Below are 72,089 nucleotides of genomic sequence, written 5' to 3' on the forward strand. Positions count from 1 at the left end.
TTAGATAGTTTGAAAAGAAGTCCAGGGTCGCCAAGGAGTAGAAAGGGGACTGGGGCTCTCTAGGAGGGGAAATGGACAAGCATTTTTTTTTTTCTACTTTTTTTCCTCTTAGTCACATTAGACATTATTTTCTTTAAGCCCAGAGCTAATGATTATACAACACAACAACTCATCTTGATCCAGGGTATGTTTTTCCTTAAGCTCTGTACTAATGATTATATAATAACAAATGTATCTTGCTTGAGGACATGTTTCTCCTTCTTAACAGGAACCTTCTGATTAATCTTGTTATCTGAAGAGGTATGTTGTGGGAGTGGGTCTGGTATGACCTTCCTATTGTTAGTTCTAATCTTGTTAATTTAAGATAGATGTTGTGGAAGTTGGTTTGGTAAAAGTATGTTAAGACCTCGATAAGGCTAGTGAGTGGGGCACTCTCCGGCCCCCTTCTGATGTCTGTCAGAACCTTTCTCTGTACTTTTTCACTGTAATAAATCTTCTGCCACACAAAAGTTCTGAGTGATCAAGCCTGGTCCCTAGTCCCAAAGTTAAATCTCCGTTCACCATAGGCCATCAGTTCTGTCCTCCGGATGAAGACCTGATATGTACCATGTTGAATGCCTGTGGCCTTACTGAACTTACTTCCCCAAGTGTTCAGCTCTCCGGGAAGAGCATCCTGGAACATGATGATCAAGTGTGCCTTTATCTCACCTAGAACCTTCCCTCTTGTCCATCATGTTTTTACAGTCTGAGGAGGCCCTGACTCTGCCTGGAGGGCAGTTTCTCTCTGGCAATGCTTTCCCTTCAGCCACCATGTCAGCTGTCTTGAGCCCTGCCCAAGGCTTATGAGGCTTGTTCTTGAGATCTGGCCAGTGGGGGAGCTGATACTGCACTCCAGATATATGTGTTATGGCTCAATGTTCTGCCAGGTGATCAGCAGATTATCTGGGGCCAGTTTTTAATTCCTGCCTGCTTCCCTCCTAACCCTGTACTTCCCTGGTAGTTCAGATGGTAAATAGTCTGCCTGCAATGCGGGAGACCCGGGTTCGATTAGTGTCGGGAAGATCCCCTGGAGAAGGAAATGGCAATCAACTCCAGTATTCTTGCCTGGAAAATCCCATGGACAGAGGAGCCTGGTGGGCTATAGTCGATGTGGTCACAAAGAGTTCGACATGACTGAGCGACTAATGCTTTCCCTCCTAACCAACTTCCTGTAGCCATCTTTTGCAGAGGGCATGGGGGGAAATGCAGTCTGACTTTAAAATTATCTCAAATATCTGCTAGTAGCCTCTACTACAATATATGTCATGCACTTGTGCTTGTGCTCATTCGCTAAGTCGTGTCTGACTCTTTGTGACCCTGTGGACTGCAGCCCGCCAAACTCCTCTGTCCATGTGATTTCCCAGGCAAGAGTGCTGTGGTGGGTTGCCATTTCCTTCTCCAGGGGATCTTCCTGATCCAGGGGTTGAATCGTGTTTCCTGCTTGGCAGGCAGATTCTTTACCATTGAGCCACCTGGGAAGCCTATGTCATGCATTACAAAGTCCTAAACTTATTTTTGGATAGTCTTCTGTTTATCTCCAGCATGACTCTCCTCTATTAGCAGAAATAGTGTAAAGTGCTGTGTGTATCTGCATGTACGTGTCTCTCTCTCTTTTCTCTCTCTCTCACCACACACACACACACACAGAGACAGACAAATTTCAAAAGCATAAGTGTTAATTAATGGGGATAGAGCATTGTTCAAGCTGTCACAATGTGTGATGAAGGTACTGAAAATGCTGTAAACCATCACCGTTAATTCCATTCTCCAGGAGAGACGGAAAATTCTTGCATGCAGGGGAGCTTAATTACTTTACTTCAGTCTGAGTTGCACATCAGGTTTTGTGAGCTGCTGCAGGGTTGGATAGTCCCAGCTTGCTGAAGCTGCCCCATGTATCAGATGAGATAATGCAAGTATACTTGGTGTCCTGTAAAGTGCTGAATAAGGGTTATCCTTTCACCCTAGTTTCCCTTAATATTTTGAATTTGTTATATATGAATTCATCTAAGGTATTATAGAAACTTCCCTGGTGCCTCATATGGTAAAGAATCTGCCTGCAATGCAGGAGATCTGGGTTCAATCCCTGGGTCAGAAAGATCCCCTGGAGGAGGAAATGGCAACCCACTCCAGTATTCTTGCCTGGAGAATTCCATGGACACAGGAGCTTTGGTGGGCTATAGTCTACGGGGTCACAAAAAGTAGGTATGAATGGGTAGCATTCTGAACAGCCCTGACATTTCTTGATCTGCCCAGAATCAATCAGCAGTGCTAAAGTGAGGGGTGGGCATGAATAATACTGATCCCAGAAGCAATATATTAAAATATACACAGAGATCATGGTGGGTAATTCCCAGGAGCATGCCAGGAGAATCCCTGCCTCCTTGTGAGAGTTGTCTATCCATAAGTCGAGAGCCACATTGTTTGGTGGCCTCTATGGCTCAGCCACACTGCAAAGCTGATGACTAAGATTTGCCTTCACCAGGTTCCTTAATCTTTGAGGAAGGGCAATACCTTGTGAAGCCCAGTTCTGCTTCCCAGCTCATCACTCGATTTGAAACTCATCCATCTGAGCTCTCATTCCATTCGCGATCACGTGTCACCCAGACTTCCTCTATTTCCTTTTCTTTATTTACTATTCCTTGGTCTTTCCCACTGTTTGAAAACCGAGGGATGGTTGAGTTGCCATGGCAACCTCCTACCCATCACTTCTCTGTTTCTCAACAATTTTTCTACATTTTAATAAAATCACTATCTATGGTGTGCAAAGCTTCATTCCCCTCCACTGCAACTCTTCAAGGGAGGTTTCCTGTCTGACCAGAATACTAATGATAACTAAAACCTGGCTTTCCAGTGAGGCTGCAAGGAGGCCCTACAGAGTGATCAGATTTGTGTTTGTGTTCAGGATCGTTTGTGTTCAGGATCAGGGTTTAACTTGTAAACGTGAAGGATCACAGTTGACAGGGCTGCAAACCCATCTTTGGAAAATATACCATGCTGGATACATATAAAATACACGTTGGATATGGCTGGAGGGGAGGAAGCATGAAGTGAGGTGTTCTTACCTTTGTTATGTTGACAGAGGGAACTGAACTCCTGGGCCAGCCTGTTAGGAAGAGCCGGGAGGTAGCATGAACTCAGGGGGAAACACAAGGGCTTCATCACATCCTAGTCTATGAGATCTTGATGTTCTCACACTACGTACACTGTAGAGCTGTTGTGAGGGGCAGAGATAACATACACCTGGAGTTCAGTGGTATTATAGCCTCAGGGTTAGATGTCTAGGCTCTGGAAGGGGCCTCAGATGCCAGCTCTGACACTGTGTGATTTTATGACCAGAGATAAATTATTCAACCTCTTCATGCCTCAGTTTCCTGATCTCTAAAACAGGGATTATAATGATAGAACCTACGTTTTAGGGTGGTTTTGAGGATTCAGTAAGTTAAATAGGTAACAGCTTAGAACTACGCCTGATAAAGCTGTTGTCATTTGTTCTTGGCATTTGATAAATGAGAACTACTGTTTTACTAGTTTATCAAGGTCCAAGACTAGCCCAAACATGGGTTCTACCAAGGATTAACAGCCTTTGAGGGCCAGGCTTGGTGGAGAGCTTTGGTAGGATTCGTTTTGTAACAAAATAAAATGTTTTGACTTCATTGAAAAGTAGAATCTGATTCTAAACAGAAAAATGTAGTAGCTCTCCAATACTTAGAATTCAATAATGATAAGACTCGTTCTTTGCCAAGTTACTTTTGGACTTAAAAAAAAACCAACAAATTTATATAGGTACGAGATGAACTAGTTTAGCTTAAGTCTAATTTGGACTGAAGATACTGTTTATCCGTTCTGATAGTTCACAGGTGCAAAATCTCAGTGAGATTATATAGTACTGATAATAAATACTGCTTCTGAAACTTTCATGGGTATGTGAATCGCTTGAGGATTTTATTAAAATTCAGATTCTAATTTAGTAGGTTTGGGTAGAGCTTGAGATTTGGCATTTCTAACAACCTCTTAGGCGATGCTGATGCTGCAGGTATCTGGAGACCAGTAGGTGGCAAAATAGTGAGATTTTTGAGACCAGCTCTTCCAGGACACCTGAACCAAGGTGTGGGTTTAGAGGAAAGGGTTCCTCCATTTCCTATTCAGATACAAAGCTGGAATTACCCAATAATAACAGAACTGGGCCCTCATGAGGGAAAGAGATTGACAGTGACCAATGGAAGCCTGAAGCCTCCTTTCTTCGGAGGCCTTTCTGACAAAGAAAGTCAGGTAAAGCTACGTTCAACTGTTAGGATTTTTGCCTGGCTGAATTTTGTGAGGGGCTTTCTCTTGCTTTACAACTGTGTGATTATTAGCGTTTTTTTTTTTTTTCCTTTGACGTGTTTTCAGAATTCGATAAAGCTTATCATTTTTAGGATTCTTTTTCCAGTATTTGATTTATTCAGGATATTTTCAAGAGATGACTGTTGGACCAAATCTCAAGTGAAATTGAGCCAAATAAAGACATAATTATTAAAATAGTAATTTGAAAGTTCAACTTCTGCTTAAAAGCGTTGCTTTCTGGCAATATCTTATTTCAGTCTAAACTTGCATAAACAGACAAACAAACAAAAAAAAACCCCCAACACCTCAAAACAAAACTCTTGACATGTTTTTAACAACTAACAACAGTGGTGACATGTAACAGCTGCAAGCTCACGTCTGAATTACCAGTGGAGGAATTAAAGGTCCGTGTTATAAGATGAGGGGTTTAGCGACCTTCTAATGAATCAGCCAGTGACTCACAATTACAAGTTGTGTGATTTAAAAATCCCAGTAGTTGTGAGCTTCGTTTTGGAGAATGGGCAATCTTCAAAGGAATGTGATGTTAGAAAAAGAAACGGGAAATATACTTAAATTCTAGACTGACCATGATTCGAAAGAGCATGGTAAGACATCTCTTTATGCTCATTTCACTAGGAAAGACGTCTCAATTAGATTCAGGCTTCTAGTCACGTAATAGCCCCCTTTACTGCAAGGCAGTTTTGTATCCTATAGCAGACAGTCATTTCTCCTAGGTTACTAAACAGGGTCTGCATCATTTTCAAAAAGGCCCAAAGATCAAGATGCACTGATACCAGTTAAGGGGAGTTTGGCCTTTTAGTGGCAACTTTAACCACTGCAGATGCCTATTCAATCAACTAGTAACAACTCAGATGTGAGATGAACAAATACGGCACAGATGGACAAGAATATATATTTCAAAATACAAAGTTTTTAAGCAGCATTGGATGTTAAAAGTCTTTTCAAAGAAAACCACAGAGTAGGATTCCAGATTAAGGTCTCCTCAGCTGGGAGATAACTTCTGGGAAAAATGAAATGAGGTTTATCTGATAATGGCTTTCATCCTTAAAGGAGAAGAGCTCTGTTCCTTCTAAGATAGTGGGAACCGTTTACAGTAGCAACCTTATAGTTTGTAATTGAATAAGTCACTAGGTGACATTAATTATACCTTCTTCTTTGGCTCCCTAAATTCCTTTTTAATAGACCTGAAAGAATTGCAATGATTAATATGAATTAAGAGCCATTTGCAACTTTTAGACTCAGTATTTTATTTTCTAATAAATCTATATTCTCCCCCTCTTATTGCAGGTAGAAAAGTCCCTATTTTCAAATTTTGTTAAGGAGTTTTCTTAAAATTACCAGTAACCAAAATCTTATACTAGTTAGTCAATGGTTCTTGGGAATTATAATGATCTCAGATGGTGATTGCAGCCATGAAATTAAAAGACGCTTACTCCTTGGAAGAAAAGTTATGACCAATAGATAGCTTATTCAAATGCAGAGACATTACTTTGCCAACTAAGGTCTGTCTAGTCAAGGCTATGGTTTTTCCAGTAGTCATGTACGGATGTGAGAGTTGGACTGTGAAGAAGGCTGAGTGCCGAAGAACTGATGCTTTTGAACTGTGGTGTTGGAGAAGACTCTTGAGAGTCCCTTGGACTGCAAGGAGATCCAACCAGTCCATTCTGAAGGAGATCAACCCTGGGTGTTCTTTGGAAGGAATGATGCTAAAGCTGAAACTCCAGTACTTTGGCCACCTCATGTGAAGAGTTGACTCATTGGAAAAGACTTTGATGCTGGGAGGGATTGGGGGCAGGAGAAGAAGGGGAGGACAGAGGATGAGATGGCTGGATGGCATCACTGACTCGATGGACGTGAGTCTGAGTGAACTCCGGGAGTTGGTGATGGACAGGGAGGCCTGGCGTGCTGCGATTCATGGGGTCGCAAAGAGTCGGACACGACTGAGCGACTGAACTGAACTGAACTGAAAGTTTGATATCTCTTGTAGGCTAATTTCTCACAGATTCCACAAGGATAAGAGAATGTATGCAAATTTTTGAACTAGGAGTCATTTTGACTGAGGATTTATAGAGATATCAACAGGCAAATTCTGTACAATTTAAACACAAGAACTTTTGTCCAAGTGTAATACTTCAAAGGATTGGAAATTGAAGTAATCCTTTGATGAAACCTAAAAATTACTGGAAATGTTTAAATACTGAGGTTAAATTTACATTGGAGATACAATCTGATTTCCTGTTTCTAAGTCTAAAAGCTTCTAGTAAGGACCCTGGAGTTTCCTGGAATAATACACAGATCTTCTAAAACAGCAACTGGATGAGGTAAGTGTGGTTAACTTGAAAGTACAGATTAATTTCTTCAACACTACTCATAAGTTTCAAAATTAAGAGGGAAAATTTCCAAGAGTGAGACATATTTGGGGTTTTATTGAATCCAAAATATTTTAAAATACTCCAATAGCTTGAAAAGTTTTTTAGTTTTCCACTGCTAAGACAGCTATCTAGTTTCCTTGGAGTAAATTTGTTTTATGAATCTAGTATTGAGCGCCTTTAAACTGTGGTACAGCAACATGTAGCAGCTTTTGCAGCTTGTGAAAGATAAGCAGGCTGGCACTGGCTACAAGTGGCTCAACAGCCTTCAGGAAATAAGACAGGCATTCAGGCTTGAAGAGAAAGTAGAAATGCCTGTCTTATTTCCTGAAGGTCCTTGGACAGAGCCAATTATTCTTTTCAACTTTCTCATAGTACCCCATGTCTACTTGGTGTAGAATTTGATACCATTCCATATACATAGGCTTTCTCATTTTTCACTATTTCTATAAGGTCTTTGAGTGCAGAAGTTATGTCTTTTTTGGTGTCCTATTTATTCAACAAATGTTTATTGAGCTTCCACTATAAACTGGGCACTGTATTATAATTACAATAATGACTAGGGCAGCGCTCATGTTGCTCACAGTTTTGCAAAGGAGACAGAAGAGTAGACAGTTATATTTTATTATATTTTCTTTGACAAAGGGCTATTTAGGATACATCAGAGGGATACTTAGCTGATGTCTACCTCGAGGAGACATCATCTAAACTTGAAAGATAGTTAGCCATTACCCAGCTGAGGAGAAAAATGTGGATGGGTGGAGAAGGGGGCAAAAAAAAAAAAAAGAAAAAGGTGTGGACAGAGGAAGCAAGAAAATGTGAAGGTATGTAGGAGAGAGAGCATGTTACATACAAGGAATTCATAATAATTCAATGTGACTGGAACAGAGCGTACCTATTGGAGAGTAACAAGGGATGAAGTTAGAAAGGTCAACAGAGCTAGGTTATGAAAGGCTTTGGATGTCATACTAAAAAGTTTAGGCTTAATCCTAAAAGGATAAAGGAGGAGTCACTGAAGTATTTTAGCCAGGAAAATCACTAGCATATTTGTGGTTTACATAGATCATTTTTGCTGCAGTACAAAAGTTTCCAAGCTACTGCAGGAAAATAGGCAAGAAACGACAAGAGATTGAAACAATTCAGAGGAGGCGGCGGGGAAGGAAGTTGTTTCAAGAATTTGTTGGCCACGAGGAGTGAGAAAGAGAAGTCTGAGATTAGAAGATTTCCAGATTTCTAAACGGTAGTATTAAGGAGAAATGGTTCCTTTCTCTTAGGTAAGAAATAACAGGGTAGGATGTGGTGCTGAGTGCAGGAAATGAGTCATTCTGGTTAGCCATGTTGAGTCTGAAGTACCTTGGATAGTCTCAAGATCACCTAACATTGTTAGGGGAAGCACACTGATTGAAACAGCTCACCCTGGCCAGGTACCATAGTAAACATTTGCATGAGTTGTTTTATGACAGGAGATTCTGGTAAGGAATACAGAACTAATAAGCTACCATCAACTGGAAGAGTTCAGGAAAGGTCTAAAGGAGACACTGCGTGTCTGTCCACTTCCCAGAATCCCTCTCGATAGCATCCATCTTGGCTGAGCAATGCGTGTGCCACCAGGAAAGACTCTGAATTAGAATGATTGATCAAAGACCACCCGGAAACTAATCCCATCACCATAAAACCTGAGACTGCGAGCCACGCGGCAGAGCAGTCCTCCTGGGTTCCCTTACCCTACTGCTCCCCACCCGGGTGCCCTTTCCCAATAAAATCTCTTGCTTTGTCAGCACATGTGTCTCCTCAGACAATTCATTTCTGACTGTTAGACAAGAGCCCAGTTTTGGGCCCTGGAAGGGGTCCCCCTTCCTACAATAATATGATGTTTCTAGCGAGGAGATTGTTATGCAAAAGATAAATTGTCCATGTGGTCAGGAAATTCTGTGAAGCTGGCTAACAAAATCCTGACTTTTTGGAAGGTTATGGAAGAATCTCATTGATCTCAACAGCAGGGGGTAGGTAGAGTTGAGGATCCCACATACTAGAAATTTGTCTGCAGCTACTGCTCATCTTTCACTGAGGCAGTGTGGTTGTTCTGCTTCATTTCTGCTTCATTCTCTAAGCTTCTCTAGCAGGCTTAGTTATTGCTTCACCAGAACATGGATTACATGGATCTAGGGTCGTCAAGAGGCTGACCTTGGCTCAACTCCATATGACTTAGATCTCTGCCTACTTGTTTCTACCTCTAAGTCTCCAAGTCTCAGTTATGAATTCCAGCGAGAGATAATCTGATTGGCTCACTTTGGCTTAGATGACCACATGTGGACAGAGGATGGGCTTCTGTGGGTTCTAGTGCTGTCCCTTCTAGACTGTGGATTCTAAGAATGGAATGTGAGCAGGTAGGAAATGGTGGGCTGAGAAAACAGATGCCTGGAGTACACTAAGAAGAGTATTCAGTACGTACGTTTGAAAATGTTAGTCACTCGGTTGTGTCTGACTCTGTGACTCCATGGATTGTAGCACACCATGGAATTCTACAGGCAAGAATACTGGAGTGGGTTGCCATTCCCTTCTCCAGGGGATCTTCCTGACTCAGAGATTGAACCCTGGTCTCATGTATTGAAGGCAGATTCTTTACCATCTGACCCACCAGGGAAGCCCACATAAGTCTGAGCTGGAGACAAAGATTTGGGAAAGTAGTTAAAACCAAAGTATTGGTTGATATTACCTGGGGAAAGCTTAGACTGTAAGAAAAGATCAAGACTGAAAAAAAAGAACCTTGGGGAACAGCAGTGTTTAAGAAGTAACAACAGGAAGATAAGTCAGTGATAGAGACAAAGAAAAGAAGGGTAGCGCTACAAAAACCAACAAAGAGGAAGAGACCAACCGGCTCAAACCCTACAGAGGCTGAGTAAGATGAGAACAGAAGAATGACAAGGAAACTAGTAGTGAGGAAATATCCAGCGAGAGGTGGAGATAGAAGCCAGATTACAATGGGATGACATGAGTAGAAAGTCAAATAAATAAGAGGTGAAGGAGTAAAGACAATTTCTTTAAAAAAAAAATTGGCTTTGAATGGAATGGGGAAAATAAGGCTGAAGATGGATTTATGGTCCAGGAAACTTTTATATACTAATCAAATCTCCCCAGATTCTGGGCTGGGGAGATATCAAGGACAGAGCCAAGACAGTCAATATTTGATGAAGGCAAGTCGGAAGGGGGTTGAATAAGATGACTGGAGCTCAAGAGATTGGAACAATTTTCCACTGAAGTGACAGGGAAATGGCATATCAGGGGCTGTGCTGTGTGTGTTACTGACTGGTAGTCAGTAACTATCCTTGAATAATAAATGAATAGATACATGGAGTGGTGACTGAGCCAGTTTGCAGAATTTAGGATTCCATTTCTCTGGGGTCTCACTTTAAGGCAAGAGAATTGGGTGGTAAAGGCAGGCTGAGGCAGGGCTCGTCTTGCCAGCTTGAATGCTGAGTAAGACAAACACAGTGGGAAGGCCTTTTTCCTGTTCTTCAAGATACCGTGATGGAGGGAAGTGTGGGGGACGTTCAAGAGGGAGAGGGCATATGTAGACCTATGGCTGATTCATGCTGATGTTTGGCAGAAACCAACACAATACTGTAAAGCATTTATTCTTCCATTAAAAATAAATAAAGAAAAAAGATACCTGATGGCAACACCTTCAGTTACCTCACTTCTTAAAGAAGCCAAAACTTGGGATAGCAGGGATGGTGAGGCCTAGGGATTATGGTTGTGAAAAACAACCTTAGTTTAGGGGTCAGGATACCCTAGATTCTAGCCACTTTCTGAAATTTACTGACCGCATGAATTTACACAAGTTGTGTAACTATGTATCTAGTTTCTTTATTTGTAACAAGTATGTGATGTGACCTTCTCTGCTCATTTTAGAGTACAGATTTCACAAAATGCTTTCAAATATACGTCTATGTGTATGTATTATAAATATTGTAAAGCACAGTGCAGCTATAAGGCCCCATTAATTTATACTCCAGGCATTCTGAGAGTGTGGCTGGCTTGTGCAGAGTCCCCATGGAGCTAATTCTAAGCATACAGGACCGTGCGCCAGGTTCCTTCTTGGCTGCTACACGTATTGAGAGCTTGGCCTGACTGAGAGTGTAGAGCATTCCCGCTGGCACAGAAAGTGCCTGGAGGGAGAAGCATATTAAAATCACAAACTCATTACTTTCTCAAGATTAGGACACATAAAATTCAAACAGCTTTATAAATTGCCTCCAGAAATTGTAAGGCAAAAATTAACTCTGCCTCAAACTTTACATCCGCATTATGAATGCCACTTCCCTCTCTCTCCCAATTATGTCCATCTCCGTCACCATAAATCAAAAGACAGCACAAGCATTTCCCTCTGCAGAGTTCCCCAGCTTCTCTATAGAAATGAAAGAAAACTAAAGACATAGGCATATTTATCATCTTTTAGCTCAGTTTCTGGATTCCTCTTAGGTCCTCTGAGTAACTTCCATCATTGCTTGTAGATTCAGATCATGTGGAAATAACTGCTGGTTTTCATGGCTGGCAGAATGCGTATAAATTAAACTAGCAATACCTGGCAGCTGCACCTCGCTAACATTGTGAAGGTTTAATGAGATAGTGCCTGTCAATCAATTTGTGTTCCTCATCTTCATCTAAAAGCATTTATTATCCCAAACTGGACCAGACATGAGTGAGGGACTGTGCCATGTATGCGCATTTCCCTGTCAATTGTGTGTTTTGAAATCAGATTTCTGGGTTCTTTGTTTTGTTCCTTCTCTGCGGCTTCATTTCCAAAACAATGACTTCACTGACCTTAACTTGTAAAAGCCAGTATTGTCACCAGGGGTTTCGGTTCTTCATTTGGCCTTTTCTCCTACCTTTTTTTCTACCACGACTCAAGTTATCAGATATCATTTGGAGTGAACAAAGAAGGATTGTTTTAAAAACAAAATAATGTAACCCATTTGGGCTGTGATTAATGGAACTTATAAAGAAATGATAAATAGATGTTAAGGGCGAGAAAGGCTCAGTATTGATAAACATTATAATACAAAAGAGAGGGCCCTAATCCATAGGAGATGTACAGCTATAAAACTATGCACAAATTTCTTTCTGTCGAAGTCCACCAGAAACGTGACAATTCTCCTGGATGAAGGCATGATTCAAAGAGGATGGCTGTAATCCATTGGAAACCACCTGCATTTCTTAATTCATCCTGTAAATGTTTGCAAAAGACTTTTAAGATCTGGCTTCTTAACATGAAATACTTAACAAATTACAGCTCATGGAGTCCACAACCAAAGCTGCATGGCCAGAAAGCTTAAAAACAGCTATTTCTCGTATCAGCTGGAGACTCAGAAAAATGTTTTGTTCTTTTCTCTAATAGCTAACTACTACATGTGTAAGACAGCATAAATCTGTAATTTTTTTAAGACAAAGTAAAATTTCAGATGGAAACAAGAGGGCCTCTGTATTGGTGATGTAGCATTTGTTGCCATTCCAAAAGCACAAACACATTTGAATAACTAGCTGCTATTAGAAGAAAGATTCAGGATCAACATGGCTAAGTACAAAATAAGAACAATGGGTATACAAATGCTGATTCAGAGAAATTATAGTGCGTCATGGTGGAAAAAATATTGGACTTACATACATGAAACTTATATACTTATGGAAAACAAAACGATCTTATTTAACACTCGACAGTTCTAGATCTAAATCAATGAGAATCCTAACCTATAAAAGCAGGAATACATTACCCACTAGACTCAGCAGGCTCACCTTCTTATTCACATTTACATCCTCTCATAGTGCTTTGAACAGGGGGTGCACATAATTGATGCTTAATATATATTTTGGATGAAATGATGTACATTTGCTTTCTCACCTTGTTCTCATGTAACTGACAGAATGTGCCAAGGCACAGACATGACATTTTTTTTTCTCCCTTCAGATGTTCTGGGCCCCCATCAGTGTACAGTTGGCAGCAATAAAGGAGACCTAAACAATGTTGGCATTCAAAAGACTTGCTGAGCGTAATGCACGGGAGTGTCACTACAGTCACGTGAGAGGACAGTGTGCAGAGCTGTCCAAAGGTAGCTGGCACTTGAACCGCTGGCAATAGCTCAGCTTTGGTGTTTCCTATTTTGAAAAAAAAAGAAAAAGAAAAGAGAAATGAAACAAAGAGAAAGAAAGAAAAGGAAGGAAGGAAGGAGAGGGGGAGGAAGAAGGACCTGGAGCTAATTATTAATATGAGCATTAGGAGTTTTTGGTATTTTATTGAATTCTGCACATAACACTTCCAATGAAAACACTTTAAATCCAATGACAGATTTATAAAAGAAATCAGATGAAAATATCACATAATTAACTCACAGGTATTTACTGTTATTTAGTTAACAGAAGGCCCAAAATTACTATGTCAGTAACATTACAGAACATGGCATAACAGTTTATTTTAACTTTACAATAATATGTGGTAAATTAACATAATTCAATGTCAAAGGAAGACAAATGTAGAAAAATATAAAATGTTTTGATCTTACATTTTATCAGAACTCCATTATTTATTATGTCATTGTTTAAGAATGACTATTATTTCATTCCATACAAAATAATACTTGTTTGACTTATCTGTTTGAGGAGGAGAACTAAACTTAAGGTTACAAAATTTTAAATTCTGATATGCTATAGTTTATATTTCATTTAATTATTCACAGTAACACTTCATTGCTAGTCAGTAAAAGTACAGAATGTATCACAGACTGTTGATTTACAAGGGAAAGCAATTCTAGTGTCTCTCTGTTATTTGAAAAAAGAATTAAAATGTAGCATTATGCCATTGATTAACACATGAATGTTCTTCATATTTGAACTGAGAAGTCATCAGATTTTAATTTTATCCAGGAAATTACTTCAGTGAATTTTTAAATATGTGTATCAACTTTACCATATATTTGAACTATGGCTAAATGTTAATAATCCTGTTGTCTAATACTTGATATCAATTCTTTTTGAACAGTTACAGGAAATAATGAAGTTTTCTTAAAAGAAAGGCAGTTTTTCTACTCACTCCCCATTCCCTGTCCTCCCCTAATCACAGAACACATTTGATAAAAAACAATAAGCTGAAAATGGACAATATCGTGGTCTTAGAGTATGCTTTCTCTGAATTAGAATGTCTGCAGTTTCTTGGGTTGATTATTGTTTCCTTGAACTGTTCATAAGTCAGTCATTATGATGGAATTTTTTAAAAGGAAATTAGAAAGGAGACCAGTGGAGAAAATAATTTTTCAGTCCAGCGTTTTGATATCATCTGGATTTAATGTCTGTAGTCAGAGTATGGGGACTTAATATGTTTTAGATGGAAAATGTTTGGCTATCACCCTGTGGGACGACTCTATTTTAGAAGCATTTAGAAAGGTCTGACAATAACAGCCACAGTGCCTTGTGAAATTTCCCAGTGTATCATTTGGAATTAAATTTTAGTTAAAGTCTTAAAGATCATGGCACTGGTAGGAAAGAAAAAACTTGACAGAGAATGAAAAGTGTAAAGAACGTGAAATGCAAAATCATTTGCTGCCCTTATGATCGTGGACAAGTCACGATCTTTCTAAACGTTGGTTGTTTAATCTCTAAACTTCAGATAGTATTGTTACTTTATAAGGATATTTTAAAGGTTAAATAAGATATGTGAATGATCTTTGCAAACTATAAGATAATGAACATGTATGAGACCTCTCTGTGAAAAAACTGAAGTGCTGTAGTTGTATTTGTTACTCTTATCTGCAAAATCACTTTCTATCTGCATAAGATTAAAAAATGGATTCTAAAACATTTAGCATATTACATAGAAATAATACATACACTGTTTGCTTTCCCTTGTATGTGTAGAAACTTTTTAACAGAAACTATGTCATTTTATGGGATAACTTCAAAAATAGTCTATACAGTGCCTTTAATAGGATATTCCTATTTGGTTTATAATCATACAATTTTATGGCATTTAGGAAAAACAGTTCAACAGTTAGTTTTACATAAACTAAATATGCAACCTCCCCACCCCAAACCCAGTATAAGAGATCACACCATGGAAACATTTTACCAGAAGAGATACTACTATGGTTTGTTTTCATATGGTCAGTTCACAGATTGTTGTAAGATACACTATTATCACAATATGCTAGAATCACCATTTAGCAAATTTTATCAACTTTAAAAAAATGGTTCAATTACTTCTTACAAAGATTACTAACACAAACATATAAGACTCAGTTATAGCTAAAGTGAAAATTCAGATTCATGTAACCAAAATGATCAGATTAAATGTTTTAATGAATTGGTCCACTAATCAAAACATACATTTCCTATTATGATAGAGGCCTTTAAAAACTGCCCCCTTTTCTGAATGGAAGGATATAAGACTATATTTTTGGACAGATAATCTCAGTATGACAAAATATTTCTGTATTATTCAAATGGACTATCATTTAAAGAATTTCCCTAGTGTCCATATTTTAGCGTCTTTCTATTCTAATCTCTTTCTACCATAAACCACCAACCAGAATATACTCTTCTTTTACAGTGGGTATACTTATTTCTTAGCTATGTTGTGCAAAACCTATAGCCTTTCATTTCCCCAACCATCCACTAAAGCCAAACAGAAGCATTGGTTTATCCCTGAATTTTGTTTCGCACTCCTGAGCAAAATTAATTACAATATGGCTCTATCAAGCCTCTTTTGTATTCACAAAAATTTATAAAATTTTGTGACTATTATTTTAAATTACAGCCATTGTTTCTGGGGCCAAAAGGATATTAACTTATAAATGTGACAAAACCACACCTTACAATCAGCTATAGTTCACTGGGAACATATTCAATTTTGATTTGCTAAGTGTTTACTCAACTACAAAATTTTTTCATAAGGTTCACTTGAACAGACATTTCATTTAGATAATTAGCAACATTAGAGGATGAAATGATAAATCATAATAATTAAACCATGGTCAAAATAAAAATATTTACATGCCTTACGTCTTGCTGAGGTCGATTAGCAATATTGGAAATAATAACATTTGGATTTGCAGTCTGTTCAGTCCATGAGTAGAGATATGGCATCTAAGTGATTGGAGGGAGCGACATGGACATGTATATTACAGCAATCCTAAAACAATATAGAATACTCAAAAATGTAAAGAAACATAGAGATTACTAAAAGAAATTGGGGCTCAGAGAGGTTAAAGGAACTTTCCTAGGGTACATGAGAGTTATTGCTAGAGCCAAAATGAAAGCGCAGAGACACCTGCTCTACCAAACTGCGGCTTATGTGGAAATGATCAAGAGATTGTAAGGCAAACACTCCTATCCCTCCAACCTTTTCCCACCTTCTCCTACTCCCATGGTTATAATGTTGAGTATGATAAAGCTCTGTTGCAGTTTTAGCATTCCATATATGATTTCAAATCACCTTAAATGTCAAATTAAATTAAAAAAAATAACTTCCCCTCCTTTCCAGGTACTTTATTAATCTGTTTTCATTCTGCAGAGTGAGTTTTTAATTTTTTCATGATCCCATTTAGAGACCAGTGACAATTCTTAGAGGAGAAAAAAAAAAAAACCCATATCCTTTCTCACAAGCAACTTGAAGAATGATATATTTATGACACTTTCAAGACTTAAATCTCATTTCAATTTATTCATTCTTTCAAAAATACCTAACAAAATCTGAGTATTTAAGTCTGCTTCCAAGACTTTTCAAATGCATATAATGAGAATTTGGGGACTGGAAAGGCCTTTTGAGATTAACCCAGAACATCCATTTGCAATTAGGAAACTGAAGCCTGGCAATGGTACGTGATGCATTTAGGGTCCCACAGGCAGATAAGAATTCTGGTCTCCCAATATCTAGAGTAATACTATTTTTACTCCCTATTTGGTGAAACATATTTGCTATGACAGTTTCTTCATCTGGTACCATTCTGTGCTTTGATCTTAAAAGTACAGGTTTTGTCTTTATTTGAAACTGTAGCCTATAATAATGTGGATATGATATTAAACCTACTAAAATGCTTAAGGTTGTGTCATTGGTATTTTACAAAGGTAGCTCCTGTGTCTTATTTTGGTAACACCTATTGATCTTTACCAAAACATCTGCATGTCTTAGACCTCCTATTAGGACAGTTGATTGGTTTGTTTCAGTCATCCCAATAGCTGACATGACCAGCCTGTGATCATCGGTTATGAGTTACTAAGGTGGTTGGAAATGGACTATTCTCTGGGCCAGTGTCTCTACTACATGGGCTAACACAGAACAAAAACACCTTGGTGGCTGTATTTCCATCTTAAAAACAAATTATCCAGATTGGAGGTGCACATAGCTCAAATCTGAGATAGTTGTCATTCTTTTACTTCAGTTTTTCCCAGAGTGATCTGGTCTCAAAGTTTTGACCAGAGAAATTACCAGCAGATTGTGCAAATCATTGTAGACATTGCCTCAGAAGAAAGTTACCTGGATTGTATCTTCTATCTGTTTGTTTTGCAGCTAGTAGGCATAAGATTGCTTCAGTTACTGATGCTTATACGTTAACAATGAAATCCATGACCCGTTTTTCCTTCTATGGGACATCATAAAGTATTATAATTTTGCCTTCCCTACCACAATATTTTGATAGTAATTGAAATTCTACAAGTGCTCTTAACTTAGCATTCTTATGTATTTAAATAACAGGAGATGGGAGTTTTATGCATTTGGTCACCATATTTTAGAAATGAAAAGAGTCTTCTTTATATTAAATGTTCACAGTTTGACTTTCTATAAGGCTTATTAAATAATATACAAATAGCTACCATTCTGCTGAAATGTCACAGTAAATACATTAATAATGGCACAGAAGTGAAATGTCCCCAAATGGGAAATCATTTTCATGACGTCCTAAGTTACTTTTCCAAATAAAACTTTGCTTTTCTTTTTTAACTGAAAAATTCCATTTCTAAAAGAATATAAAAATAGAAAATGAGTCAAGAAGCATTTTACAGCTATGATTTTTAAGGAAATTCTAAAAACAGTAGATCGAATATATTTTTAAGAATGTGCTTTGTCTCGCTACATCAAACACAGCATAAAAACTAAATTAAATGAGTATATTATATATGAACTGTTGAAAAGTATTAAGATAGATAACTTAAACATATAATAAGAACTAATATATTTTTTAAAGTTAAGCTTAGCTAGAACCTACCTACAAGACTAATTTGCAAATCTATCATTTTTGAATCAAAAAATAAAAGAATGTTTAATCAAGCAAGGCACATTTCTTTTAGGCAAGTCTGTCTTTAATACCATTCATCTGGGCACAGTGTAGACTTCACTTATTTACACATAATGGACTAGTTTCTATGAAAGCCTTTGGTACAAAACACACTTTCACAAATAAAGTTGTACATAGAAGATAACATTAATACATATCATGATTAAACACAGTCCAGAAATTAACTGAAAGAAGAGAACAGTATAATAAGTTGGCTTATTGGAAACAACCATTTAGGCTTTCTTTATCAGCAGTACTGATTAGTTTTTGGATGATTAAATATCATCAAAATGTCAAATGATACTTTGATATTTTTAATGTTCTTCTTTATCTCTTGGTCAATACCTTTTCAACTGCACACAATTTGAAGAGAATCCTCCAGCTTCAGAGCTGTTTCTTGTATATGAAGCATTTGCTAGAGACATGTTATTTAATGTCAACTGAAACTATGTGTTGGCAGACATATCACTGCTCATCAGCAATATAATCAACACTGTATTCATTGTTCTAGGCAATTTAAAAAGAGCATTCTACTGGTCAGTGCAGCTCTACAGTTCTTTATGTGGGGCTCTTCTGGTATCTGTTGGACAGAGTAAACACAATAATTTACTGTAATTTAGTTTTTAAAAAATTATATAGACTAGGTCAATATAAAATATTCTATTCATTATACTTTTAAAAACTATTTACTGTTCTCTTGAAAAGTTTGAGCAATTTAATTTACAAAATATATTAACCACATATTGAGTGCTTTTAATTTATGTCAGAAAAAGTTTCAGAGTATTCTAGAATTATAACTCCCGCCCCCGCTTCTTAATGTTGACCTCCAAATGTAGTCCAAACCAACGTGATTGTTCTATGAATAGGAAAATTTATATTCATCTTAAGAACCATCTGAAATGTACCAAGTGCCAACTGCTTTTTAGAAAAAGACACGCATCAATTTTCTCAATGTATCTTCAAGGGCTTGCTTCTTTTCTGTACATTCCATTGTAGTAATCTAAGATGAGAACTCCTTCGAAGTGAGTTGAAGTCTCTGCTCAGATAAATGTCGTGACGAGGGGAAAAAGGAGACAGCAAAGCAGTCTCAAAACTAGTGTTTTGATGACCATGTTCTAGGTACTAGAGACATAGTACCTAGAACTACAGATACTCTGTATGACCAATTGTTACAAATAGCTTTCAAATCAACTGATCCTTTAAAATATGAACTCTGCCCCAGAATACTGGAGTGGGTTGCCTTTTCCTTCTCCAGGGGGAACTCTGCATAGTTGTATACTATTTTAAGAAAAAAACAAATTAAGACAACAACAACCACTTAACCAGGGTTTCTGGAGAACCAAGAAATTAAAGTTCAAGTTTATTGTTTTCTTCTCACCAGCTACGAAAAAATTATTTGGAAATGCAGACAGTAAAGTGTTCCTTAAAAATAGCATAGAGCAGCACAACTGTCTTATTCACTGCTACATTCAGAATCTAGTATAGTGTCTGGCACACAGACACTTTATATGCTGAGTGAATGAATAAATCCCTACTACTTCGTACAATGTAAATTGGATATATAATTTATTGTGAAACTTAGAAAGACAAAAACAGAAAATCCTATACCCAGCTTCAGGTTTCAATATGTGAATACTATCCATCATAATACATAGAGAAAACCGTTTCCCATATGTACTCTTGGTTTTAGCAGGTATCTCAAAATCAGTGATAAATGCTTAATGATGGCAATTTGGAATCTGAGTATGCTTTTCATGGAAGAATCATTCACTCACTGAACTACATGTTGTATGCCTACCATACTGGGAAATTATCTAGTAAAAAGTCTTCCCTTTTTGGCTTGGATTATACTTGCTCATCCTTCATGAAAGAAGTAACTTCTTTTTAACGCTAGTCTTTAGTTAAAAAGTAAGAGTACATTCTTGCATCACAGTACACTTAATGTTCATTATAAAAGTTTGAAAATTACAATGATCTACAAGTTACTGATGGCTACTAATTACAAGAAAAGTAACATGATGATATAATAACCTTTTTATGTCCTCAGTGCCTAACTTCTGCTCAATGCCAGTGCAGCTTTGGCTATGTTGAGATTAAGCTATTCTTTTCTTGACACAGCCTTTTTATATAAGGGGCTGGGGCTTTCTTTAAGCTCATGGGTTAATACCTGCCTCAAGGCTCTTAGGATTAATAAGTCTGCAGGTGTGGAAGGAGTAGTAATTCAACAGAAATAAAACAAAAAAAAAAAAAAAGGAAAAAGTAAAAGGGATATTTAGATGGTAATTATATTGTTTAGGGCTTCCCTGGAGGCTCAGATGGTAAAGCGTCTGCCTGCAATGTGGGAGACCTGGGTTCGATCCCTGGGTCGGGAAGATCCCCTGGAGAAGGAAATAGCCACCCACTCCAGTACTCTTGCCTAGAAAATTCCATGGATGGAGGAGCCTAGTGGGCTATAGTCCATGGGGTCGCAAAGAGTCAGACACGACTGAGTGACTTCACTTATATTGTTTATATTAGGAGCTAAGAAATGGGTTGAAGGACTTAGAAAAATGGACTTTGGCTTAAGTATCAAAATTACAAAAGAAAGAAAGGAAGTATAATAAAAAATGGAGACATAATTGAAGCTATTTCACCAAATAAATGTTCTAACAAACAAAGCAAGAAAACAGGATAAGAACGGTCAAATATCAATAGCGACTGAAACTGTGCACAAGCTCCTGTGTCCTTGTCTTTTAAAGTAAAATGCTGACTCAAGAGTTAATGACTGGGGGCTTCACTGGTGGCTCAGTGGTAAAGAATCCACCTGCCGATGTGGAGACACGGGTTTGATCCCTTATCTGGGAAAGATCCGACATGCCGTGGAGCAACTAAGAGCATGTGCCACAACTACTGAGCCTGTGCTCTAGAGCCCAGGAGCTTCAATTACTGGAGCCCCCATGCCCTACAGCCTGTGCTCCACAACAAAAGATGCTACCACAAGAAGCCCATGCACAGTAACTAGAGAAGAGCCCCCGCTCACCACAGCTAGGGAAAATCCCGTGCAGCAACAGAGACCCAACACAGCCTAAATAAATAAATAAAAATTTCAATAAAGAGTTAATGATTGGGAAATGTGAAGATGTAGAAACGAAGACCAGCCGTTGGGCCAGGAACCTGGTAACAATTTAGACTACAATTCTGCCACATAGAAGAATCTTTGAACACCCATTTCCCTGAAAGATATAGATAGAAGCCTGATACACATTCCTAAGTTGCTTTTACAGGAAGCAGACCCCCTCCAGATGAAAGCATTGACCACAAGAACACAGACCCTAGACTGGTTGAAACCAGAAAGCTGATGATGCTTGAAACTTTACCTGATGCCAATCAATCTGAGAACTGTGCATGAGCTGATCACGCTCTGCTCCTCGAACACTATAAGTCTTCTTACTACCCCCCGGGGGTGGGTCACACAGACTTGAGGGCACTAGCCTGCTGTGTCCTCATTTACATGGAAAAGCAATAAAAGCTACTCTTTTCTACTTCACCCAAAACTCTATCTCTGAGTTTCTATTCAGCACCGTGAACAGAGGCCAAATTTTGGCAACACTATCAAGCCTGTGAAAAAGTAATTAAGACTTCCGCCCAGACCGAAATGAATTCTTGAATGAAAACTCAGTATCTTGCCTCAAGAACCTCATGAACAGTATGAAAAGGCAAAAAGATATGACACTGGAGGATGAATTCCCCAGGTCTGTAGGTGTTCAATATGCTACTGGGGAAGAGCAGAGAAATAGCTCCAGAAAGAATGAAGCGGCAGGGCCAAAGCACAAACAATGCTCAGTTGTGGATGCGTATGGTGGTAAAAATAAAGTCTGATGATATAAATAAAAACACTGCATAGGAACCTGGAATGCTAGGTCCATGAATCAAGGTAAACTGGATGTGGTTAAGCAGATGGCAAGAGTGAACATCAACACTGTAGGAATTAGTGAACTAAAATGGACAGGAATGGGTGAATTTAATTCAGATGACCATTATATCTACTACTGAGGGCAAGAATCCCTTAGAGGAAATGGAGTAGCCATCATAGTCAATGAAAGAATCTGAAAGGCAGTACTTGGGGACAATCTCAAAAACAGTAGAATGATCTCAGTTCGTTTCCAAGGCAAACCATTCAACATCACAGTAATCCAAGTCTAAGGCCACTCACTAATGCCAAAGAAGCTTAAGTTGAACAGTTCTATGAAGACCGACAAGACCTTCTATAAATAACCCCCGACCCTTGCCCCAAAAGATGTCCTTTATTCGCATAGGTGATGCGAATGCAAAAGTAGGAGGTCAAGAGATTCCTGAAGTAACGGCAAGTTTGGCCTTGCATTACCAAATGAAGCAGGGCAAAGCCTAACAGAGTTTGTTCAAGAGAACACACTGGTCATAGCAAACACCCTCTACCAACAACACAAGACATAGACATGGACAACATGGATAATCAACTACACATGGACATCACCAGATGGTCAATGTCAAAATCAGACTAATGATATTCTTTGCAGCCAAAGATGGAGAAGCTCTATACAGTCAACAGAAACAAGATCTGGAGCTAACTGGCTTGGATCATGAGCTCCTTATTGTAAACTTCAGGCTTAAATGGAAGAAAGCAGGGAAAACCACCAGGCCACTCATGTATGACCTAAATCAAATTCCTTATGATTATACAGCGGAGGTGATGAATAGATTAAAGGGATTGGATCTGGTAGACAGAGTGCCTGAAGAACTATGGACGGAGGTTCATGACACTGTATAGGAGGTAGTGACCAAAACTATTTCAAAGAAAAAGAAATGCAAGAAGGAAAGTGGTTGTCTAAGAAAGCCTTACAAATAGCTGAGAAAAGAAGAGAAGTGAAAGGCAAAGGAGATAGGGAAAGATATACCCAACTGAGTGCAGAATTCCAGAGAATAGCAAGGAGAGATAATCAAACCTTCTTAAATGAACAATGCAAAGAAACAGAGGAAAACAATGGGAAAGAATGGGAAAGACTAGAGACCTCCTCAAGAAAACTGGAGATACTAAGGGAACATTTCATGCAAAGATGGGTACAATGAAGAAGAGAAACAGCAAGGACCTAACAGAAGCAGAAGAGATTAAGAAGAGGTGGAAAGATTACACAGAAGAACTATACAAAAAAGGTCTTAATGACCCGGATAACCACGATGGTGTGGTCACTTACCTAGAGGCCAGACATCCTGGAGTGTTAAGTCAGGTGAGCCTTTAGGAAGCATTACTATGAATAAAGCTAGTGGAAGTGATGGAATTTCAGCTTAGCTATTTCAAATACTAAAAGATGATGCTGTTAAAATGCTGTACTCAATATGTCAGCAAATTTGGAAAACTGAGCAGTGCCACAAGACTGGAAAAGGTCAGTTTTCATTCCAATCCTGAAGAAAGGCAATGCCAAAGAATGTTCAAACTACTATACAGTTGTGCTCATTTCACATGTTGGCAAGGTAACAACGCTCAAAATCCTTCAAGGTAGGCTCCAACAGTATGTGAACCAAGAACTTGCAGATATTCAAGCTGGATTCAGAAAAGGCAGAGGAACCAGAGATCAAATTGTCAACATTTGTCAAATCACAGAAAAAGAAAATGAATTCCAAAAAACCATCTACTTCTGTTTCATTCACTATGCTAAAGCTTCTGACTGTGTGGATCACAACAAACTGGAAAAGTTTTAAAGAGATGGGAATACCAGACCACCTTACCTGTCTCCTGAGAAACCTGTATGTGGGTCAAGAAGCAACAGTTAAAACCTGACATGAACAACAGACTGGTTCAAAATTTGGAAAGGAATATGTCAAGGGTGTATTTGTTACCCTGATTATTTAATGTATATACAGAGTACATCATGTGAAATGCTGGGCTAGATGAATCACAAGCTGGAATCAAGATTTCTGGGAGAAAGACCAACAACCTCAGATATAAAGACCATACCACTCCAATGGGAGAAAGCAGCAAAGAGGAGCTAAAGAGCTTCTTAATGAGGGTGAAAGAGGAGAGTGACAGAGCTGGCTTAAAACTCGACATTCAAAAAACTAAGAGCATGGCATCTGGTTCCATCACTTCATGTCAAATAGAAGGGGAAAAAGTAGAAACAATGGCAGATTTTATTTTCTTGGGCTCCAAAATTGCTGTGGATGGTGACTGAAGCCATGAAATCAAATTCTTCAGTGGAAGAAAAGTTATGGCAAATCTAGAGAGTGTATTAAAAAGCAGAGACATCACTTTGCTGACAAAGGTCCATCTAGCCAAAGCTATAGTTTTCCAGTGGTCATGTACAGATATGAGAGCTGAACCATAAAGAAGGCTGAGCACTGAAGAATTGATGTTTTGGAACTGTGGGGCTGGAGAAGACCCTTACGAGTCCCTTGGACAACAAGGAGATCAAACCAGTTAATCCTAAAGGAATCAATCCTAAATATTCATTGGAAGGACTGATGCTGAAGTTGAAGCTCCAATACTTTGGCCACCTGATGCAAAGAGCTGACTCACTGGAAAAGACTCTGATGCTGGGAAAAACTGAGGGCAGGAGGAGAAGGGGGAGACAGAGGATGAGATGGTTGCATGGCATCACCAATTCAATGGACATGAGTTTAAGCAAACTCAAGGAGATAGTGAAGGACAGGGAAGCATGGCATGCTGCAGTCCACGGGTCGAAAAGTGACACAATTTGTATTTGATGAGGAAAAATTTGAAATCTTTCTGTAACATGGTTTTATGGACACTTGGTTTTCATGAGTTTATACTTTGACATCTACTGAATAACTTGGTGTTGGCTGCACATCAACAACCTCTACAAATTCTACCAACTAAGTGGTCATGAATTAGCCCCAAAGACTAGAAAGAGTTCTTGCTGAATTATGTATAGTTCTCTGATTGGCCTCTTTGAAATTATAGTCTTGGCAAGCAAAAAACGTTTTAACTCACTTAGTAATTAAAACTGGTAACGTGCCAAGATGTAGAACTTTGTCAAAAGTCTGAAAGTCATGAGAAAATGAGCCATGAGGTGTAAGCAATACTACTTAGAGCAGTATTTAGGCCTACTAAAAACAAATCTCCTCAAAATACATAAGTGAAAGTGAAGTCGCTCAGTCGTGTCCGACTCTTTGCGACCCCATGGACTGTAGCCTGTCAGGCTCTTCTGTCCATGGAATTTTTGAGGCAAGAGTGCTGGAGTGGATTGCCATTTCCTTCTCCAGGGGATCTTCCCGACCCAGGAATCGAACCCGGGTCTCCCACGTTGTAGGCAGATGCTTTACCGTCTGAGCCACCTAGCTACAGAGTAATACAAATTGACCTTTCAAAATGAGTTAAAATGTTTGCAGGTATAAGGTTTATAGAATTTAGCCATGAAGCAATTCAAACACAGATTTTACTTGGAGAAATTGTTTCTGTCTATGGTTTTTAGTTGCTTACTACATTTTGAAATCTGACATATAGTCACTCTTGACTGATTTTAATTACAATTTTTTATAAAGGTAATAGATTAGTGACTTCCTCAAATACATATTGCTCTTCCTCAAATACACCAGGCATTTTGTTTTGTCCTGTATAGAAGAAGGCAGGAGGCATGGGCTTGGAGAGGGGGGTGGTGGTGGGAGGGGTTGGGGAGGAGAAGGAAGCTCAGTTTTGGACATATTAAGTTTGAGATATCTATTAGTTATGCAAGTGGAGATGTCAAGTGGACAGTCAGAAATTCAATCTGGAGTTTAGGAGAGAAGGCCAAGTGGGAGATACAAATTTATGTATAGGTCATCTAAAGCTATGAGAATTAGACTGAATGGAGAAGAAAAAGAGGTCTAAGGACTAAATCATGGCCCATGGGGTTCTTCAACATGAAGACCCAGGAGGGGTGCAGAAGAACCAGTAAAAGAGACTGAACAGGCGAGGCCAGAGAGGTAGGAAGAAAATTCAGTGTATCCTGCAAGTTAGATGAAACATTTCTTCCTAGGAGTGGGGATGTATTCTATAGGGCCAAATGCTTCTGACTGGTCAAATGAAGTGAGTCCTGAGAAATGGCCACTGGATACAGCTTCAGGAAGTCACCAGGACCCTAAACAGTATGATTTTGGTAAACTGGTAGGGGTGAAAGCCTGTCTGGAGAGAATGGGAAGGGATTCAATGGTAAACAAAGAGAGATACAGTCCCAACTCTTATATAGGAAATAGACACTAATTATATAACATAAATAAACTTAAAATTACAGCCATGTCAAGATAACATACTATAATAATTCATTCTAAGATACACTTTTCCAGATTTGAGCAGCTATGAAATTGGGATGTATCTCAAAATCTCTGGTACTTTCCCTTACAACTGGCAGTTTTTCTCTTCTTCTTCTTTTTTTTTTTTTTTAGTGGCATATAAAATAATGCTGGCTCTAGTAAAGAAGAGCACCTTAAATTCGATGAACTATACCATAACAGATGAATAGATAAGACCAGAGTCATGAGAGATAACTTGGAGAAGTATTGAAGTAAAGATAGAAGTGCATGGGGTGAGGAGAGAAGGAAGGGGCTAGCAGTGGGAACATTTGCAAAGATCCCCACTGCTTAAGGTAAAAGGAGAGCTTATTCTGTAACTGGAAGATCAGGGTTGTTGGAATACAACAGGGGAGGGGAGGAACACAGGTATAGGATAGGGCTAGATATTTGGGAGCCTGATGGGCTACAATCTATGGGGTCACAAAGAGTCGGACATGACCGAGCATACACACAAGAGACCCAAAGAACAAGAAAAAGATCTTGAAAAAAATTTAAGCAGAGGCAGGTGATATAATTAGATTTGAGTCTCAGAAAGATCATTTTGGTTACCAGGTGGAGAAAGGGTCAGATTGGCCCCAGGAAATGTGGGAAGGCCAGATGAGAGACCTTCACACTTATCCAGGATAGAGATGATAGGAATGTGGACTTAAGTGGTGGTGGCAGCGGTATAGAAAAGCGGGGTTTTTTTAGAGACATTTAGGAGGTGAAATGACAGAACTCAGTGATAGACTGAATGTATTTACTTCTCTTTGAATTTATTACTACATTAATAGATACTGATACACTGAGACTACTTGGCAATAAATCTTCCTTTTAAAAGGCTTTAAAAAATTAAAATGATTTTTAAATGTTTATGCTGCACATATGAATGAAAACAAATATTTTGCAAATTCATTAATTGTCAGAAAATGAATTAGACTTTAGATCTACAGATAAAAAGCATATACAGATAAAAATCATATAGGACAGGGTATAACTTCGGAAGAGGTGAAGTGTGTGCATGTAATAATCCCATGGGCTTCTCTTTCAAGTTAAATTAAATGCTTTAATTTAAGGAAATGTTTAAATGCATAGAATTGTTAAAGGAGTTTAAAATAAACTTAACAGAGAACAACTGAAAGAGCAGTGCTGATGGCCCTCTAACACACAGGGGCAATGCTGACTCATTCTAAAGGGGTAATGGGGACTCTCCACAGAGATTCCCCAGAGCCTCTAAACCCTCAAGGAAGGGGTGAGGGGAGGTTGGGGGCTCATCAGAAGAGAAAAAGTATCTCTCCATTTCCTACCACCATGCTGGGGGCTATGATCCCTGGACCTGCAAAGTCAGAGCCCTGCATACACAGATTTATCCCTAACATTCTTTAGATAGGATGAAACGTGACCTTTTGTCCACTTGAATGCTATCTGACTAACAATCAGAAAAATCCCAAGATTTATTTTTCCGGCAAGAGTTCCTATTTTGTACTATTTAGGTTACAGCAGTAATAAAATGGCTCCCAAGAAAATGATGGAGCCTCTTTTTCAGATCACTTCTTTAATGCATTTGATGGTTAATAGTGCAAAATCTGAAATATAAGAAAAAACACATCCAGGACCAAAAAAAAAAAAGAGAGAGAGAGAGAGAAGAGAAAAACCACAGAAAAGTTTTCTTTCTTTTTTTTTTTTTGAAAAATGCTTTTTCTTTACAATGTCAAAGACAAAATTCATTCATAGCATCACTGAAAACTAAGACAAATATCTGAAATGCTCTAACCTAAATCATTTAAAGAATACTATTATCATGTATGATATGGCAATTGCCATTTTCAGGCAGGAGGCTTGGGGCTGAGTCACAACCATACAGTTTGGGCTCTGCGTGGTTTCCTCTCCTTTCTGTCTTCTTTGATTTACTTTCTCTCAGACTATCAACCATTTACAGCAGGTTATTTTAAAAAAAGTGATTTATTATATATAAAATTACTAAATGAAATGTAGGAAATTAGTAATTTTTAAAATGTTGTTTCGGGGTATAGCTGATAGTTTTAGGTGAACAATGAAGGGAATCAGTCATACATATACATGTATCCATTCTCCCCCAAACACCATTCCCATCCAGACTGCCACATAATATTGAGCAGAGTTCCATTTGCTACACAGTAGGTCCTTGTTGGTTACTCATGTTAAATATGGCAGTGTGTACCTACCCACCCCAAACTCCCTAACTCCCTCCCCTGAGCCATCAAAATCTTGTTTTTAAGTCTGTGAGTCTGCTTCTATTTTGTATATAAGTTCATCTGTATCATTTCTTTTCAGATTCCACACATAAGGGATGTCATATGATACTTCTTCTCTGACTTCACTCAGCATGACATTCTCTAGGACTATCCATGTCACTGCATTAGGAAATTAGTTTTAAAGCAATAGTTTTATCTTCCTTAGTTTAAAAGGCCAAATACAAAACAGGAAGAAAAAAAATCCCACCCTAAAATGCAATCTCTAAACATCCTCTTCCCCATTCTTATGCTCCTCACTTCTATCTCAATGTTTGCACGAGTCTTCAGACTGAGGGCACATGTGCTTTTTTGCATTTCTTAGTGTGAGGGATTAGCACTTCTATTCACAGCTGAGAGATGGAAAGGTCTTGGAACTGCTGTAGAAAATGTTGAAATTTTAAATGTATAGAAAGTCAGGAAATTCTAGTTATGGTTCTCAAAAGAACAGACTACTAGAATATAGTATATATATTGGATTTATGTACAATCAGCAAAGCAATTACTTGAGTATGTTATATGCCAAAGAGGCAAACAATAAGTTTTATGTAAATGAACCATAACTTTAAATTTCTTCATACTGTGCATTTAAAATTTCAATCCCCAAATTTTATTTCAAAGTTGAGAAATAATTAATGTAACACTCCTCTTATGTGTAGCCATTTGTGATTATATCACCTTAGTTGGTGGGTATTTAAGTTTGCTATAATATCTGTTTAAAACACCATATAAAAAATAAAATAATGCTATTGTTTTTATCTCTGGATTCTCTAGCTGTAGGGTATATATATTTTTCCCAGGGTGCTGATGGACATGCACTGATCCAGTCACATCTCCTCCCATGAATCTCTTGCACATACAGGCATAGGTATACCTTTCAACATCCAGGACATGCAACTGAGCTCAGTGAAGTCTATGGTTCAACAAAGTTAACTAGCATGTGTAAACTGAGGCTCCTTAGCATTCTGCTCTAAGCCCAATTCACTATCCAATTTCATTTTGTAAATGCCTTAGGACCTTGAGGAAGGGGCTACAATTATTATGTAGGACACAGCTAGCTATGTCTTGATTTTTTTTTTTCAGCACAGATGTTCTTAAAGAGTCATGGAGTGGTTAAGTAAGGCAATAATGTCAAATTTCAGTGAAAATGGCAATCTCCTTCTGGTTTCCCTGCGTTTGTTCTATGTAATTTCTCCTTTCTTAACAAGGGAGAGTCAAAATGTTTATACTACTTTCTGGCATGGTTCTTCAGTAGTCCAATTAAAGAATGAGAAGATAGAAAAATAATAATCTGCATAATACTATCATCTATTGTAGAGTAAAACACATAAAAATAGGAAATTAATCTTAAACCTGAAAAATACCCATTATCCATTGGATAATGTCCTAATAACCATTGTATCACTACCAAGACCAATTAAATTAATATTAAATCTAGATAAATCAATCAGGTAAGAAAATAATCTTTTATCACTAGAAGAGTTAATCTCTTCATCTGATTTAAATACCATATTTGGTTCCTATGGTTAAAAATATTTGATAGTTTAAAAAGGGTTAATTTTCAGTACACTGAATGATTAGGTTTCTGGGGCTATGATCTTTCCATGAATCCATTAATAAGTAGCATGGGCTGAAGTCAAATCTAAAAGTATAAGCAATTTATTTTCTCAGTCTCTTTCAAGTCATTCAGTAAACGGAACATGGGTTTTGGGGCCACAGTGACTAGCTTTAAATCATGCTAGATCTCTTGCTAGCTGTAAAGTCTTGGGTAAATCATTTAGCCTTAACCATCTTTTTTTTTACCCTCCTATGATGGGGTTAATAATACCACTTACCTTGCAGAGTTGAGAAGTGTTCTGGATGTGACTGACCCTTATCAGATTGCAATTATTACTGTTACTATAGAAAGTAAATAGTAAGACACTGATTATGTTTTTCACACCGTTCACAAGGCTCACAGGTATAATGCCTGTGAGTAATGATCCCAATAATAATGTAATCTCTTAGCAAATAATGTAATAATAATATAAAATAATATAATGTAATGTAATCTCTTGGCAAAATCTCTGACACAATATACCTGTATTAACATTTAATATTTACAACAACCCTATGATGTATTATTTATTATATTTATTGTACAAATAAGGAAACTGAGGCACAGAGAGATTACATAATTTGCTCAAGGTCATACAGTAGAGTCAGGATTCAAACTCTGGCAATATGACTGCAGAACTTATGCTATAAATCACTTCATTAAAAACCTGAAAACAACATTATTGTAAGACAATGGCCATTCACTCATCAAAAATGTACTGAATACAAACACAATGCTACATTTGGTGCGGGGCACTAGAGTCCAAAACTTTGTCAGGACTACGGAACCTATAACCTTCAAGGAGCTTACAATATGGCGACCAGAAGCAATAATACTACCTTAAAGTCATGACTCAAAAGCCATGTTTTTCTGGCTAAAAAAAAAAGTCTTCTTTGTATTACTGTTATTTAAAAGCCATACAATTCCAAAATTATAGCATAACCATAATTTACGTATAGAACTATCAGGGTTTCTATATCTTCTGAATAGTTGTGAACAAAATTGTCACTGCACTTCATTTATCTTCATGCTTACATCTTTTAAGAACAGACACAAAAATTATTCTTATGTAATGACTGTTGTGTGTCTAACATATCACCACCAAAATGGGTCATAAGAAGAATTTCTGGTCATTAAAAATATCAAACGTTTGGTCAAAAGGTGTATCAATGTTAAAGGCTCAAATAAGTAGCAAGGGGAACTAGATAAAGGAGTTTTATTTCAAAGCTTATATATAAGAACAATGACTCTATGACCAGGTACACAGATTTCCTGCTTTCTTTTTTTTTTTGTCTTTCCTTTTCTCTTTCCCCCTTATAGTTTTAATCATTATTTTTCACTCTCTCAAATGCACAAATAATAAAGTAAGTAGGTTTCTGACTACCTGAAAATATTTTATGAGCTTTAAAAATAGGGTTACTCTCATTTACCTTAGGATAAAAGAGTTAAACCTATCAATCCAAAAAGCAATTGTGGATAATGTATAATGTGTAATTTATATAATGTATATAAAAAACATGATTTATACAATGTGTATAAAATAACATGTTAAAATAAAATGTTACCCTTGTTGCAATTTTATCCATCTTTGTTTTGAGAACTGTACTACTTCATACTACTACATAATTATGTAAATAAAATCAGACCAATAATTTAACAGCAGGTCTGCCTTTTACCCTTTTTTCATGGGAAACAGCTTGTTCAGAAGCCAAGGAGGTTAGTAAAAGGAACAGAGTCATTTTCAGCTCAGTTTGGGTGAAGGTTATTCTGAAGAGAAATTACTTTTTTCCCCATTTTTTTTGCAATAAACAATAGAAACCAAACAATTGTTGGCAACCTGGACATCAAACAGAAAAAGTATTATAATGATCTTCAAAAGGCACCTAGCCTGTAATAAATATAGACCTATTGATTTTGCAAGTGAGCACAAATCTAGATATGAATGGCATCCCCCTGGTTCCCGGTAGAAAAAGAGAGTGCCCCAGTAGCCCACACAGTGCTCAGTGCTCACCTGATGCTGTCTGTCTTCTGGCCACCCCTGGCACATGGCTGAAACTTGCAGGTATTTCCCCAACGTTTGGTTACTTCCTGGGACTCCTTTTCACTGTCTGCAATTCCCTCAGTTAAAAGCATGCATCCTTTATACTTTTCAAATATATTTAGTTTTTCAAGGGCTGTGATGGTGAGTGGTGTTGTGGGATCTGGATACTTTTTTTTTAAAGAGGAAGTCTGAAGGTTCCTTGTAGTAAAGTTTCAGGTATACTGATTGAACATTTCATTTGCTTATGTGCAGAATGCTTTTACATTTGCTTTTTAATTTCATTTGTTGGCTTGAAACTTCTTGGGGAAAGAAAACAGTAGAGAAGCATCTTTCAAAATGATTGCCCAATTACTGGCATTTCATTCAAATCATGGCCTATTGTGTATGTTTAACATTCCAATGACGACATTTTCCTTTTCCATTCAGTCAGTATGAGATGACATCAATGATTTTTAAAATTTTTTTGTAGTACAAATAAGCATTTTGTGATTCATTTCACCGCCTCGAATCCTCAGACTTAACTTTATTTGTGCGGTTTATTTAAACAGTGGTTTTCCTTGTGAAATCATGTAAGGAAGAACCATCTGGAAAGGTTACCGTGGAAACGGCTGGGGCTAAGGGGTGGGGCTAGAGAGCAAGAGATGCCATGACGACCTTTTTCGGGTTTCCCGGGAAACAAGGGTTGCTATGGGAACTGCATCAGTCAGGTCCGAATTAGTAACTTCCGCTGGAAGGAGTGTCTGCCACTTTAATCTTCTTGTGATACTGCAGAGGCTTATCTCTCAGACACATTAGGAAAAATTTTTTTGTTTCTCTAAGCAGCGCTGAAAACATCTGTTTCTAGACTCTGATAGATACTAGCTGGAATGCACACAGTTTCACAGGAATCTGTTACTCTAATACTTTCAAAAGGTTTAACAAGCCCCAAAGAGTTAAACTAATTAGATTGGGACATTTTAGGCATTTCCCTTAGTCCGAAGTTCCAGAGATCCTTAAAATTCCAGGGGGGAGAGTCCAGATAGAAATTCCAGTTGAAAACCAAATAAATTTATGGTGGGTTTACAAGTCATTGTTCTAAATAGACTTTTCATTCAAATATCCACAGTGTTGGCAATTCAACTAAATATTCAAGTGTTGAAGGGTCCATCAAACTGAAGCATCCTTTAAGTTCATTCCTGCTTTACTTAGTAAAGAAACAACTCCCTGTCGATTCTGAGGTTAAACAGTTATTCTAACTGCTCTTCAGTTTCATTTCCTCCCAGGATGTACAGTTTGGGTTTTTTTTTTTTTTTGGTTGGTTTTTGCTTTTTTCTTACAGAGCGTGTGCTAAAAATCAAGTTTAAAGTAAGTTTGTTGCTGAAATATGAAGAGAGGGAGAGAGGGGTTAAAGAAAGGAGAGCTGAGAGAATGCAGCCCACTTGCAAAGCAGACACCTGTTTCAGTATGAAGCAGTAGGGAGAGGGAGAATGAAGTGTGCTTTCCACTTCTTCATGTCCTTTCCTTGATGAATGGTCTGAAAATGTATAAAACAAGGGCATACACAGACCAAGGGGGCACGTTCCACACAATACTGAGCACAGCATGTCACTTGTTTCATATATTAAACATCGGTAAATATCTTTTTGATGTTGACACAGGAGTTGGGATTATTGTTCGTGGTGCAGGTGGCCATGGAATTGCCTGTTTTGAAGGGTGGCTGGGGGAAAGCGCTATGGTTCATACCCCCCTCTTCGATCACCATATACTCCGACTTACTCAGAGTGGAGTTACTCCTTGCTTTCCGGAGCTCTTCAGCTGAAGGGGAGAGATGCTGGCAACTTCCCACGTGCAAGTACTGGGCTTGCTCTTCCCCCTCTGTCTCCCGGTGGTAGAAGTAATTGAAGTTGGAAACAATTACAGGGACTGGCAAAGCAATGGTCAAGACACCTGCAATGGCACAGAGTGACCCCACAATCTTGCCCCCTATGGTCACTGGGTGCATGTCACCATAACCTACTGTTGTCATGGTTACCACAGCCCACCAGAAGGCATCCGGAATACTGCTAAAACCTGAAGTGGGGTCGTCCGCCTCGGCAAAGTAGACAGCGCTGGAGAAGAGGATGACGCCGATGAAGAGGAAGAAGATGAGCAGCCCCAGCTCCCGCATGGAAGCCTTCAGCGTCTGCCCCAGGATCTGCAGCCCCTTGGAGTGGCGGGAGAGCTTGAAGATGCGGAAGACCCTCACCAGGCGGATGACTCTCAGGATGGCCAGGGACATGGCTTGCTGTCCATTGCCCTGTCGCTCAGCTAGCTCAGTGCCTAGAGTGATGAAATAAGGGATGATGGCCACGATGTCTATCAGGTTCATGATATTTCGCGAGAAGGTAGCTTTGCTGGGGCAAGCGAAGAACCGCACCAGCAGCTCAAAGGAGAACCAGATGATGCACAAAGTCTCCACCACGAAGAAGGGATCCGAGAAGCTGGAGGCTCCCGCGGGGCCCCCAGACGTGCTGTTACTGGCCGCTTCGAACAGCTCCTGCGACGGCGACGCGGTGTAGTACTTCTCGTCGCGGAACTCAGGCAGCGTCTCCAGGCAGAAGATGACGATGGAGATGAGGATGACGAGCACGGACACGATGGCGATGCCCCGGGCCGGCCCGGAACTCTCCGGGTACTCGAAGAGCAGCCACACCTGGCGCTGGAAATCGCGGCGGGGCAGGGGCCGCTCTTCCTCCCGCAGGAAGCCCTCGTCCTCGCGGAACTTCTCCATGGCCTCCTCGCCCAGTTGGTAGAAGCGGATCTCCTCGGAAAAGATTTCGATGGGCACATTGACAGGCCGGCGGATTCGACCCCCGGACTGATAGTAGTAGAGGATGGCGTCGAAGCTGGGCCGGTTGCGGTCGAAGAAGTACTCGTTGCGGAGCGGGTCGAAGTACCTCATGCGCCGCTTGGGGTCGCCCAGCAGCGTCTCCGGGAACTGGCAGAGAGTCTTGAGCTGCGTCTCGAAGCGGAGCCCCGAGATGTTGATGACCACTCGCTCCCCGCAGCAGTCCTGCTCACCGGCGGCCGGCAGCGCGGGCGGCAGCGGCTCGTACCGGTCGCAGCCGCCGCCGCCACCGCAGCCACCCTGAGGCGGGTCCCCGCCGCCGTCGGCCGCCTCCGGCTCCAGCAGGTGGTCCCCGGGCACCACCGTCATGTCGGGCGGCAGCTCGGAGCCCGCGGCGGGCTCGGCGTAGCCGGGGTTCACCAGCGTGTGGGCGCCGCCGCCGCTCGCGGGCTGCTGCGGAGGGTGGGCGCGCTGGCGGGCGGAGGGCTGCGGCGGCGAGCTCAGGAGGCTGAGGTGCTCGTCCATGCGGCGGGGAGAGGCGGCGGCGGCGCGGGGCCGGCTCGCTCCTCCTCGCGCTCCCCGCCCCTCCACCGCCTCCGCCTCCCGCCGAGCCCGCCGCCTGTTGCTGAGCTGCAGCCTTCGCCGCCGCCGCGAGGCTCGGTCTGGGTCTGGCGCGGTCCGCGCGGCTCCTCAGAGGAGACGCCTCCTCAGCCCTCCTCCTCCCTCCCCCGCGGGGCGCGCGCCCGCCCCTCCGCGTCCCCTCCGGATTCCGGCCCACGGCGCGCGCGCGCGCCCCACTCCCCGAAAGCCTCCCGGCCCAACCCCTCCCCGCCGGTCTGGGTCACCCGAGCGCTCACATTTTGCACGCCCCTCGCCCCGCCAAGGCAGCCCTTCTCCGCACCCCTTTCGCCCCGAGGCCGTGTCCCAATCTCGGGACTTACCCATTTCGCCCCGCACGCGCCACCTGGGTGGGCGGGAGGAAGCAGGCTCCGCGGGGCCAGGGTGGTCAAAGGAGGAGGCAGGCTGGGAGCGCAGGACGGCCTCTCGTTCTGGGCTGCCGCGTTATCCAGGGAGGGAGTGGCAGGTCAGGTGGGCGCCTAGGACAAGAGGTAAGCCGGGTGCCCACTTGAGGGTGAAAGAGCTCCAGACCGGGAGGGATAATTAAGCTTTTGTTTGGTTGAAAAGGCCAGCGGAGTAATGGGAGTTTCGCACCCGCAGTCTGAAGAATATGGTCATTAAGACATTCGGAGACTTTGCTTCTGCAGTGCATAGTTGACACTACCTTTGGTAGCTGAGATTTTAGCCATGAGGAAGAATCGAGGACCAAATTCGGTTTGGCGAGGGCAGCCTGGTCACTCCAATCCAGTAAGATTTCCTATCCGTGCGAATATGAGAGGAAAACGAGAAAGGAAATTCACATCTCAAGTCCGTAGTGGGAGGGGCGTAAGCCAGACCCTCTGCTTGGGGAATTTGCCACGCTCTAGTAGTTAAACTAGGACAACAATCATCCCGCAACGTGTATCTCTGTTGCTTGATTTTAGCCTGGAGATAATGACTTACAGTTCTCCCCTTTGAACATAAACTATTTCTCCAAATGGTTGTGGGCACACTGAACACAATTTCTGTTTCCAGACATTTCAGCAACTTCAATTTAGAGTCAACTTACAAATGTGTTTTCCATGGTATTATTCAAATCATTTACAAAAGAGGAACTGTTATGTGACAGTTCCCTCATCTGACAATTCAACTTGAAGTAAGCCTGATTTGCGGTCATTGCTTTCCATATCATTCTCAACTGTGAGTTTCTCTAGAGCACAGCCAGGTCTTCAGTTCAGTTCAGTCGCTCAGTTGTGTACGACTCTTGGCGACCCCATGAACTGCAGCACGCCAGGCCTCCCTGTCCATCACCAACTCCCTGTCCATCACCCTGTCCATCACCAACTCCCGGAGTTCACCCAAACCCATGTCCATCGAGTCAGTGATGCCACCCAATCATCTCATCCTCTGTCGTCCCCTTCTCCTCCTGCCCTCAATCTTTCCCAGCATCAGGGTCTTTTCAAATGAGTCAGCTCTTCGCCAGATCTTACCCAATTTTATATTCCTGGCAACTATGAAAGTCCCTGATAAACAGTAGGAATTCAGGTTACTTTTGTTGTATTGAATTTCCCTACAAGTGATGCTTTGTCTTTCTATCTGCTCCAAGCCCAGGATCACTGGGTTTCCTGGGATGAGGGGTGGGGAGAAACTGAGCTCCCAGTACAGCACATTCTTCAGTTACTCCACAGGGTTTCCACCTCTGCCTCTTCTGAGTACAAGTAACACCCCTGTTCTTTACTGTCTTTTTATCTTCCATGTCACTTCCAGGTCAGTACCAGGCACTGCAGGCAGTAACATGTTAAAAGTAGACAACCATGTAAAATACTCTCTCACAAGACTAAAACACTGTATTTGAACTGGTAATACAGTTGAGTAGCAGTATAATCAATCATTCATATATTTAAATCTAAGAATAAGACAGATGACTTACTGCAAGGATGGCTTGTAGAAAGGCAAAGACCCTATTTTTAAAGACCAAATGTTTCATGCACTTCTATGTCTGACTTAGAAAGTGATTAATTTCTCCATTTGCAGGAATTAGTCCTGAAATTAATATTAATCAATGGCAAGGAAGAGCAGAACAGAGGATGGTCCTGTGATGGATGGTCACAACTTCTCCCTGCTGTGATCTCTCTCATTTAGAAATGACTATTTCCATTCCTTTTATCCATTTGCTGTGTTTGGAAGCCTGCTTATGAGTGACTTAGGATGGCCCTTACTTTATATTTGAGGCCCAGAGAAGTTTAGCAGTTTGTTCAAGCTCACACAGCTGGTTAGTGGCAGGGTTCGGCCTAAAATCGTGGATCATTTCCAAATCTAGTGTTCACTCTACTGTATCACACTGTGAAACTCTTATGTTAATCACTGTGAGTGCTTAATAAATACTAGATTCTAACAGCAGCCTATTTTCTTCTGATTGCTGGCTAGTTCACTTCAATTCATATTTATTTTAACTGAAAACCACTGCCTTCTGATGGCTAGTCTCTTGTTTATAGAAAATAAGTTGGTGGGCAAATTCCAGCCCTGTTGGACACCAGAACCCATCACAACAAATTAATGTTGAAAATGGCACTTCTAGAGGAACACATACCATTTATTTATAGTACCTCCCCCAGTGGAGTAGCTCAAAGTGATTTGAAAATGTCTCATTAATCCTCATGACACCCTGTGGGATAATAATAATATTACTATAATGTTTAAGTGCATAGAATTGTGGCAAAGCCAACAGCTTCTCCGAGTATGTGAAGAATTTCCTTATATTTCCATCTTCAGTGTTGGAAGTAAAACCATCAAGTTTACAAGCAGCAAAGGTAAATCTTGGTATTTGGACTTTCTATGTTGCTTTCAATGTAGCTTGAGTTTCTTACTGATCACAGCAGTACTAGAAATAGCTTATTAGCTACTACATATTAGCAGCCTCTGGCGTTAGCCCAGAAAGCTTTGAGAGTGGGACAAGGCCTTGAGACTACCACTAATTACAATTATGCATAAATGAGTGGAGAAAGAGCACCTACTGTGTACAAAGCACTGTTCTAGGTACTGTGAAAGTATGAAGTTGGAACATAGATATCGCCTTCTGTTGGCTCATGTGGAGTTAGAAAGATGGGATGTAAATCCAGAAGAAAATCTTAGCAGCAGTAGTTAGTTAGCAATATAAGACAGCAGTACGACAGTACCAGAAGTGTCAGCTGGGACTATTTGATCTATTCTAGCCAACTTGGTTGCCTTGCTGTCTCTCAAACATACCAAGTTGGCTTCTGCCTTAGGGTCTTTGTACTTGCTCTCCCCTCTGCCTGAAACACTGTTCCTCTGAATTTTCATATGGCTTTCTCCATTACTTTAGGTCACCATTAAAAATGTCTCTTCAGAACCGGAGTATCTCTCTGCTTCCTAGATGAGATGTTGCTCAATGCATGAATTGTTTAACAAAGACAAGATCTTCAAATTTACTTCGTCGATTGGTGGTAGTGAGGGGATCCAAAGCAAACTTCTGATGACTATCAGAGACAATGAGAAACCCTCTGGGTTCACTGTCTTTCTTGCCCTTTCTGGGGAGCTATTGGTAAATTCGTATTTGAGCTCTACCCTCTTTGCATTCAAGCAATTGGCTTTCCTTTACAGGGCAGGTCATCCTGAGCAGGCACAGGGTTGGGCCTGGAGCTAAGCCTTTAAGAAGACCACAGTTTCCAAGAAGGGAAAGATCACATGTTTACGATGTGCGAGCGACACTGACATACGGGGGATTCCCCATGCGGTGTTATCAGGGGCGTGGCAACATGGGGGCTTCTATCTCAACAAGACAACAAGGAAGCCGATGTGTCAGGATGGAGACCAGGACACACGACATGGCACTTCTGTCGCAACAGCGACCCGCTGAGGACAGAACCAGAGCGTGCCTGCCCCTTCCTGTCCCCGTGGTCCCTGGGATGTCGCGACCCCCACCGCCCTGTGACAAAAAAAATCGCACCATGAGTTTTGGGTTCTGCCATGAAAAGTACGGCAAGATATGCCAGGGCAAAACCCAAGGCCTGCGACAGAGCCTGGTCTGTCCCGACACTGCGTGTCCTGTTGCGACACGGGGATGGCCTGACAGGAGCCATACGTCTGTCGTGTGGTGGTGTATGTCATGGCACGTGGGTGTCGCGGTGCGCACAAGCATGTCAATAGGCATGTCAATGTCTGCGATAGAATACACATGTAGGTATTTATCAAATCCTCGAATTCCATCAAATTCAATAAATGAAAATCAATCAGTGCTATTGCACAATTGATATAAATATGCAATAGCAATTAATATAAATATGCACTGAGAAGGCATAAATAAAATGTCGTTTCATCAGAGCTGACTCCCTTGGTGACAGCTACTCAGTTTCAGGAGTTCCCCTACGTCTCCCATCTTGGTAAATCTCTAACCTACTTTATTTTTTCCTTATTGCATTTATTTACTTGGAATTTTATCTTTATTTGATTACTTGCTTATTGACTGTCTCCTGCAGTAAAACATAAACTCTCTGATGGTGGGGTTTTGGCTTTTTCGCTTTTGAGTCACCAAAGTCTAGAACAGCACCTGCACAGTAATGGATGCTCAATCAGTATATGCTGGATGGAAGAGAGTAAAAAGGCAGAGTGAAAGCACAAGCCATGTGAAGGTACTGTGAGTGAACCAGTTTTGCTAGTGTAGATGGGTTATTTTGGAAAAGAATCTGTCCAGTTCTGGTTCTGCTCCATAAAACCTGGTGAGCCGTGTGTGTATGTATAAATGTATTGTTTTTTAAAGTGTCACTTCCTTCCTGTTACTCTACTTTCCCTTCTCCTTATCATCATGGATGGGTTTATCTTGCTCTCCAGAATTACATTTTAAACTCTCTACTTGGGTATTTTTCCTGCAGATATCCCAAACTTGATATTTATAGCACCAAACTCATTATCTCTCTCTTTCCAAACTTGCATCTCTTACTTTTTTCTTATGTCATGTGGGAATGTGAAGTCACCCTTGAATCACTCCTCTGTCCCCCTCATCTAGTCAGTCACTATGTGCTTTCTATTCTCTCTTTAGGTCCCTTTGTATTCTGTCCTCACCTCTCCATTCTTGCTGCCATGATCATTTCGTAACAGGCTCCCTGCTTTCAGTCTCTCTTTTATGTATTTCATCCTCCAGGAAGTAGCCAAGTTATTTTCGTAAAACATACATTCGATCACATTGTTCTCTGGTGCTGCTGTGATGATTGGCCCTGACTTATCCTTCTGGTGGCGTCTTCTGTGTGCCTTCCATACCACTTGCTGGTCCTTGGACGTGCCACCCGCTCACACACTGCTAAGCCTTTGTCCACACTATCTCCTCATGTTGCAGATCCCTGGACATCCTGTTCACCTTTTCCCCACTAGTGAATTCAATCTTCAGGGACCAGCTTAAAGGTCACCTCTTATGAGACCCTCAGCCTTGCTGTCAGCCATGATTACTACTTTAAAAAAATCACAAAATAAAACTGATTATTAATAAATTCACGATTCCCTTTCTCATCAGAGCTTCTGTGGCATTTTGTTCCATTATAGGGCTTTACTGGACTATATTTAGTACATATGATATGATGTCTCCCTGTGAGCATATGAACTCCATAATGCTAATAGCTAACATAGTGAGCAGTGAGTACCCTGTGCTAAGCCAGTACTGTGTAAGCACTTTGTATATAGTAACCTTCAGTAGCCTTGTGGGTGGGTCATATTAGTATTACAATAGCTCACATGTGGAGAAACAGTGCAGGCTGGTGGCATCACTGTGGCAAAAGCACACGAGCAGGAGATAATAGAACTGGGATTCAGATTGAGAAGTCTACAATCTCAAGCCCTATCTTAGACTATCTCTGTGAGGATTAGAGGGCTTGTCTCATTCATTTTCATATTTCCAGGGTCTAATATTGTGCTGATAGGTAAGAAATGTTTTCTGAATAGTATAGTAGAAAAAAGTGGTTGTGAAGCATGAACACTTATTCATTAAAAGGCTGAATGACCATAATGAAGGTGTTAGACCTATTGCCCAAGGCAAAGATTAAGAATATGCTCTCCTGAATTTGTATCATTTTTTAAAAGATGAAGTGAGGAAGTGATTCCAGAAGTAGATGCAGACTCCTGAGGTTTGGGGTCCTGATTCGGGTTCGGGTGGCTCTCTGATGTTGCTCAGTCCCTCAGACTGACCCAACAGCTTGTGTTCATGGCAGGCTGATTTTTCTGGAAAAAATTCTATTGTTAGATGACTGAATTCTGTCAACAAATGTGCCCACCAAAGAGTTAAAGTATTCCATTAGGGGAAGCATTTAAATAAGTCCAATGTTTCTTCTTGAGTTTCTGTGTATAAGAGGATGCAATCAGACACTGAAACACCTGCAAGGCTTTTTCTGGTTTTGGTTAATTTATTGAAAAATCAGTCACCGTCATACCTCTAATCATAGACAAAATGGGCAATTAATGGTGAGACAAGCAGTGAAGCTCCCTGTTATGTGCCAATTATTTGTTTGCAGCTGGGAATCTGAACATTTGTATAAGCAACTGAATGGCCTCAGAACCCTACAGATGTAGTCACTTTCTTTTGGTTAGGTGTATATTACACGTAATACTTTCACCATGGTTTTCCTCAAAGTGGATTTGACCAAGAATATTTTGAAATACCTAGAAAACTCCTTTTGTTTCCTCTTGTTCCTCTGTGCTGAACTTTGTTGTGAGGTCATGAGTGAGCCACAATGAAATTAATTTCAAGAGCTAAAAGGGATTATTTTAGCTACGTGATTGAGGTGATACTAATGTGAACTTTGAGCATACATGGACATAAAATTGCAAAGCTTTAGCAGACATTTATAGAAATCTATTGAAATGCTGTAAAGTCAAGGTTAAATTTTGACTGTGATTTTTTTGAATTGATATTCTGGTGAAAACTAAAACATAGTTTATTAATCTACAGACATAATGTCACAGTGTTATTACTTTGTCATTAGGTTTTGTAATGATGCTGACAAAGCAATTCAAGAACAGTATTACAGTTTTATTGAGTTTTCATTACAATGGTAATAATGTTAATGAAAGTATATAAAAGCCCAGAAAGATCCAGTAAGTATTGAGTATTATAATGACAAAAGAATATGAATGCAATTCTTTGGGGACTTCATCATACCTGAGATAAAATGCAAAGAATACATCACTTGGTTATAAGATGGATGCAAATAAAATTAACCCCCACTGTGATATATTAGATCCAGACTCAGCTGCAAGTATTGAAAATCTTTATAGTCTTCACTCAGGACAGTTCTGTATGTGAGCCAATTCTAAGCAAACTTCTCAAAATATGTTGGAAATCTCATTCTTACCCTTACCCATGACAGTGGGTCCAGAGTCTACCTGATTGCCCTAAGCTGAGTGTGCCTGAGATGCAACCCCCATTGCCTGTAACACTTCAGCCTTGTGCTGAAACTCTGCCATATTTTGCATGGCAATAGGACCAGACCTCTACTTAGCTTGCTGCTGTCTCTCCAGTTTGCCCATTGAGACAAAAAGCCTATCCTGACACCCTGACTGGCTTGTTGAGATCCCACCTCTCCTTTTACCCTAGTAGGTCCCCCAAAAGCTGAACTCTGCCATATGCTGGAATTCTTATTTATGTGAGGTGGGCCTCCTGGTGTTACACAGATTCCACCCAGCTGAGTACTTAGATTGCCATTGCTATTGCCCTTCCTGTGGCCCTACCTCTGACACTGGTCTGGACCCCATGGATAATAAGACTTTCCTAGCTTGCATGTAGATTTTATCTCCCCTCTAAGAATTTTGGGATTCCCAGGTGATACAGTGGTAAGGAATCTGCCTACCAATGCAGAAGGCACAAGAGATGCGAGTTCAGTCTCTGGGTTGGGAAGATCCCCTGGAGGGGGACATGGTGACCCGCTCTAGTATTCTTGCCTGGAAGATTTCCATGGACAGAGAGGAGCCTGGTGGGCTACAGTCCATGGGATCACAAAGAGTTGGACATGACTGAGCACATGTGCAGCGCACCTAGGCATTACCACTTGAGAAGTTGGCCACCCTCTCTGGGGACCTGTGCTAAAGGTGAATGTATTCTCATAGCCTGTGTTCTCACCATTTCTGGCTCCACTTCATATCTTTACCAGTCAACTGAAGTTCTAGAATGTCTCATGACTGAGTTACATGGGTTGAAACACACAGCTAGAAATGCTCAACCAATTTAAGATGAAGTCTGTTGCTTATATAGTCGTTCAAATGAACTGGACTTCTCTGGTGGTCCAGTGGTTAAGAATCTACCTGCCAATGTTGGGGACATGAGTTTGATCCCTGATCTGGGAAGATTCCACCTGCTGCAGCTTATGCACCACATCTACAGCAGTCATGCCCTAGAGCCAGGGGGTAACAAGAGAAGTCACTGCAATGAAAAGCCCAAGTACCACAACTAAAGAAAAACCTTGTTAAGCAATGAAGACTCAGTGTAGCACAAAATAAATACTTAACTAATGAATTTATACATATATATATAAATAACCAAATATATATCAATTTATTTAAATATATGTTATATATCTATATACTTCAGTTCAGTTTAGACACTCAGTTGTGTCCGACTCTTTGTGACCCCATGGACTGCAGCACACCAGGCTTCCCTGTCCATCACCAACTCCCGGAGCCTACACAAACTCATGTCCATCACATCAGTGATGCCATCCAAGCATCTCATCCCTGGTCATCCCATTCTCCTCCCACCTTAAATCTTTCCCAACATCAGGGTCTTTTCCAATGAGTCAGTTCTTCGCATCAGGGGGCCAAAGTATTGGAGTTTCAGCTTCAGTAAAAGTCCTTCCAATGAATATTCAGGACTGATTTCCTTTAGGATGGACTGGTTGGATTTCCTTGCTGTCCAAGGAACTCTCAAGAATCTTCTCCAACACCACAGTTCAAAAGCATTAATTCATCAGCACTCAACTTTCTTTATAATCCAACTCTCACATCCATACATGACTACTGGAAAAACCATAGCCTTGACTTAGACAGACCTTTGTTGGTAAAGTAACGTCTCTGCTTTTAAATATGCTGTCTAGATTGGTCATAGATTTTCTTCCAAGGAGCAAGCATCTTTAAATTTCATGGCTGCAGTCAACATCTGCAGTGATTTTGGAGACCAGAAAAATAAAGTCTCTCACTGTTTCCATTGTTTCCCCATCTGTTTGCCATGATGTGATGGGACCGGATGCCATGATCTTAGTTTTCTGAATGTTGAGTTTTAAGCTAACTTTTTCACTCTCCTCTTTCACTTGCATCGAGAGGCTCTTCTTCACTTTCTGCCATAAGGGTGGTGTCATCTGCATATCTGAGGTTATTGATATTTCTCCTGGCAATCTTGATTCCACCTTGTTCTTCATCCAGCTCAGCATTTCACATGATGTGCTCTGCATATAAGTTAAATAAGCAGGGTGACAATATACAGGCTTGATGTACTCCTTTCCCCATTTGGAACCAGTCTGTTGTTCCATGTCCAGTTCTAATTGTTGCTTCTTGACCTGCATACAGATTTCTCAGGAGGCAGGTGAGGTGGTCTGGTATTCCCATCTCTTTAAGAATTTTCCACAGTTTGTTGTGATCCACACAGTCAAAGGCTTTAGTGTAGTTAATGAAGCAAAAATAGATGTTTTTCTGGAACTCTCTTGCTTTTTCGATGATCCAGCAGATGTTGGCAATTTAATCTCTGGTTCCTCTTCCTTTTCTAAATCCAGCTTGAACATCTGGAAGTTCATGGTTCACGTACTGTTGAAGCCTCACTTGGAGAATTTTGAGCGTTACTTTGCTAGCGTGTGAGATGAGTGCAGTTGTGCAGTGGGTTAAACATTCTTTGGCATTGCTTTTCTTTGGGATTGGAATGAAAATCCCAGTCCCATGGCCACTGCTGAGTTTTCCAGATTTGCTGGCATATTGAGTGCAGCACTTTCACAGCATCATCTGTTAGGATTTCAAATAGCTCAACTGGAATTTCAAATAGCTCAACATGACCCCCAGTAGCTTTTTTTGTAGTGATGCTTCCTAAGGCCCACTTGACCTTACATTCCAGGATGTCTGGCTCTAGGTGAGTGATCACACCATCATGGCTATCTAGGTCATGAAGATCTTTTTTGTACAGTTCTTCCGTGTATTCTTGCCACCTCTTCTTAATATCTTCTGCTTCTGTTAGGTTCATACCATTTCTGTCCTTATTGTATCATCTTTGCATGAAATGTTCCCTTGGTTTCTCTAATTTTCTTGAAGAGATCTCTAGTCTTTCCCATTCTATTGTTTTCCTCTACTTCTTTGCACTGATCACCAAGGAAGGCTTTCTTATCTCTCCTTGCTATTCTTGGAAACTCTGCATTCAAATGGGTACATCTTTCCTTTTCTCCTCTGCCTTTAGCTTCTCTTCTTTTCTCAGGTATTTGTAAAGACTCATCAGATGACCATTTTGCCTTCTTTTTCTTGGGGATGTCTTGATCCCCAAGGTCTTGATCACTGCCTCCTGTACAATGTCACAAACCTCTGTCCATAGTTCTTCAGGCACTCTATCAGATCTAATCCCTTGAATCTATTCGTCACTTTCACTGTATAATCGTAAGGGATTTGATTTAGGTCATACCTAAATGGTCTAGTGGTTTTCCCTACTTTGTTCAATTTCAGTCTGAATTTGGCAATAAGGAGTTCATGATCTGAGCCACAGTCAGCTCCCACTCTTGTTTTTGCTGACTGTATAGAGCTTCTCCGTCTTTGGCTGCAAAGAATATAATCAACCTGATTTCAGTATCGACTATCTGGTGAATGTCCATGTGTAGAGTCTTCTCTTGTGTTGTTGGAATAGGGTGTTTGCTAGGACCAATGCATGCTCTTGGCAAAACTCTGTTAGCCTTTGACCTGCTTTGTTTTGCACTGCAAGGCCAAATTTGCCTGTTACTCCAGGTATGTCTTGACTTTCTACTTTTGCATTCCAGTGTCCTATAACAATGGAGAAGGCGATGGCACCCCACTCCAGTACTCCTGCCTGGAAAATCCCATGGACGGAGGAGCCTGGTGGGCTGCAGTCCATGGGTTGCTAAGAGTCGGATACAACTGAGCGTCTTCACTTTCACTTTTCACTTTCATGCATTGGAGAAGGAAATGGCAACCCACTCCAGTGTTCTCGCCTGGAGAATCCCAGGGACGGGGGAGCCTGGTGGGCTGCAGTCTATGGGGTCACACAGAGTCGGACATGACTGAAACGACTTAGCAGCAGCAGCAGCCCTATAACGAAGATGACATATTTTTGGTTGTTAGTTCTAGAAGGTCTTGTAGGTCTTCATGGAACCGTTTAACTTCAGCTTCTTCAGCATTACTGATTGGGACATAGACTTGGATTCCTGTGATATTGAATGGTTTGCCTTGGAAATGAACACAGATCATTCTGTCATTTTTGAGATTGTATCCAAGTACTGCATTTTGGACTCTTGCTGACTATGATGGCTACTCCATTTCTTCTAAGGGATTCTTGCCCACAATAGTAGATATAATGGTCATCTGAGTTAAATTCACCCATTCCAGTCCATTTTAGTTCACTGATTCCTACAATGTTGATGCTCACTCTTGCCATCTCCTGTTTGACCACTTCCAATTTTCCTTGATTCATGGACCTAACGTTCCAGATTCCTATGCAATATCATTTTTTACAGCATTGGACTTTACTTCCATCACCCATCACATCCTCAACTGGGTGTTGTTTTTGCTTTGGCTCTGTATCTTCATTCTTTCTGGAGTTATTTCTCCACTTTTTTCCAGTAGCATATTGGGCACCTCCCAACCTGGGGACTTCATCTTTCAGTGTCATACCTTTTCGCTTTTTCATACTGTTCATAGGGTTCTCAAGGCAAGAATAGTGAAGTGGTTTGCCATTCCCTTCTCCAGTGGGGCATGTTTTGTCAGAACTCTCCACCATGACCTGTCTGTTTTGGGTGGCCCTACACAGCATGGCTCATAGTTTCATAGAGCTAGACAAGGCACTGGTCCATGTGATCAGTTAGGTTAGTTTTTTGTGATTGTGATTTTCATTCCGTCTGTATTGTAAATGTCAAATAAGAATATATATATATACTACTAAGTCGCTTCAGTCATGTCCGACTCCATGCGACCCCATAGACGGCAGCCCACCAGGCTCCCCCGTCCCTGGGATTCTCTAGGCAAGAACACTGGAGTGGGTTGCCATTTCCTTCTCCAATGCATGAAAGTGAAAAGTGAAAGTGAAGTCGCTCAGTTGTGTCCGACTCTTAGCGACCCCATGGACTGCAGCCCACCAGGCTCCTCCATCCATGGGATTTTCCAGGCAAGAGTACTCGAGTGGGGTGCCATTGCCTTCTCTGATATAATAAAGGATAAATTGTCCTGATTTTCCAACCCCATAAAACTCCATTTGAATCTATGAATCCACCAGCAAGATGCCAGTCTCAATGTGCTTATGAACAGAACTTTCTGCCAAATGCTTTTATAGCAAAGGTTAGCTTTCAGAAACAGCCTGCTATTTGAGTGTGTTTATCTATTATGTTGTTCAGAACAAGCTAATGTTATGATGTGCCACAGTGCACCCCAAAGGGTTTTATCCTTGGAGTCAAACTATCTGGAATTAAAGTGACCTTGACAAATTCATTTGACTTCTCTGTCTCAGTTTCTCACCTGTAAAATGAATGAAGAAAATACTTTTTAAGCTGCATAAGAGTTAAATGAAATTATTTATGTGAAATTACTCAGTTCTTCCTCTTGCATACACTAGGTGCTTAGTCGTGGTTCATTCACTCATACTTTCCAGACAATATAAATGCATGGCATAGGGACAGAGCATGGAGTTGTTGAGATCACTGTGAAATTGCAATCATACTTCTGATCATGAGAGGCCATGTGCCATGCAATCTGTTGTATCTCAAAGAAGGCCACATCACTCACTTCTGGCTTTAATCAACTTGTGGTCCAGGAGCACCCCCACTTAGCAGGGCTTACAGAACTCACCAGAGAACAAAGGGCATCCTTTACAGCCAGAACTCTGGCATTTCCTGGTTACTATCATCTCAGTCATTTCAAAAACTCAGTGCTTTGCAGTTAGCAGTCATGCAGAAAATGTTTGCTAAAATGAACTTTCTTTTTTAAAAACAATGATTTAGTGTGACATAGGCTTCACGTGGCACAAATTGTAAAGAATCCAGCTGCCAATGCAGGAGACACAAGAGACATAGGTTCGATCCCTGGATCGGCAAGATCCCCTGAAGGAGGAAATGGCTACCCACTCCGGTATTCTTGCTGGGAAAACCGCATGGACAGAGGAGCTTGGCTGACTACAGTCCATGGGGTTGCAAAGAGTGGACACAACTGAGCAGCCACTCATGCACAAGTGAGTGAACAGGAGTCTAACACACTGGTTTTATTGCTGGAGTGATTATGGTCTCAAAATGTAAGTTACTTCTATTCAAAGTCCAGCATTTGGTTAGTGACAGAGTCAGAACAGAATCTAATCTCACTGATTTCCAGCCAGGTTCTGTGAACTTTTGTCCCTATTTTTCTTCCTTATTAATTTACTCATTTATTCAGTGACCATTTTCCCTCTGTTCCTCCTTTCTTTCACTTGCTATACACCCAAAATTCAAGATGGATGAGATGTGTCTGCTCTCAGACATGCTTGAGATGTCCTGCCTTACCTCACCTCCCTAGTCCTACCCTCAGTCCTGTCTGTATCTTCAGCACCAGCTGGGCTCTTTTTGCACTATCTGACTTCTCTACTTGGCCCTTTTTACTCCTCCAGACTTTCTACAGCTTCTGGACTTATCCATCCATAAGGCAGGGTTTCTTCCCTGGAGCTCCTCTGCTTTGGCCCCATAAATTCTAGCACAGTGAGAAGCTTAGCCAGAGCTGGTGCGTGTGTTAGTTGCTCAGTCATGTCCAACTCTTTGCAACCCCAGCTCCTTTGTCCATGGAATTCTCCAGGCAAGAATACTAGAGAGGGTAGCCATGCCCTTCTCCAGGGCATCTTCCCAACCCAGGGATCCTTCCTGACCCAGGTCTCCTGCACTGCAGGCGGATTCTTTACTTTCTGAGCCACCGTGGAAGCCCCAAGGCAGAGTTGAGATTCTCCCTTTTCATGATTTTACTGGTGCCCCCTGCTGGGGAGAGCATGACAACCTCTGCCTTCAGTCATAACACTGAAGCATCTACCCTTGAGAAGATCAGTACTACGTGATTCCCGGACCCATTCCAACTGGGGCAGCAACCTCAACAGCACCAGCTTACTGGGGCCTGGAGTAGGTCACAAGTCCTAATTCAGATATGCTGATGTGAACCTTAAGGTATCTGCATGTCCACCAAGCTGTGGTCTGCCCCACCTCCTGTCCTGCTCACCTAGTACTTAAGACTTGAGTACTGCCACATTTCACTTTTGTTTAATTCCTACTAGCTTCTACCAGGCTCCTCCTTGGACAACAGGCCCTGCTACCTGTGCCACCAACTGTTGTCCGAATCCTGCTCTCCAAGGGCTACCCTCCTAGTCATCAAGCTGTCTGGACTTCTACTACTATACCAACCCCAGTGTGGATGAGACTAGATATGGCTGATTCCCTTTCCTCTACCTCCCTGATGAGGAGATGCTTTGTCAGGTTAGACCCTGGCAAGATGACAGGTTTCAGAGATGGGTATATTGCTTTCTTGCACTCAGGAGAATAAAACAGCAAAATCTGGAAGGAGAGAGTCAGTCCCCAAATGTCACCATCTAGGAGATGTAGAAGCTTACTGTGCTACTGTGGTGCATGTTATTAATGGGCAGAAGTGCACCTCTGTGCCCAGAAAACACAGGCTACGTAGCTTTGGGCCTTGGGACATACTGCATTGCTAAGTACTCTTGACACTCCATCGCAAGGTTGACTTCTAAACAAATGGACTGAAACTCAATTACCCCTAATTCTGAAGCACAAGAGCTCTGGGCCCACCTCAGCATGAAGAATGGAATCAAAGGTTCCAACTAGAGAGAATATTCCAGATGCTCACATTCAAATATGTAAACTGAGAATATTTTAAGTGCATCTGAGTACTTTACTGCTTCACGAATGATCCAGCTACATTATCAAGCCCGGATATTGAGAAACTAATAAGTGAACTGCTCTCATTTGTTAAAATGCTGTGTGCCTGAGTCAGAGGAAAAGCAGAGGGTGATTAGATTACTGGAATATTCCTTTTTTTTTTGTCAGTCGTTGCTGAATCCAGATTGACTTTGGAGGTAAAAAAAAATCTTAACTATATGTCACATACCATACACTGTAACTGAGGTCTTCCGAGTTTTCTAAGATAATAAAAAAGCTAACAGAAAACTGATGGCAAGACCAAGAAACATGTTAATAGTCGGTTTGCCAGTTTTTCTTAATTTACTTGGTAAATGATCTCCTGTTTAGGAAACTCCAAAATAGGTTGGTTTTATAAACTCTCTGTTTAGATACAGGAGTGCAGCCCATGCCTTCTTCAGTGTTTCCCTCCTCAGTGCCTGGTAGAGTGCTTTTCTACATAGTAGGCCTCCATAGATATTAGTAGAATGCTTAATAAATTATTCATTTTCTGTATTGACCAAGGATCCAGCTCACAGATCCATTTTAACATGTTTTTTTGCTGCCTGAATGCAGTCTTTGTCATAGTCTGCAACCACTTATGTAATTTCCTCCCATTTTAACATATTTAGAAATATACATTTTGTACCAGGTCTATAAAATCTCTGAGACAGAGTGTGAAGTGCTAGGTCAATGCTACTTTTGCACCCAATGCAAACTTCAGGAGAATAAGGTGGATTTCAAGCTCTACATTTCAACATGACAATAATACAAAGACAGATTAGCATATGTTTTTAATCATCTTTCTTATAGTTTTATCTCCAGTCACCCTTCCCCAAATCCTGATAGCAGCTTTAGTAAGATATTTACTTATTTATATGCACCTTACACACAGTATGGAGTTTGTATAAATGCAGTGAAAAATTCACAACACTCCTGTATAATATAGAGCAGGGAAAAGCAGGGCCTTTGGCTCTGGGGCTAGACTATCAAACAGTTTCAGTTGCTAAGACAGATTAATTCTTGAGAGTCAGAAAACGGTCTTCAATCCCAGTTTTCAATTTCTGCCAAATAACCAAGAAAATAAATGCATCATTCTTCGAGGACAGAAGACATGTTGGAAACCAGGTAACTTAATTTCAGATATGAAATAAATCTAATTGATTTGCAGTACTCTCCCTGGTGTACTGCCCATTGGGGATGCAATATTCTAAGGGTTCTCAGGCTATGATACAAGCTAAAACAAAACATCAGCTGCCACTCCTGCTTAGGAAACAAGAAGACAAAGAAAAAACACAAAGGACAGTGATGCATGACCAGTAACTCCTGTGGGTTGTTGCCTTTATCAACCAGAGACTAGTAGCACAGAAACATAGTAGGAGGCCAATTTGGTTCTTAGCTACAGCATCAACTAGTGTATGTGAACCAACCTGACTTTTAACAGAAATCCTCACCTACAGAGGCAGAATTCAGATTAGGGTGTGAACAGGCCAAAGAAGCTGTCTTTGGCAGGAGATAAACATATCTTTTAGTCTATCTTTATCTGGCTTATGAAATAATATTACCAAGCAGTGATTTCTTTACTTTTGTGATCTGACTTTGGTCTTTTTTTGCCCTTAGAATGTATTAAGCTGAAGGAGTGGGACTTCAATTAATATTATAATAATCCTCACTGCTGATAGTCATTTTTAAAGCTCTTTGCCATCAAATTTCTACATGATGTTTTAAAGGATGCTCATGAGATTAAAAATCCTGATTAAATATTTCCAGTTCTTTCTAATATAAATCTGTACAACTTAAAAGTATTAATATGATATGTGCTAAGAATAACAAATTTCACAATAAATATGTTGGACCATTGTAAATTGCTATATTTATCTATTTTCCTGAATGATGCCTTGGACTCCAAAAACAGACTATTGTAGTTCTGCTTTATATAAAAGGCTGTCAGAAATAATTTTGGCTAGCTACATGAAGACCAATTTATATGACGAGTACACAACTGCCAAACATTTAGCATAACAATCAACATAGAATGTGAGAAAAAAGATTGTTACAAAAGTAAAAACCAAGGCCATAGTTAAATCAATGGTTGTTTAAAATATGTCTGTTACATCTCTTGAAAACTGGACAACCAGCAAAAAATACTAATAAATTTTAGCATTCACTTTTTTTCCAAGTAAAAACTATGATAATGGATTATATGTATACTTGCTTTTTGAGATAAGTTGAGGTTCTATCCTTTGAATGGGGAAACTGACCTGAACATCAGCTACCTTTTGAGGAGGTTGGTTTAATCAAATTCTTAAATTAGCTGTTTTTATTTTATTTTATTTTTAAAGTACAATTGATTCATAGTATTGTGTTAGTTTTGGGTATACAGCAGAGTGATTCTGAATATTGCAAACAGTTCCCTGTGCCACACAGGACTTTGTGGTTTATCTGTTTTGTATGTAGTGATTTGGATCTGCTAATCCCAAACTCCTTTTATCCCTCCCCACTCCCTTTCCCATCTGGTGACCATAAGTTTGTTTCCTAGGTCTGTGAGTCTGTTTCTATTTTTTAAATAAGTTCATTTGTGTTGTATTTTAGATTCCACATATAAGTGATGTCATCTGGTATTTGTATTTCTCTTTCTGACTTACTTCATTTAGTGTGATAGTCTCTAGGTCCACCTATGTGGCTGCAAATGACATTAGCTCATTCCTTTTGATGGCTGAGTAGTATTCCAGTGTGAGTGCGAGTGTGTGTGTGTGTGTGTGTGTGTGTGTGTGTGTGCATAACATCTTCTTTATCTATTCTCCTATCAGTGAACACTTAGGAGCTTCCATGTCTTGGCTTTCATAAACATTGGCTGCTATGAACACTGGGTACATGTATCTTTTTTAATGGAGTTGTTTAAAATGTAAAAGATTAGAGATAATATTCTTAAAGCATCAAAGTACCTCACATAATACTGTCTTAACATCCATCTATTTATCTGTTACGTATATTTATACTTATATATATAATATTTATGCATGCCAACATATAATATGGGGCTTCCCAAGTGGTGTTAATAGTAAAGAACCAGCCTGCCAATGCAGGGGATATAAGGGACTCAGGTTTGATCCCTGGTTGGGGAAGATCCCCTGGAGGAGGGCATGGCAACCCAATCCAGTATTCTTACTTGGAGAATCCCATGAACAGAGGAACCTAGTGGGCTACAGTCCATAGGGTTGAAAAAGTTCGATAAGACTGAAGTGACTTATCATGCAGGCATGTACATATATTTAAATATATGTATATATACTCTTTAAAAATATAATTACTAATAATAGTATTAATTTAATATTTTCTGGAGCTTTTAAATTATTTTTATACATAGCCCATTTTGGCCAAGTATATTTATAGTATTCTATTTTTGGCACAGAACTTTCCTAGTGATATGATAAGTGTCTGATCTCCTGAGCTGATTCCAAGGCAGGGCTGAGCCCCAGCTCCAGACTTTAACAGGCTGTCAGGCTGCTTCACTTTTAGAGGCAGTGTGCCCACTTTGATGTGTCTCAGTTTTCATTTCTCTTTAGTCTTTCTGTCAGAGCACCACGTTTAGTTTTCTGTGTACGTGTTGGTGACATTTCTATTCTGGGGATATCTTGTACAATCAACTCCATTGCATTTGTTTTTTTTATGAAGTGACATAGAGTCTCGCCCATGGGCACGTTTGCATGTGTTCTGGTTCATTTCCTTATGGAGTAAGATATCACATTCTTCTTTTAGTTAATCCTTATGTTCTTGCTGTTGCCTTGTTTACAGATTATTTCATTAGATTGCCCTCTAATTTTAAGCTTGCATAGTCTAAAATCTGCCTAGTGTATGTGCAGGTGGAAGTCCGAAGGTGTAATAAGAAGAACTCAAGACTCTTAAGTGCAGAGACAGGGTATAAATCCTGGCTCCCTGGTTTCCTAAACCTCTCCAAGCCTTCAGTTTCTTCATCTGTTATTACAGGATGATAACAACCAGTTTACAAGGTGATTTTGAGGATTAAATGAAATAAGATACAAAGAGTACCTAGCATAATGCCAGTTAAGTATTTAATGTGATATGCTCTAAAAGTGCTTGCCCATTTTCACTGGAAGCAAGATGTTGGCACTCAGCATCATCTCTCACTTGAATGGAAGAACTGGCTGCTGGACAGAGACAGCTGTGTATCAACAGTTGGCCTGGGTCAGTTTAATTCAATTTGAATCAATGAATAATAATTGCCCACATAGCACTTTGTCCATTAATCAGACCTTTATACTTGCCTGTATTAACTTATAGAGCATATCCCTGGCTGCCAAATTTCCTGGATTTGCTAAACTAGGCTGTTTCATCTATAGGCACATCTACCTGCCTTGAGAGATGAGATTCACAAATACATCAGCAAACCAGATGAAGAAAATCTTTGAGCACAGAAATAAGATCTGAGCACAGTGGAGCTCAACTAACGTGTCTCTGGCAGGCCAGGCTGCTCCCTGCAAATTGCCCATTTCAGCTGGTTAACCTATCTTTCCCAAGGATGGTGTTACACATAATCTACACCTGGGAAATAAAAACATTTGCCTTGTTTTCTTTTCCCTTTGTAATCAAAGCTTATGGCCTCCAAAAATATGACAAGCAGTGGGGGAGAGAACCAAATGAGAAATCAAAGAGGTCCAGGGAAGGCAGCTGATGAGGGCTGGGAAATGCAACAATTACCAGTTCCAGACCAAGTTGAATCATTGCCAGGGAACCCAAGTTGACAAGTGCGAGATACTGTTGAGGTACCTAGCGGCAACTGTTGCCAGTTTAGCAAAAGAGCAGTGCTTTTGAAGCCAGATTTGGAGAGCAGATTTTGTGAAAAAAATCTAGAATTCTGCTGCCTCCCAGGACTCAGTTCTAATTTTGGTTTTGGGCTGTCCTCAAAGCTCCCACCTCTCTCACGCATTCTTTCTATTTGGGAGCTTATTGTGGAGGAAGACAGCTAATGCTACGTCCAGAAAGAGAAAAAGTAATTCCAAATATGTATTTTTCTTTTTGAAACAGAAATACGAATTCAGGAGTATCTGGGTTTTGTGTTTATAGCCGTCCTTCGTCACAGACAGAGCTCACCAGTCTGTTCATCTCAGCCTGCTGTGAGCAGATATTTCACTGACATTTTTTTGCTCACTTGTAAATCTCTTTGCAGCTCAGCACTCATTCCCCACCTTTCTCCCTCCTGACTCTGCTCTAATCCCCATGCCTTCCCAGGCTCCCTGGGGCTAATGTTAGGAGAAAGGAGGGATCCAGGAGTCTAACAAGAGGCAGCCTTCTGATATCCACTGATGCGGATTGGTGGGGGGTGGGGTGGGGGGTATGGCAGTGGGAGGCCGTAGGGCAGCGTGACCACCCCCCTGCAGACGTGATTTTTCCCTTGAGCCCTTGAGCATCTCCATGAGCTTGTGCTGGGCATTCCAGGTGCCTATCTCTTATTCTCAGAACCTCTTCTTCTGCCAAGACTTGTGAGAGCCTAAGGAGTGAAGTCTGAGGCAAGGATGAGTCTGAAGGACTCAAGGTGACCAGTGGGTTTCGTCCTGATTTGGTTCTAGGGATGAGCATGTTGTACAGGATGACAGTTTGATTTTCCCACCCCAAGCCTTGGGTGTTCTGGTTCCTTCAATATGTGGCTATGTGCTGAATTAGGCTCCTGGAATCCCCTACCTACCCATTGGAGTGTGTGAAGTGGTCCTGTGCTGTGCTCTGCTCTGCTTAGTCTCTCAGTCTTGTCTGACTCTTTGCGACCCCATGGACGGTAGCCCTCCAGGCTCCTCTGTCCATGGGATTCTCCAGGCAAGAATACTGGAATGGGCTACCTTCCTCCAGAGGATCTTCCCAACCCAGGGATCGAACCAGGTCTCCTGCATTACAGGTGGATTCTTTACCATCCGAGCCACCAGGGAAGTCCAAGAATACTGGAATGGGTAGCCTATCCCTTCTCCAGGGGATCCTCCTGACCCAGGAATCAAATTGGGGTCTCCTGCATTGCAGGGAGATTCTTTGCCAGCTGAGCTACCAGGGGAGCCGGTGAAGTAGTCCTAGTTCCATCTTAACGCTAAAGAAGACCTTGCCTTCATATGCCCGTATGATGGCTGAAGAAACTGTCTGAGAGTGCATTTTCCAGACCCCTTGACTGCTCTATGATTTATAATAACAGGGCAGATTAACAATAGGTCTGTTCTGTGTATCTAAAATGACAAGCTTCGCTTCTCTCTAATCTCTGAATAGCTGTCCAACACCTCTTTCCCTCTTTGAACTCTTTTCAAGGATCTGGGGACTGCTTTCCTGATCAAGACACAGCCTAGGGTTTATTCTGAATTCTTTGTCTTTATCTCAAGTGCTCTGAGCATGTTAGCTTGGAGTTGTGGCTGGGCATTGGGGCTTGACTGGGTTTTTCCCATTCTCAGCAGAGTGTACCAGGCTTGGTTGGGTTTGGAGATTCTCCAGCTAAGCCCCACCCTCAGAGAGGTGCCATGGCTCCAGCCGTTAGAGAAGCAGTCAGGAATCGTGGTAACAGCAGCTTTCTCAGGATCCACAGGAGACTGCGGGGGCAAAAGAGAAAATGAAAACGTTCTAGAGAGGTGGGATTTTCTTCTTTTTCAACAAGATGTTTCATCATCACATTTCCCCTAATGTTGCCACACTGTTGCTTTATAAGCTCCACATCTAATTCTGACCCATTTGGAAAAAGGTTAGCTAGAATCATTTCCCACTGAATTCTCTTTATATTGCTTCTCATAACAGGCTAGGCCTAGAGTTGTGATAACAATTAAAGCTCTGACTAAAGTAATATTGTTACTCATAATAGTTATGAGCCATCCAAAGGAAAGGAACTTTTGGTAAATAAAAAAAATTTTTATAAGGAAATATTTTATAAATATTTGACCTGTAGGTTGTTATTTTCATTTTAGAGATAGGGAAACTGAGCCTTAGGACTCATAAAAATGCTGTGAGAGTAGAATGAACTGGTGTCTGAGAAGTGCTCAGGATACAGTAAACAACTTGACATAATTATTGTCATTATTCTTGGTTTTATCTATTCTCATTTGAGATGACAAATAGGGAAATAAAAGCCATCATTTAGAATCTTTTGGAGAGAGCCAGCTGGTCTCTCAGCCAGTCCTTGAAGGATATGGACCTTAACTGGCCTATCACAGTTGGCCCATGGATCTGAACCTTTGGCTTACATGGTAAGTGGCTGCAGAGCCTTAAGAACTAGCAACCCATCCTAGACTTCCCAATCAAAATCTCCAAAGATAGCTCGTAGAAACTCATATTCAGAAAAACAACACTTGGTAAGCTGATACTGTTGGGCACAGACTCTGGTGAGGGCTGACCTCTATTTTGGGTCTTGGAATATTTTTGCCAGAGGTGTTAAGTTTTGGAAGATGCTTATAGTTAGCAACAGTTTAGAGATAGACATTCTTATACTTGGCTCATTACTAGAAAATTAACACAATCTTCCAGGAGACCTTTTCGCACAAAATGTCAGTAGCTTCTAGGATGTTTCTTGACACTAATAATAACGCAAAAAACTGGAAACAAATTTGGTGTTCAATGTGTTCATTATTATATATACACATAACAGGATGATATATAGTCATGGTTTAGAATAAAATTTATTTACATTAAAATCTTCACAACACATTGTTACGCAAAAAAGCATGCTTTAAGACAATATGATCAAATTATTGTGTTTGTGAAAATAGATACACCAAAATGTTAGTTAACATAAATTTCTCTGGGTGATTAGATTATGAATAATCTTTTTTATTTGTCTAGTATATATATTTAAAAAGTTTTATCATAAGAATACATATTAATTTTATTATAAGAAAAATTAAATAAACATTATCATAAAAACCATAATCCAGGTAAGTCTCTCTGAAGTTACATCCAGGTCATCATATTTCTATTTTGGGTAGTCTTCAAATATAGATTTTGGAGTTGTGTTATCTATAAATGGTGACTATCATTCATTACCACTTGATCTGTACTGACTCTGTGCACAGAAGATAATCCTAATTTCAGTTTTGGTGTTCATAGCTGTCGAATCCTGGTGTTGTGCACACAATTTGGCTACTGTGATGGGGACATTTGTCCAATAAACATTTATTGAAGACTTTCTTTGGGCCAGACTTTGAGGACTGTTGTTGTTGTTTAGTCACTGAGTCATATCTTATTCGTAAGTATATGTCTGACCCCATGGACTTACATACTTAAATAATGTATAATTATGGCCCTAAAGAGTGCTGAAGGTAGGAAAGAATAAAATGTAAAAAAGATTATGTGTGTGTGATTAGTTGTGTCTGACTCTTTGTGGCCACATGAATTGTAGCCTGCCAGGTTCCTCTGCCCATGGAATTTTCCAGGCAAGAATACTGGAGTGGGTTGCTGTTTCCTACTCCAGAGGATATCCCAGACCCAGGGATCAAACCCGTGCCTCTTGTGCCTCCTGTTTTGGCAGGCGGATTCTTTACCACTAAGGCCATCTGGGAAGCCCCCAAAAGAAACTCTAAGTGACCTAATAGAGGCGAGACTATGAGAACCCAGAGCCTTGAGGGAGAATCCAATTTTTGCTAGGAAAGTCAGGAAAGGCTTAATTGAGGAGACAACTTTTAAGCTTGGTTTTAAAGGTGGAAGTTCTCCAGGTGTAGAGGAAGGGCGTTTCTAGGAAGAGTGAGCCACTGATACATAGACTCAGAGTAGTGAAAAGTCACCATGCTGCTGCTAAGTTGCTTCAGCCGTGTCCAACTCTGTGCGACCCCATAGATGGCAGCCCACCAGGCTCCCCTGTCCCTGGGATTCTCCAGGCAAGAACACTGGAGTGGGCTGCCATTTCCTTCTCCAATGCATGAAAGTGAAAAGTCAAAGTGAAGTCGCTCAGTCGTGTCCGACTCTTCGCGACCCCATGGACTGCAGCCTACCGGGCTTCTCTGTCCACGGGATTTTCCAGGCAAGAGTACTGGAGTGGGGTGCCATTGCCTTCTCTGAAGTCACCATGGGGAACGCTGAGAAATCAAGTGTGGCTAGAGCATGGGACGGGCTTCCCTGGTGGCTCAGATAGTAAAGAATCTGCTTGCAATGTGGGAGACCAGGTTTGATCCCTGGATTGGGAAGATTCCCTGGAGACGGAAATGGCAACCCATTCCAGTATTCTTGCCTGGAGAATTCCATGGACAGAGGAGCCTGGAGGGCTACAGTCCATGGGGTTGCGAAGAGTTGGACAAGACTGAGCTACTAAGACACACACACAGATAGACAGCATGGGGTAGTAGGGAGAGAGGAAGAGAAATGCGCCAAGAGTGACAAATTAATACCTAATAGTAAAGAGTCTCATGAGTCATGATACAGATTTTCAACTTGATCTTTCGGGCAATGGAAATTGACAGATATTTATAAGCAAGAAAGTGATAAAATAGATCTATGTTTAAGGACAAAACTGGGGACTGTATGGAGGATGGGCAAGGTTTGGGGAAAGGCTAGCTATAAGAGATACATGAGAAGCTATTGCAGTAGTAAAAATGAGGGCTAATAAGAGTTTAAGTTGGTGGCCCTGGGAATGGAGAGAAAAGGCTTGATGTTGGGAGAAATGGAGAAAAGGCTCCCTCTCTTTAGTCAATAGGGAGGAAATTTCCCCATTCCCTTGCTGTGTATTTCCATGTAAAGATGTAAACCTCCATATTGAACATTACTCTGCCAGCCCAAACTTGAATCAATACATAAGCACCTGTGTTTGACAAAGCCCAGTGGATCCAGACCCAGTTTGCATTGAGTTTACCCCCGCCAAAAATGAGTAACTGCTGAAGTGTACATAACAAAACCACCCCCAACTCACATGTGTTTCTGTGATTCCTTAAGGAGCCGGAAGAAGATGAAAACAGTTTCCAGTGTTGGTTTTAAGAAAATGTCAGATCTTAAACACCCAACCATATTCTCCCTCTGACTCAACACGCCTAGAGTATTCAGAGAGGCACCTTTAGAAATGATACAATCTTTTCAGTTGAGAACTGTTGACTCATGAAAATGATATAAGCTTTGGTTCCAGACAGACCTGGATCTGTAATAATTGTGACCTTTGTTAGGTTACTCAATTTCTTAGTTTATTAAATGGCAGTACTTTAACTTTTCAAGACTGTTGGAGAATCACTATATATATATATATATATATATATATATATATATATATATATATAAAGCATCTTGTACACTCTTGATTCATGTGTAGAGTCTTCTCTTGTGTTGTTGGAAGAGGGTGTTTGCTATGACCAGTGCATTTTCTTGGCAAAACTCTATTAGTCTTTGCCCTGCTTCATTTCTCATTTCAAGGCCAAATTTGCCTGTTACTCCAGGTGTTTCTTGACTTCCTACTTTAGCATTCCAGTCCCCTATAATGAAAAGGACATCTTTTTTGGGTGTTAGTTCTAAAAGGCCTTGTAGGTCTTCATAAAACCGTTCAATTTCAGCTTCTTCAGCGTTACTGGTTGGGGCATAGACTTGGATAACTGTGATATTGAATGGTTTGCCTTGGAGAAGAACAGAGATCATTCTGTCGTTTTTGAGATTGCATCCAAGTATTGCATTTCGGACTCTTTTGTTGACCATGATGGCTACTCTATTTCTTCTGAGGGATTCCTGCCTGCAGTAGTAGATATAATGGTCATGTGAGTTAAATTCACCCACTCCAGTCCATTTTAGTTCGCTGATTCCTAGAATGTCGACGTTCACCCTTGCCATCTCTTGTTTGACCACTTCCAATTTGCCTTGATTCATGGACCTGACATTCCAGGTTCTTATGCAATATTGCTCTTTACAGCATCGGATCTTGCTTCTATACCAGTCACATCCACAAATGGGTATTGTTTTTGCTTTGGCTCCATCCCTTCATTCTTTCTGGAGTTATTTCTCCACTGATCTCCAGTAGCATATTGGGCACCTAATGACCTGGGGAGTTCCTCTTTTGGTATCCTTTCATTTTGCCTTTTCATACTGTTCATGGGGTTCTCAAGGCAAGAATACTGAAGTGGCTTGCCATTTCCTTCTCCAGTGGACCACATTCTGTCAGACCTCTCCACCATGACCCGCCCGTCTTGGGTTGCCCCGCAGGCATGGCTTGGTTTCATTGAATTAGACAAGGCTGTGGTCCTAGTGTGATTAGATTGACTAGTTTTCTGTGAGTATGGTTTCAGTGTGTCTGCCCTCTGATGCCCTCTTGCAACACCTACCATCTTACTTGGGTTTCTCTTACCTTGGGCGTGGAGTATCTCTTCACGGCTGCTCCAACAACACAAGAGAAGACTCTACACATGCACATCACCACATGGTCAACACCGAAATCAGATTGATTATATTCTATGCAGCCAACGATGGAGAAGCTCTACACAGTCAACAAAAACAAGACCAGGAGCTGACTGTGGCTCAGATCATGAACTCCTTATTACCAAATTCAGACTTAAATTGAAGAAAGTAAGGAAAACCGCTAGACCATTCAGGTATGACCTAAATCAAATCCCTTATGATTAGACAGTGGAAGTGAGAAATAGATTTAAGGGCTTAGATCTGATAGATAGAGTGCCTGATGAACTATGGAATGAGGTTTGTGACATTGTACAGGAGACGGGGATCAAGACTATCCCCATGGAAAAGAAATGCAAAAAAGCAAAATGGCTGTCTGGGGAGGCCTTACAAGTAGCTGTGGAAAGAGGAGAGGCAAAAAGCAAAGGAGAAAAGGGAAGATATAAACATCTGAATGCGAAGTTCCAAAGAATAGCAAGAAGAGATAAGGAAGACTTCCTCAGCGATCAATGCAAAGAAATAGAGGAAAACAACAGAATAGGAAAGACTAGAGATCTCTTCAAGAAAATTAGAGATACCAAGGGAACATTTCATGCAAAGATGGGCTCAATAAAGGACAGAAATGGTCTGGACCTAACAGAAGCAGAAGATATTAAGAAGAGGTGGCAAGAATACACAGAAGAACTGTACACAAAAGATCTTCACAACCCAGATAATCATGATGATGTGATCACTAATCTAGAGCCAGACATCTTGGAATGTGAAGTTAAGTGGGGCTTAGAAAGCATCAGTACGAACAAAGCTAGTGGAGGTCACGGAATTCCTGTTGAGCTGTTTCAAATCCTGAAAGATGATGCTGTGAAAGTGCTGCACTCAGTATGCCAGCAAATTTTGAAAACTCAGCATTGGCCACAGGACTGGAAAAGGTCAGTTTTCATTCCAATCCCAAAGAAAGGCTATGCCAGAGAATGCTCAAACTACCACACAATTGCGCTCATCTCACACGTTAGTAAAGTAATGCTCAAAATTCTCCAAGCCAGGCTTCAGCAATATGTGAACCGTGAACTCCCTGATGTTCAAGCTGGTTTTAGAAAAGGCAGAGGAACCAGAGATCAAATTGCCATCATCCGCTGGATCACTGAAAAAGCAAGAGAGTTCCAGAAAAACATCTATTTCTGCTTTATTGACTATGCCAAAGCCTTTGACTGTGTGGATCACAATAAACTGTGGAAAATTCTGAAAGAGATGGGAATACCAGACCACCTAACCTGCCTCTTGAGAAATCTGTATGCAGGTCAGGAAGCAACAGTTAGAACTGGACATGGAACAACAGACTGGTTCCAAATAGGAAAAGGAGTAGGTCAAGGCTGTACATTGTCACCTTCTTATTTAACTTCTATGCAGAGTACATCATGAGAAATGCTGGACTGGAAGAAACACAAGCTGGAATCAAGATTGCTGGGAGAAATATCAATAACCTCAGATATGCAGATGACACCACCCTTATGGCAGACAGTGAAGAGGAACTAAAAAACCTCTTGATGAAAGTGAAAGAGGAAAGTGAAAAAGTTGGCTTAAAGCTCAACATTCAGAAAACGAAGATCATGGCATCTGGTCCCATCACTTCATGGGAGATAGAAGGGGAAACAGTGGAAACAGTGTCAGACTTTATGTTTTTGGGCTCCAACATCACTGCAGATGGTGACTGCAGCCATGAAATTAAAAGACGCTTACTCCTCGGAAGAAAAGTTATGACCAACCTAGATAGCATATTCAAAAGCAGAGACATTACTTTGCTGACTAAGGTCCCTCTAGTCAAGGCTATGGTTTTTCCTGTGGTCATGTATGGACGTGAGAGTTGGACTGTGAAGAAGGCTGAGCACTGAAGAATTGATGCTTTTGAACTGTGGTGTTGGAGAAGACTCTTGAGAGTCCCTTGGACAGCAAGGAGATCCAACTAGTCCATTCTGAAGGAGATCAACCCTGGGATTTCTTTGGAAGAAATAATGCTAAAGCTGAAACTCCAATACTTTGGCCACCTCATGCGAAGAGGTGACTCATTGGAAAGGACTCTGATGCTGGGAGGGATCGGGGGCAGGAGGAGAAGGGGACGACAGAGGATGAGATGGCTGGATGGCATCTTGGACTTGATGAACATGAGTCTGAGTGAATTCTGGGAGATGGTGATGGACAGCGAGGCCTGGTGTGCTGCGATTCATGGGGTCGCAAAGAGTCGGACACGACTGAGTGACTGAACTAAACTGAACTGAACACTCTTGATCCACAAAACTAATATTCAGAAAATAGCTTTTTGTTTAAACCTACTTACTCTTTCATAAGCCTATTCTAAACAAACTGTTGATTTATCTGAAGGGTTATGTTAATTTTTGTTTATAGCAGTTTAAGAAAAATAATGGTAAGTTAGAACACTTTAAGAGAAAGATGATGAGAATGCAAAGAGTCTAGAAGCAACTTTTTTGTAAGCATTCTGTTTCTGATATTGACAGCTATGTAAGCATTCTGTTTCTGATATTGACAGCTATGTAAATTCATCCTAAACTCTTTGTCTTAGCTGCCAGGAAATGCAGAACCATATTTGATATTCAAATCCAGAAAACCTTTGGATTAGTATATTTGCTTCATTTTTACATTTTCTTGGGAAAGAGTAGTACATAAATAAATTTAGGAAATAATAAAATGTTATATGAAGATTTGTAGAAAAAACTGAGCAAGTTTGACATGCAAAATAGAAATCTAAATGGGGAGTTAATATTTGTCTTCAAGTATTGAAAAACTGTTGTGTGAAAAAGAAAATAGACTTAAATGCATTGTTCCAGACATCAAACACCTAAACAATAAATGGAAGATGCAGGAGAATTATTTAAATTAAATAAAAGAAGTATTTTTAAAACTACACTAATGGGATTGGATTTCTATTGGGAAAATGATTTTCCCATCACTGCAAGAATTGAATTTACCACACGTGTTAGTTGCTCAGTTGTGTCTGACTCTTTGTGACCCCATGGACTGTAGCCTACCAGGCTCCTTTGTCCATGGGATTCTTCAGGCAAAAATACTGGCATGGGTAGCCATTCCCTTTCCCAGGGCCTCTTCCCAACCCAGGGATTGGAGCCAGGTCTCCCATATTGCAGGCAGATTCTTTACCGTCTGAGCCACAATACTCAGTTCATTAGATGGCCTCTAAAAATGTATCTAGCCCAAATTCCCATAGTTACATTTCCAAGCAGCTGCTTTATGATAGTTTGAAAAGATCACCGTCCATTGGTGGCCTAGGAAGCTCTCCACCAGGACTAATCTGAACCTGTTGATGGCTGGTTGGTGACAAGTCACAGAAAATTAGTGTGAACTCTAACATGCTTCAGATGAATAAACCCAGTTTTTATCTTTGGTCGCCACATTTGGTACTTGGCAAATATCTGTTGTGTCCCACATAGTTAGGCATTGTGAAGGAGCCATGGGGCTGTCAAAAGAAAGAAGACCCCCTTGCAGCCCCAACCAGTAGCAATGGAGACCCATCCACAGTGATGAGCACACTTCACATTTGTGCCATCTGTATTGGGTGGCTCTTGCACCCAAGAGATGACAATTTACTTATGTAATATTAACTTTCTATTTTGAAACAATTTCAACTCTGGGATTTCATTTCATGTTCTTTAAATGTGGTTCAGTATATTGGAGCTGGATAAGAAAGCTGGGTCACAGAAAGGCAGGCTGTCATTCAGTTCAGTTCAGTTCAGTCGCTCAGTCGTGTCCGACTCTTTGCAACCCCATGAACTGCAGCATGCCAGGCCTCCCTGTCCATCACCAACTCCCGGAGTTCACTCAGACTCACGTCCATCGAGTCAGTGATGCCCTCCAGCCATCTCATCCTCTGTTGTCCCCTTCTCTTCCTGCCCTCAATCCCTCCCAGCATCAGAGTCTTTTCCAATGAGTCAACTCTTCACATGAGGTGGCCAAAATACTGGAATTTCAGCTTTAGCATCATTCCTTCCAAAGAAATCCCAGGGCTGATCTCCTTCAGAATGGACTGGTTGGATCTCCTTGCAGTCGGAAGGCTGTCATTACTGGTTATTAATGTTGGCTGCAACAGACAAATGCAGTACACCAGTGACTTAACACAATAAAAGTTTATTTTTCATGTCACCATTAGATACAACTCAGTGATCTTTCTCCATCTTGTAGCTCTGCCATCTGGAACAGGCAACCTCCAAGGTCGCAGCAGGGAGTGAGAGCATGAGGATGCATACTTGTTCTTAACTACCTTGGCCTGAAAGTGACAGAGGCCACTTCTGTTTATATTTCATTGGCAAATGTGTAGTCACATGGTCCTAACCCAAATAAATGGGGTGCTGGGGAAGGTAGATGATCCCATGGTATTTGGTGAGGATTAACTTGGATATGGTAAGGCCACATAGCAAGTTCATGACTTAAATAGAACTAGGAATCAGACTTCCTGACTTCCAATCTTTCATTTTCTGCTGTGAACCATGCTGTCTGATCTTCCTGTTCAAATGAAATATCGTGTTTAGGGATCAATTCAGAGCATTTTGAGGGCCAAGAAATCTGGAGTCAAAGACTGACCTTAGAGTCTGGGGACCATGCTATAGCATCCCATGCAGTTTTCAAATGTATCTTTTCATAGATTGACTGGATCAGAATCACCAAACCAAGAAGAGAGGACATGTGTGAGGAGTCATGAACACCCAGAACCATGGAAATCCACTTTGGAGGAAGGTGTTGGTTGGAGGTGGGGAAGGAGAACAGATCTAGGAAATTTCCCACCGTGAAGTATTCTCAGGGCCAACCAGACTGCAGGCTAATAAGGTAGCTATTCTTCAACTCATATTTGTTAAATATTTTCCTAATTATTTAGAGGAAGAGATGAATGCTGTATAGAAAAAAGACAAAAAGAAGACAGCAGACAGATGGCACACATTCTCAATGGTCCCAAACAATTTATCATTGGTCCAGATGGGCTTTTTTATCTTGCAGAACAGAATCTCTGTAGTTAAATGGACTCACCCTTTAAGAATCAGTTAGTAATCTTGAGCATAACTCTTAAGAGTCACTCCCTCAACCCCAAGGGAATTTATAGAATTTTAAAATTCTGGAAATACAATTTTCTCCATCTTGCTACCTTCCTAAGAATGTTTTAGTGTCCATTATTGTTTGGTGCCTTATGCTTCCTCTGGAGACCAGCTTTGGATCCCCAGATGCATTAATGGAATGGTCTGGACATGGGCATCTGTTGCCTTATTTCATTTAGGATAGCCATGTCCAGTCTCCCTGACTTAGTGTGTATTATCTACAGAAGGAGTCAGCTTTGACTTTTGTTTATTTCATCTTGACCTAAATTCTGTACCTTCAGCTACCATTTCTGCAAGGCTTTGAGACACTCTTTTCTCAGCCAGAGCCACCCCAAGACATCCAGGATGTCTTAAGCATCACCAGGAACCTGCAATGATGATGCTCCGAGTGGGAAAAGTTTATGCAAGAAGAGAAGTTAATGTAGTTAGGAGAACTTTGATTTTTGTATTTCTTGACTTACTTAAAGAACTCTACTCAGCAATACATTGTCATAATTTTATATGGAAGGCATTAACACACACACGGATAGATTTCTGTCTTGGTTACTGGAAGAGAGAGTGATGAAATGACAGAATATTGTCTTCCTTTTGTACATGTCAAAGAATATGAAACAAGAATATGTGCCTTTAAGTAGATTCTTTTTCTGTATAAGTTATGCAATTGGAATTTGGTTTACTCAGGAAAAAATCAGTTACTTGTTTTTATCTCACACAGCTGTGAGAAAATGAGCCTACTAAACTATACAAAATGATTGAGAACATTTGTTTCTCAGCATTTCAGATTGGCTGGTGGCAACACAGAATGATATGGCCTTTAGGCAGTACTTTTCCAAGCTTTCCTCTTGCTTATAAAGCCTTACATAGAATCTGTAAATGTTTGAGATACACTTATTTGATTTATTCACAGAAAAAGGAATTTACACAGATTTCCTCAAAAAAAAAAGTAAAACATGCTGTTAGAAAACAGGGCCCTTATGCCACTGCTGGACAGAACCATCCTCATAAAGAGATGAGTTTTTAATTCCCTTATTAATTTAATTAACTAGCTCATGAATTCCCTATTTCATTATTCAAATAGATGTTGGGTATGTTCTACCACTGCTTTATTTTTTATTCTTAATACCTAATAGTAAAACGTTGGGAGATTTTATTATTAAACACTATACAGCTCATGTTTTTTTTTTTTTTTCTTCTCTTGGTAGTATAGCTTTCCCACACTTTCTAGTATAAAAATTGCATACAGTGAGTTCAAGGACACACATAATCCCTACTGTGTGAGTGTGCGCTTGTGAGAGAGAGGGGTTCAAAAGCTCATGCAATCCATTGTGGGAAGTGGCAAAGGAGCTTTCATATTACCCAAGGGCCTGATCACATGTTTGCAACATTAAGCAGTTCTTTTCAGGGGTCATTCCCTTTCTTTTTTGGCCCATCTTAGGGGAGCCCTAGGGAAATTTTGGCATCCCATCCTATTCTCACCCTCCTATTGAAGGTTGGATTACTGTTTTTCTTTCTTACCATTTTTCCCACTCCACCAAACCTAGATTTCTCTTTATTGCTGGCCTTACTCCCCCAAGACCACACATCTCTCTTCCTGTGCACTCTATTGCGTATCTGATTCCCTGTCCATAGTCTTCATCAGAGCCCTGGCTCAGGTCTCTCAGACTCAAGAAACTGCAATACGTTGCCTTGGAAATGAACTCAAAGAAATATTTTTCCAGTGTGACTGCCTTCCATGACCAGAAGCAGAGGCAGGCTGGAGAAGGAAAGATGCAAGCATCAGCAAGTATCTAAGTGCCATTCACTGATATTCACCCTCTGGGAAAGTCAAGACCACTGGAACCTTTAAGATCATCTGGCACAGCCATTTTGTTTCACAGAAAAAGATACTGAAGACCATAGAACTGGGAGACTGACCTAAATCCTCACAGCTAAGAAGCACCTAAACAGCCCCCATCTCTTGACTCCTGACCCAGTGCTCTTCTGCCATGCAGAACTGCCTCTATAGCTAATTGCTATCTTGCTGCCCAAGACTGAGGCTTAAAGAGGGGTCTCCTATTCCACCAAGAGCAAAGCAGCCGTAGCTTTCTACTGTGATAAATTGGCTCCGTGGCCAGTTTATCACCAGTGTAACTCTTTGAAGCTGAATGCAACCCCCACAAAGTCGTGGAATCAAGACGGTTGGAATCAGCATCACTAGGCAGCTCTTAGAGGGCTCCTCTCAACCCCTTGAGTTATTGCCCTGGTGGTTCCCAAGAATACCAGAAAGTCCTCAACATTTTCAGAAGCTTGTTTTTTGAATTTGTACCTGCTGATTAAATAATTGAAAAAAGCTACTGAAGCACAAACATAATCTCACCCTGTGTTAGTCATTCCTGGATGGGGAAGAGGGAATCATGTTAATGTTGGCAATTTCTATTCTGCTCATGTCTCCAGAGCCTATCACTCTGGCCCACAGAGCAGGAGCTCATGAGCTCATGGTTTAGTTGGGTTAGAAATTAAATGAATGCTCTTTTTCTTACAAAGGAGAAGGAGAACCGCCCCATACCAAGACTAGCAATTAAAACTGGAAGAAGATACTTGGCAGGAGTGTCAACAGTGAGGCACACTCACAGTGGAGAGAAACAAAAGCTCTCACCTGCAGAATGAGCCAGACAGTTCGAGAGAAGAAAATCCTCAATGTCGATAGCTGTGGGGGTTGATATGGATTTACAACAATCTAGATAAACTCAAAGATAGACATATGAGAGAAAAGAGAGACTAAATTATGCTAAACTTATGTGTTTCTGTTCTTCCAGGAAGATGAAAGACACTTCTAAATGGAATGATGAGTTGTTGAAATGATTCTAAAAATCCTTCCAAGTCTAAATTCTGTGGTGTCACATGACAGTCAAACCTAACCTCGTGAGCCTATTGTTTCTGATGGAGTTACCCTCTCAAAGTGCCTCCATTATTACTGGGAGTTCCCAAATAAGTGTCTCTTGTGTGCCCCCAACCCAATCTGTCAGCTACAGCCACTGTGAGGTACCTTGTACTTGCCCAAGAGCCCCCTAAAATAGCATCACTGCTGGCCCTGCTCACTCCTGGATATAGTTGTCATCCTGGGGGTTCTATCTCTTCAAGGTCCCAAGCTGCCAGGCAAAGCTGGGGGGAATTTTCTGCTCAGAATCTCAGAAAGCTTCCAAGAAAAAAATTCTAACTTCAGGCCTTCATCTTTCCAGCCCTAAATATTCAGACTCAGTCCAAAGGGACATGTGAACAACTCAATGAGTCAATATTTACTGATTGCTTGTTATGTGCCTAGCACTTCTAGAAGCTGCAGTTGTAGTAATGAATACAGAGAATTGGTCCCTACCTGTATCACTGTCCTCCTTTTACTTTTCCTCTGCCCCTAGCTCTCACTCCTCCAAATCCTATTATCCCAGCTTCCCAATTTACAACATAAAAGTTCTCGTAGATATTGATAAATGAGAAAGATCTTGGAGAAAATGATACTGGGGAGAAAGGCAGTCTCTGTGGGGCAGTGTTGGAACCTCAGCTCAGCCAGGCAAGATGCCCTGAACATCTGAAGATCCCACGTACCTAAATTGCTGAGACAATGTAATTGTTAATGTACTGGTCAATGTTAACTCAATTTATCTGATAGTGTTAGTATGTGGGAGGAAGGAAGGATTTTGGAAAAACAGTTTAATAATTACAGTGAATATTTCATTCTTATATATTTTGTGCATTTGCAAAATATGGTAGGTTTGTGATAAAATATCCCTCTATCTCTCACACTGATTCATTAATTTAGAAAATAGTTTTTGGGCATCTATTATATCCCTAACATTGGTCTGGTCAACTGGAATTGTAGCAAAGGACAGATAGACAAAAATGCCTTCTTTTGGAGAGTCTGTCAATAGAAATGATAAATAAGTAAAAACAAACAGTATGTTAGTTAAATGTGCTTGGGAGAAATATGGAACGAGACAAGGCATGGGAAATATTGAGGGACGGGATGTAGGTGATCAGGGAAGGCCTTCCTCAGAGAGTAACATTTGACCCCTGAAAGTGACAAGGGAGCAAGCCATACAGCTATATACCAAAAAGTATATTCCAAACTTCAACAACAGCAAATGCAAAGACTCTGAGGTGAAATGCTGCCTGGAATATTCATGGAAGGACAGTGTGGCTACAGATCAGAGTCAGGGATAAGGCCAGAGACATTTGGGACCAGATCTTGTAGGGCTTTGTGGATCCTTGAAAGGACCTTGACATTATTCTAGGAAGGAAAGTCATTGAAAGTTCTGAGCAGAGAGTGAGGTGATCTGACTTGTTTTCACAGCATTAATTAATTAATTAATTAATAGCCACTCTTTGAAGAGTAGACCGAAAGGCCAAGTGTGGAAGCAGGGAGTCTAATTAGCAAACAACTGAGATAATGGAAGTGGGAGGTGTTGGAGTGAGTCTTAAATGGGGAAGGGGAAGGTTTGGGTGAAGGGGTTTGGCAGAGGGAGCAAGAAGGAACATATCATATTTTTTTTTAATAATTCAGAATACTAATTTCATTATGCCATATTATAACATTTGGTATCTCTGGCAATATAAAGTTCCTGTTTATGATGATGAAGTGAGTTACTACATGTATAAAATCGACACCTGGCCTATGGACCATTTGATTAGTGTTAGTTATTGCTTCGGAGAAGGCAATGGCACCCCACTCCAGTCCTCTTGCCTGGAAAATCCCATGGACGGAGGAGTCCGGTAGGCTGCAGTCCATGGGGTCGCCAAGAGTCAGACACGACTGAGCGACTTCACTTTCCCTTTTCCCTTTCATGCATTGGAGAAGGAAATGGCAACCCACTCCGGTGTTCTTGCCTGGAGAATCCCAGGGACGGGG

The 72,089-nt window shown here is 40.6% G+C and overlaps 1 protein-coding gene across 1 annotated transcript; it reads right to left on the minus strand.

The window, feature by feature from the left end:
- KCNA3 (potassium voltage-gated channel subfamily A member 3) lies at positions 13,023–35,731 on the minus strand. The gene is made up of 2 exons (XM_005677998.3): positions 32,232–35,731; positions 13,023–18,653 (listed from the first exon to the last, which is right to left on the minus strand). Exon 1 carries the CDS (start codon positions 35,590–35,592, stop codon positions 33,862–33,864), a length of 1,731 nt encoding a protein of 576 aa, XP_005678055.3. The 5' UTR covers positions 35,593–35,731; the 3' UTR covers positions 13,023–18,653; positions 32,232–33,861.

This window comes from Capra hircus, chromosome 3 (genome assembly GCF_001704415.2).
Source record: "Capra hircus breed San Clemente chromosome 3, ASM170441v1, whole genome shotgun sequence".
Lineage (NCBI taxonomy): Eukaryota > Metazoa > Chordata > Mammalia > Artiodactyla > Bovidae > Capra > Capra hircus.

Bases quoted from the DNA above. Each gene is read 5' to 3' on its own strand.
- KCNA3 (XM_005677998.3), bottom strand. From the start codon at position 35,592: ATGGACGAGCACCTCAGCCTCCTGAGCTCGCCGCCGCAGCCCTCCGCC.